Raw genomic sequence first — 72089 nt, 5'->3', positions numbered from 1 at the left:
AAAACATGAACGCTAAAAGCTCAAAAAACTCGAAAGCAAATTGACCCCCGCATTTATTTTTCACAATCTCATGATTTTTGAACACTTGCAGTTGGAAATACACAGTATCCTAACAAAATGTTGTCCAGACCAAATTTATGAGCTCTTACTGAAACACAATCTCAGGTAGCCCAGGATAGTAGTTTTATAGCCAATCTGCTTGTAACCATTTCTGCTGGCTATTAATGTTTCTGCCCTGTGTTTAAGAAAAGCTAGGTGATCTCTTAAATGACTGCAACAGAATACACCAAGCCTCAGCAGAACAGAGTTAAATGGAGTGTTTTCTTCTTAATCATCAGGGAATTACAATTGGCAGCTCATCTCTCCTCCTGGCTATTGCAAACATTCAAGGACAAGCAAGAGGGTTAAGCAGACACCAGCAAGAAGCCCAACTGATGGTCTCTAACTGGGTGTGTGATGTGGCATGTTTGCACCCCATACATTTCAGTGTAATGGAAAACCACATGTGCAATTGCTTCAAGCAGGATTTTGTCATGATTTCCTTCTGTAGGAGATGTCAAGGGCTATTGCCTCAAAGGAATAATAGCAAGAGCAGAGATGTGTGGCAGATGTTAACTGGGGCTTGATGAGTGCTAGTTAATATTCAGCTTTGCAGAGTAATTGGATCATAGGACTTGGGAGGCAGGCACAACATGCATTGAGAGGCATTGGGTTTTCTAAAAAAAAAAAAAAAAAAAAAAAAAAAAACACCCAAAACCGAGGCACCTTAGAGACTAACAAATTTATTTGGACATAAGCTTTTGTGGGCTAGAACCCACTTCATCAGATGCATGGAGTGGAAAATACAGGAGCAGGTATAAATACATGAAAAGTTGGGAGTTGCCTTACCAAGTGTGAGGTCAGTCTAAAGAGACAATTCAATTAACAGCAGGATACCAGGGGAGAAAAAATAACTTTTGTAGTGGTAATGAGAGTGGCCCATTTCAAACAGTTGACAAGAAAGTGTGAGTAACAATAGGGGGAAATTAGTATAGGGGAAAGTAGGTTTTTAGGTTTTGTAATGATCCAACATTAGAAAACCAATGGATTTTCTGTAACTAAGCGAGGCTTTTTATGGTAAAGTTTGTTATAATGCATTATTACTCATCTAGTGCATAGGCAATTTACCGATAAATCTTTCCCTGAATAGCTTGCAAGCTAACTCAACAATGTATAGATACAAATAGACATACCTGCCACTAGGCTAGGAGTGTAGATGCCGGGGTGTCTGGAGAGTTCTTGAGTCACAAGTAAGCAGATAACTGGGATTTGTCTGGGATGCTGGGTAGGGATACTGGAGGCCAGCTGAGAATCTGGGGTCTTATTGCGGGGGCTGGTGCCTGGGGACTCACTGGGTAATACCGAGGCCTCTGACCTTCTGTCCCTGCATGCTGACCACCTGTTCCTACTGATGGCACTTGTTCCTTCTAAGTGCTCCTTTCCTGCTCTGAGTGAGCTGGGGGAAATAGTGAGAACACTAAGCACCACAGCAGCTCCCTAGAGGGAGAAAGAGCAACTGCTACCCCTGGCTGGAGCCCAGCATGATGGATGAGAATTCAGTAGAGCTGGGGGTAGGTGTGACAGGGATGCTACATTTGTGAGTGGCATGGAGATGCTTAGCACATAACAGCCTTGGACAGGGCATGGGAATGCAAACCCAACCCAGTGACTGAAGGGGCTTAGAATTCGTGATTTCGAACAGATTCCACCCCACGATTTGTTAACATTGCTTTGAGGTGAGGACTTGGGGCAGGTCTACTGTATAATTGCAGCACTCAGGGGTATGGATTTTTCACCCCCCTGAGTGACGTAGTTATACCGATATAGGTCTATAGGATAGACTTAGCCTTGAAATTGGAGGCATCAGACGGATTCAGGAGTGTGGTCCAGGCATACATTAGAAGTCACTTGGAAGAGGGCCCAGACTCAAACAGCAGTAAGGACACAGCAGGGGCTAGGTAGCTGCACATTTTGAACAGAGAAGGGAGGAAGCAAAGGAAAAATGAAGCAGGCAAGGGCTATGTTATGCAGGGGCTTGAAGATCAGACAGCAGTTAGGGTCACGGTGGAAAAAGGTGGACATAGAGGAACAATTAGGGTGACCATATTTCACAAAGGGAAAACAGGACACCACATGGGGTTGGCTCAAGGCCCCCCTGGCCCCAGCTGCTCACCCAAGGTGGCCCTAGCTGTCACTGGTCACTCAAACCCTGCTGCCCCCTCTCCCCTCCCCCCAAGAACCCTTCCTCCCTCCCCCTCCAGCCCAGCCTCCCCCCTGCACGGGGGGGCGAGCAAATGGGACAAATGCCCACCAATACACTACAGTAGAGGATTAAAGTTAATGAGACACTTTACTAGAAATAGGTTACAAATGGAACAAAGTGGAGCAAGAGTTCAGCACTTATGTACTATACTGACGGGCATGGTGTATAAAGCTAGATCAACCCAGCAGCCTAGCTTGGCTGGATGAGGACCTCGTCAGAAGTTTCTACAAACTTTTGAAAGAATTCCTATGCTCAGGATGGCTACCAATTCCCAGTCGTATATAGATACAACTGCAATAGTTGAGGTGCACTAACAGGCTCCTGGTCACTGTGGTTGGCATGTATTTAGTAAAAATTCTAGTTAAGTAGCCTCCTAGAATAACCTGCTGGCATCAGTGGATGATTACATTTGTTTTAAGAAAAGGAGGACTTGTGGCACCTTAGAGACTAACAAATATTTGTTAGTCTCTAAGGTGCCACAAGTCCTCCTTTTCCAGATACAGACTAACACGGCTGCTACTCTGAAACGTACATTTGTTTTGCAAGCAAACATATTCTCAATCTCTGTCAATAGACAATTCAAGTTCAAGCTGCTCCCCACTAACAAGATGCTTGGCTCTTCCCTCTTTATTGGCTGCTTTGTGCTGTCACAGCCAAACAACCTCAGGGAACAGTTCAATCATTTGCATTACACTGGCTCAAGGTTGCAGTGGAGCAAGGGTAGATATGTAGGGCCAGAGCTGGTCAAATGGAGAATTCACTGCAGAGCTCCTGAGAAATAGAAGGAGCAGGAGAAAGTGGAGCACAAGCTTTTAAAATTAAAAAGCATTACAATTTGCAGAAATAGGCTTGTGTCATTTGACTGGTAGGAGGAACAAGAGCCTTCATCTACCTGTATCCCCCCCACCAAACAAATTAACAACACAACATGAACATGCCTGCCAATTTAATGACAAAAAAAGGCAGGGCTCCTACCATCCATGCAGAGAATCTGGATGGGATAAGGAGTGGAAATTCAGACACATTTCAAATGACAGGAGAGGGCAAGGGCAAATGCCAATTTCAAACTACCCAGCCTCTGAGAACTGATCAAACTTAGCCCCCACATTCACACTGCACAAGGGAAAGGCCAAGTCACCCCAAGAGTTCACGCCACTAAGTTTTTTAAGATACTAGGACAAAAGCATAACAGTTACTTCTCTATAATACTCTGCCTTTCTGCAATACTTCTCATCCAACAGAGAAGGATAGGCTAGTGGGTAGGGACTTGGGAGACTTAAGGTTTAATTCTTTGCTCTTCCACAGACTTCCTGTATGACCTTGGGCAAGTCACAGTCTCTGTGCCTCCAATTACTAGCTGTAAAATGAGAATATTAATACTTGCCTACGTCATGGGCCTGTTGTGAGGTTTAGTACATTGAAGACCAGAAGACACTCAGGTATGATGGTAGCGGGGGATGACAAATATTTTAGGTCAAGACAACTTTACAAACAATAAGTGTCATACCCTGTGATGTAGATAAACTGTATTGGTTCCATTGTATAGATTAGGGAATTAAAGTTTCAGAAAGGGTAAGCCTCAGGAATAGAAATCTGAGATTCAGCCCTATCTACTGCACTACACGATCAAAGAACTGTAAAAATGTAAGTAAGTATTAATCAGACACTCCCAAGTGAATGCCAATGAAATAGAATGAAAGCTGTACCCAAGGGGAAAAAGGGCTCTGGTAAACAATCACCACCTGATACTGTTTAAGCAATAGCTCTCATCCAGGGAGTGCATTACATGACTATTTTGGTGAACACTGCAGGTATATTCTTAGCCCAGCTACACACCCTGTGATATGCCTCACAGGTTTACAAATAGAAGAAAAAACCTCAAGCGTTTGCTACATCAACAGAAGTTTATAGTAATGAAAACCAGAAATTGAAACTATCCGCACAGCTGGGGAAGGATGGTGCCTCAAGAAGAATACATTAGAACTTAAGTGTTAGGGGGGCAAGCTGCAGCTCAAAGTGGCCATCAAAATGATAAAGGGATACTACTAATGATAAAGGATGGTAAAGGGATACGATTATATGGACAGCTGCCACACTGAGCACATTAAGTTAGAAGTCTTACATTTTAGAGACATTGACCCAAATTCTGCTCCCACTTACATTAGTGCAATTGGAAGCAGAATTGGACTGCTTCTTCCCTAGTGTTTAAATACTGCCTTCACTTAACTTTGGGGGTCTGCTCTGCTAAGGTCTAGGGTAAAAGCCAAGGGAAAACACAGAGAAAGTCACTGCTATTAGGCCGGGACTCTTTTGCTTACATGGGAGGTGACAAAGATACTCCCACCATCCAGGAGCCCATTTTGGAGGAAGAGCAGATTGGGGGAAATCCCCACAAACCCCAGAGCTGCAGGGGTGGGATAAGCCTGAGCAGAGATGTGGGGCCAGAGAGCAAGTGACAGTTCAGCAGCAACTGAAGTGACCTGTACTGAATGGCTTAATCGGCTGCCAAGGTTGCAGCAGGTTTTATCCACATGCTCCTTTCTTGAAGCATCAACATGCTGCTCATTTCTATACCAGACCCACTACTGGAGCAGCTTGGTAGGGATGCTAGTGCTGCTCCCCACCTCATGCTGGCTGAGCAGATGAATGGAACTTCTGTTAATCCTGCCAGAGGAAAATTTAAGGGCCTTGAACTGTGGTGGAAGTTTACACTTGAAATTAGACGAAGGTTTCTAACAACCAGAGGAGTGAAGTTCTGGAACAGCCTTCCAAGGGAAGCTGTGGGGGCAAAAGAACTATCTGGCTTCAAGATTAAACTCGATAAATTTATGGAGGAGATGGTATGATGGGATAACATGATTTTGGCAATTAATTGATCTTTAAACTATTCATGGTAAATAGGCCCAATGGCCTGTGATGGGATGGGATCTGAGTTACTACAGAGAATTCTTTCCTGGGTACCTGGCTGGTGAGTCTTGACCACATGCTTGGGGTTCAGCTGATCGCCATATTTGGGGTCAGGAAGGAATTTTCCTCCAGGGCAGCTTGGAAGAGGCCTGGGGGGGGGGGGGTTGCCTTCCTCTGCAGCCTGGGGCACGGGTCACTTGCTGGAGGATTCTCTGCACCTTGAAGTCTTTAAACCATGATTTGAGAACTTCAATAGCTCAGACATAGGTGAGAGGTTTATTGCAGGAGTGGGTGGGTGAGATTCTGTGGCCTTCATTGTGCAGGTCAGACTAGATGATCATAATGGTCCCTTCTGACCTTAATATCTATAAATCTATGGTGCTGCTTACACTGAACAAATACAATCTGTGAGTGATTCAAAGGACATCCTGAAATAAAGCAGATGAAAGCAATCCAGCCCTACATTCTCAGGGATCTGGTCCATGGCTAGCCACCATCTCAACAAAAAAGGTCAGTCTGGATAAAGGTAAGCAGTATTTTTAATGTTTATCCAGTCTCTTAAACTTGCCCAGTCTCAAGCAATCCCATTATGCCACACATTCTGCATGGAGCAGTCACTCAGCCTTCCCCTGAATCCATCAGAATGGTATCCAAACAACATACCACACATGAGCAGTTGGCAAAGGAATTTTGTATGCAATGGGAGAGTGGCACTGTGCATTAGGACAAGAGGAAACTGCACAACCCCCCCCCCCCAACATAATCACACTACCCTTACAATGTCACTATACCAGGACAGAGTGGGAGAAGGGTGCCCACAGTGAAGACCAAGACCTCTCCACATCTATCCTCTCCACTTCATGGTGAGGACGAAGCTCAGGCACCTCAGCTTGTCAGCTGTCAAGAGAAATATGGATACAGACCAACAGGCTGCTCTTTTAATTTGGTGAATTATGTACATGACCTAGGAGAGAGCTGCTGTCACTTCTGTACCAGGTTGTGTTTTCCCCCCCGAAAGAGTTTAGGAGTTACTCAGCGAAGATGCTCTCACAGCAGCTGGTCAAGACGGTAGTTGTTTCCTTCAGAAATTCAAAGACAATTTGGCCACCACTGTCTCATCTCCAACCATTAAAAAAAGATGCAAACTGATAATTCTGGGAAAAGCATAGTTGAGTGTATTTCAGAAATCAACTTTTTTTAAACCAATATAGGAGGCTGCAATGGGAGAGTTGTTTTTACTTTCACCTTACTAGCTTGAATCTGGTCCAGGTTAGACATAACTAAAAGTTGTCACTGTTTGATGGCTGTTTGGCAGTCCATGGGGAAAGGTGTTACTGCTACCACAATTAGCACCACTGCTGGAAGTTTTCACAGAGGGTCCAGTATACCTCAAAGTGTCCATGATTTCAAGGAATGACACTGATGTTAGTCCCAACAGGGGTGGGGGAACCTCACCTTTATTATTGACTATTTACATCAGAAATGGAGAATGAAGCAGCTGAGACAGATTGTTCCTTATTGTGAATAACTAATACCTCAATACTTTCAAGTTTTCCACATGAATAGTTTGTCCCCCTCATTTCAGGTCTTTAATAAATTGCATTTCTCATTTGGGCCTGGGTGACTGAAAGGTATGAGGGTCAGTAGTTAAATGGCACTTGTTCACAGTGGAAATTTGTCCTAGTTACAGCCATTGATGTTAAAACTGCAGTTTGTGGCAGGGCATCTTACTGAGTTCCAAGCAAGAAAGAAATGCATCAGAGAGAGTCACAGCTTTGTCATCACTAAGGGTTTGTATGAGTGCAGATAAACCAATGGCTGGCCACAGATAACTAACTCGGACAAATCCCCACGGTCACAAAGGGTAGACCAAGGCCTGGTCTACACTAGAAAATTAGGTCAGCTCAACTACCCCTGAGCAGCACTGTTAAGACAGCCTAAATCCCTGCATAGACAGCAGTAGGTTGATGGAAGAATTCTTTTGTTGAGGTAGCTACGGCCTCTCAGAGAGGTGGATTACTTACACCAACAGGAGAACTCCTCCCGTCGGGGAATGTAGCATCTGCACTGAAGCAGAACAGGTTTAAGTGCACACAAGTGCCTACTGTCTCAACTCAGCTGTTCCTTCCAGGGCATAACTGAGGCAAGTAGTGGTAAAGGATGTGGAAGTTTATACTGATGTTAGCTACACTGTACAGATTCTGTAGACAGAGACCTTAAGTAGCAGGGCTTTCAAGTCTACACCTTTCACCAACACTACATTGAAAATTAAAATAAAGAGAGAAAGTATTAAACCATTATGATAGAAGAGACAAATGTAATGTCCACAAGAATGGGGAACAAAAGGTCAGTTTTGTTTAGTAATTCTAAACAAAGGTACCAAATTAATTGGTCGTTTGGTTGTTATGGACACTTCAACTGTTTGTAAAAATTCACTTAAAGACTACTGAACAGGAAAAACATCTTCAGCTGTAGCAGTACTTTGTTTTGAGAGATTTCTTTTATGCTGTAAGAATATAAAGGAGGTGAACCCAAAGACAGATGACTATTTTAAACAATGAAGCAATGTGAGAGCAGACGGACTTCTTCCCATCCTTGTCAGTGCCCAATGCCAGAGGTGGGAATACAAACCAGGAATCTTGCTGGTCACTTTCACTTAGCCTCACTTTGCAGAAAGGAAAATGGCAACATACCTCATAGACTGTTATGTACATAACTTAGTATTGGATACATGCTCTTTTCTATTTAGTTTGTATAAATCAAAAATATTAACCTCTGAAGTGTAAAAAAGGAGCTATTTAAGGGGAAGTTAAAAAATTAAATCAAAAGATGCTTTACTTACAGACATGTCCAAAAAACCTTACATTTTAAAAAACCTTCAATTACTATGCAGAAGTGGATATATCACAGTGAAAAACCTGTTGCCCAATATTTAGAGGGGAGACATTATCTCCAGTATCCCTAAGCCATATTTTTTCAGGTATATAAAGAGACTCTCTCTCTTGACATGATACAGGAAGTGCACTTCAGCTATTCATTACTTTTTTCTCAGTTAATGAAAACAAGTGTTAAAATATTGCCAGTAGCTGTCACGGTATTTCATAAAGTGGTATAATTTTAGACTGAACACTTTAGGGCAGGGACCATATTTTCATGTGTTTGTGCAGCACCCAACACAACAGGACCCCAAGTCCCAATCACTGTCTGTGCATACTACCATAATATCAATATTAAAAACAACTGCAGCATTGACATTTTACTGTGCTAAATCCCCAAGAGTGTTTCCAGTCTTTCAACATCAAGCAACAATTGAGGCTGGTAGTAAATTGATTCTCACATTCCACTTAGAATCATAGAATATCAGGGTTGGAAGGGACCCCTGAAGGTCATCTAGTCCAACCCCCTGCTCGAAGCAGGACCAATTCCCAGTTAAATCATCCCAGCCAGGGCTTTGTCAAGCCTGACCTTAAAAACCTCTAAGGAAGGAGATTCTACCACCTCCCTAGGTAACGCATTCTAGTGTTTCACCACCCTCTTAGTGAAAAAGGTTTTCCTAATATCCAATCTAAACCTCCCCCACTTGCTCCAGTTTGTTTTTGTTAGAAATGATCTGTGATAGATATAGTGGAATATATTGATTAGTACTGACAGTCACAGCTTCCCAGGGGTTTTGTGGCATTGCCATTCCACAATGACCTGCTTTCCACCTTGTCAATTTCCTCTTGAACAATCAGTTATAAATATCTGTTCTATTAGAGATCACTTCTCACCCTTCGGAAAACAAAAAGGGGGTCAGGCAAGTAAAATCAGTACAATAAAATAGGCTTGCAATGGTCCAGAACAGCTGATGTTTATTGAGAGAGCTTGCATTAGTGAAAGAAAAGGCACAAACTAAGCGACAAAGACATTTATATGAACTGTATGAGTCAGAGGCCGTTTCAGAGTTTTTACAAATTACTTAAAAGTTACCATGCCATGGCAGACAAATATCTACGAAATCTTAAAGATTAAGATCTTAAAAATGCTCAAAAGGTCACCCAGAAATAAATTAACATCTCCCAGAATGTAAAGCATATCCCATATTGATTTCTGGCTAAATAGTGTTATTACATTTTGGGAGAAAAGTAGCTTTAAAATGTGTAAAATTTTAATGGAGTCCTTTTTTTAAAATCTCACATTGCAAAAGGTTCCAAACTTGAACCAACTTGCTGGTTTTACCTTGCAGAGCTCCAGTGAATTACAGCAGCTATAGATCAAACAATGTGCATCAAATACAGAAACAACCCAGACAGAAGACGAGAGTCTTAGTTGTTCTGAATATTTTTACATTTGTTATAACAGTTTAGTCCTCTGTGGCAAACACATCTTAAAAGGAGATGGACCCAGCACTTAGTCACACTGTGTAAGTGAATGCCACCATTACAAAAGACATACGTTAGGGAAACAAATGTTTTGAGGCTTGAACAAATGGTGACTTCTTGGTGTTCTAAAAAAAAAAAAAAAAACCAAACAATCCCACAGGCTTTAACCGTACAACTGAGAACTAGAAATGGCACTCAGAGGATGATGACAGAAGGACAACTTCCAAATTCAATAAATCCACATATTTATGCTGAAAGGCCTTGTACACACAGTGCTCAAGAAGTCCAAATCAAGGATTAAAAAAATATATACCCACACATTGCATAAAACAAACATCTAAAACTTTCTGCCTGGGTACATGGCCCAAGCAAAAACCCAACCCCTCTAACCACCAGACATCTTTTTGCTTAACCAACAGGCTGACAAGCACTTCTGAATGTAGGATCAAATTCCATCCTGGTATAAGCAGGTACAACTTCACCAAAGTCAATGGGAGTTATACTGGCAATGAACTTGGTCTTATGTTGAAAAAACAAAGTTCATCCACTTAGCTGCTCCTCTGTCAGGGTAATGTCCAAATTCTGACTGAAGTTGAAATCAGTGGGGTTGTGTAAAGGTAACTCAGGGCAGAATTTGATCCTCTGTTCAGGAATTTCATTTGCTTGTCCTATGCGAATAATTAACTGCTTATGAAAGGCTAAGAGCAAGGAGAAACAAGACAGTGCGAGCGTACAGTCTTCTGCCCAACAGATGGGTTTCAGCACAGTAAAGGCCTGGTTTGCAGAAGAGCAGAGCATCACCAATGACAGCCATGGTTGTTCCACCCTTCTAAAACTACCCCCCACTCCACCCCAAAACAACCCTTGTACTTACATTCACTATTCAAAACTCACTGTAAAAAGCATTAAAGCCATAAGTCCTTCCCCGTTTCAAGTTAATCAGTGGATCACCAGCAGCATACAAACAAAACAATGGAAACTATTTTTTCCCATAGTTTCCTAAAATCTCTTTAATGTAATATTCAGTACCAAATAAAGATTAATGGAAAGAGGTAGCTTAAAAAAAATCCAATGTTAATGTTATTAACTCAAGGAAGGAAAAGCTGCTACCATTAAGTACGCTGTGCAATAAAAATTTTCTTCATAAAGCAAAAATTATACCTGCACAATGACTGCATCTCATTCAATCTTCATCAATAACATAAAAAAAGGTTTTGATTTCACTTTTCCTTGGAATTAAAGACTGACCATTTAGAGACTCACCTGAAATTCTAAGGGAAGAAAATATGTTATTAGCATTTCCCTAAAGTATTCTATTCTTCGATATACTGTAAATTGTATTTTTAATGTGCTGACAATACCAAATCTTTCCATAAAGTTCTGCTCTTTTCAGATTATACACAGATCCCAACTAAATCCTTAGCAGCCTTTCAACTTTTATTGATCATTTAAAACCATTTAAGGCCAAAATCTGAGCAACACTTCATGAATTTAGAAGGCTTCATGGATACTGCACCATTCAAATACAGCTGTTTAGTATTTCTGTAAATATAATCTATCCATTTAGTAATCAGAAATTCTGATTACTATTGTCGTCACACTTTATCTGGCTCCTGATTGACTATGAATCCGAGCAGTATATCAAAGTTGGCTGGGAAGCAGTAATATTTTGTTTTAGAGACTCATGCACTATTTGTAATTGAGGGGCAGATATACAAAAGGGAACAGTGATTGGTCCAGGCAGCCATGTTATATGTATCCACATAAAGGTGTGAATTATGCCACCTCATGGCTTTGTCCCATTCCATTTACCACCTGGAGGTACAGAATCTCTTTACAATCTTTTGGAGACAGGAAGCAGCCAGCTCCTGCTGTGCATTCCAGCAGTTGTCTGCATTTTTGCTGGCATACACGCTGCCACCAGAATTTAAGTTTTTTTTAAAACTGAGTTCCAAAAGGAAACTGAACTCTCTTGTAGACATTTTAATACTTAACACTGCCCTTAATTAAAATATACCAGTTCAACCATCTACTTCATTCTATAAACTCCATGTGGCCTTCAATTAACATTTCTTAAAAGTCTGATGAGTGAACTAACAAATTCTAGCAAGTGGTCTTATCTTGTTTATCCTGATCTTGAAGAGTGAGCTTTGATATTTACAATAAAATAAGACCCTGCAGACTTGTGTATGATATATGACACAGGCAACGGTTTCATATTATGCAAATTCTATACTTTGTTTTTTAATATTAATCTCTTTGGCTAATTACTGTCTCTGCAAGCAGTGAGAAGGGTTTCAGAAACAATGGTCATTAAAGTGCAAAGAGCATTAAGGCATGAACAAAGGTAGTTCTCCCTTTTCCTGTCCTAAAGATCCATGGAGAGATGCTTGTAAATCTAGTTTTATCCGGTCACATGGAAGAATTCCAAATGAACACACAGAATTAGTTTTAGACATTATTTCATTCAAGCTTAGAAATCTGGCAACTGCTTATACCAATTCCGTAGAATTACCTACGGATAGCACCAGTCCAAACTGATTTGAGGACACTTAAAAGCACTTTAGCACTAGGGACAGTTCAAATGAATCAAAGTAAAACAAAAATCGATTCCCTATTTTCATTTTCTTAGTATTTTTCACTAGGTTTGCAATCAAAGCTATTTTAGGATGATTCAAGAAGCTATCAGTAGGAGAGAGGGGATGAAAAAAAGTAAATAAATTTAGGCTGACTTTCAAGGTAACTTTTTAAAACATCTATTAGACTGGAATAGTCCTATCACATGGATCATCTGAAGGTTACAGTAGATTGGAGTAGGCACTGGCAACTATATGGTAATGAAGAATGCTGCACTGGATGCTAGAGGTGAAAGAGCTACAATATCAAATAAGCCCTTTCCATATGATTTCTATAATAATAGCGATTTCTCCATCTAAGAACCTCTCTTTCACTCTTTATACCCTACAATGAATTCATAGAGTACTGAAACTCAAAACAGTTACATGCATAGTCCTGCACTAGAAATAATTAATGTAAGAAGAGCTGTGCATAAAGACTTAGCTGGTCCACCCAGAGGCATGCATGTACATGCTAACTTCCACCATACAATCCTTGTGTTGCACACAGATTTTTTGGTGTATGTGCTACCAGCCAGAATTGGGCCCATAATACTGATATACTGACATGAATGTATTACAGTTTTAAAATAAACGAAACTGAGAAGCTAACGCCATAGCTTCCATAACATTTTTCTTTCTTGAATTTGCTTGACCAAGTCAACATGGTCTAGAACTTAGAGCACATCCCCTGCCACACCCTGATAACAGAGTTGGGAAATGGTAAGAAGATGGGTCCCGCTGGAAGCAGTGCTGACCTGATCTCTGCTGTGGGAAAGTCTCAGTTCTCTACAGTAGAGCCCCATAAAGAGACCCAGCTGAAAAACAACTTCTACAAAACAAGGATATATAGGTAAGAGACTGACAGCTACCAACTTGGATTTATTCTTATGTCTACACAGGACATGTCTGCAAGTTGAATCAGTTCTCAAGTTCAAGTTTCAGAAATACCTCAAATCCCTGAATAGTGCAGATCACTTATGTAAAGTTAGCCTAGCTACAATGGAATAAAATAAGCATGGGGAGAGCATTTGTCAAACTTCAATCAAGAATTGCAAGGATTAAATCTGTCAGATCATCAGTGCTATTTTAGTGTCACTAACAGTGATACTTTTCTTTTTGATCTGGTGTATATTCAAGTTTCCCTGGGCAGATGTCCAATATGTGCTGCCCATACATGGGAAGAATCAGAATAAGGCCAGCTCTGAACCATTAGATTATACCTGGAGGTAGGGTAGCCATACAAATGTTGTGACTTGGGGGTCTAATTAAAACAGGCACTAGCTGCAGAGTTCAGAACAGCATGCATTGTCAATCTGAAGAGTTCTGCTTAGCAATATTGGTCTGCCTAGATACAGTGTATGCTGTCCATACTTGCCATGAAATGCTGTGCATCATATGTGCACAACAAATGCTAACTAGGGCAAAGTATCTGATGCCACAATGGCTTAGGACTTCTCTGTATGAAACAGGAATCTTCCTCTGTTCTGTAGCAGGTGGTCAGCTTGTACCACCCCCAACTTCTAAGCACAAACCCAAACACCAGAGGTGCCAGACTGAAGCACATGGAGTGCAAGAGTAATAAGTCATTTGTCAGAATCCTTCTGTAAAAAAAAACAAACAAAACAAAAAAACAAAAACAAAACAAAAAAACCCCCACCTCAACGAACACTGAGCTTCCGCCTAGGAAGATCCTGTTCTAGCAATTCACTGGCCCAAAAATAAATAAATAGCCACTCAACAGCCTCTATGGCAGACACAGTAGGAGGTCCTCAACCTTTGAATGTGCAAACCCGGGACAGACTCAGTATAAGGGTCTCCAAAAAAACTGCAATTAATTTTTCTCACATAAAAGTTTCTTCTTCATCCTTGGTTTTGCAATCATATGTATAAGAGTGCTTGTATGAAATGGAGGTACATTTAACCTTAAATTAGGGGCTGTCACAAATTTTGACCATGATCCTACAAAGAAATCCACCCACCTGAACCACTGCAACCACACGGAGTAACAATGGAAAGTTACATGGATGGATCTCTTTGCAGGTTTGGGACTTTTAGCAAAAACAAAACCAACAAGGCCAAGAGCGCTAGTCAGTCTCACAAAGGAGTCCCTATTTCCACTGCTTAAAGCCAGAAAGAGGCAGTGATTCCATTGTGGAGATTGATCCCCTAAGAAATATAAGGTTTTGACAACATCAGTACAGTTCCTAGGTACTGCAGCATTAATTTCAGTAAGAGCTATTGCACATGTAGAACCTTTGAGGAAAAAAATCACCAAGAACCTAATGAAAAGAAAAAAAACCCTTTCCCTCCCATGTTTCTTATAATCCCCATATTTTAAAGTGTCAAATGTCAAACTAGAAAAAAAAAGCACAACACACAAACTTAATTATAACTCCAAGAACTCCACTCAGTCATTTTCCTATGTATAAATAAGGCTGAAAACATCCAGATTAGTTTTAAAAAGTTCTATTAATTTTGCTATCTCATCCACAAGAGCTGTGCAAGAGTCAGGAGAGATCAAAGCGTGGGCTGCTGGTCAAATGTCCCACTGTTGTCTACAATGCAGCCAGCAGTCCTCTTCATCTTCCCTACTGATGTGCTACCTGCAGCGACCACTGAGCCCCACTACAGCTCACTGTTGTGCTCATAGCACTGTATCAATCTGTGCAGATCAAGATGGAGTACTGCATGCTAGAACATGTAGTCTTGCGGGCTTCCCCTCTGCACTGAAGATGAGGATAGCAGCACTACATTCCACTCAGGTAACAGAGATACAACTCTTGGGCTTCTAGAAAGTTGCCTATGCAGCTCTTGACTGGACAAAGTTTAGATAGCCTGCTGTAAGTTTCAGATCCGATCTTCTGCTTCCTTCCGGAATAACTGAGTTTTTCGCTCTGACTCTGGAATATGTTCAGTAAACACCCTTCTCCCCAATTATTTGATCATGTATTATTTTCCAATAGAATAACCAGCTACCTTTACACTTTTAATATGAAATTTGATCCCATAAACTGCAAAGAATTATATAGAAGTCAACTGTAACAGCTAGGAATATTGAATCCGTACCAAAAGGCCGCATCTATTAGTTGGCAAAACACTCAACATCCTTCTCTTTCAGTATACTTAAAAAAACAGTTTAGTTTAAACAAAAGAATACAGTTCTCCCTCAGCAAGGTCAAGTAATTAATTGAATGTGGGCTCAAGAAACTTCCAAAGAACTTTATCTACATACAGAATTTTAAAGTAAATACTAGCATCCTCTTGCAATGATCCCCAAGACACTAGTAGCAGCCTGCACAGGCAATTTCAGTACTCTGTACCACTGCATGCAGATCTCATTTTTCCTCCATAGCCATAATCATGGAAAGCCCACAATAATGCAAAACATAGCTAAGTAAAATTACTTCCCGTAAGACATTCACTCTATACCATGGAAAAACAAGTCCTTCAGTTTACATGGCAAAGTGACAAACACAAAATCAATCAGAATATGCAACAGAAATTCAGAGCCATCCTGAGATTTACAGACTGTCATGACAAACCTGTGTGAGAAAGAACCAAAATAAAAGGGAAAAAAAGGAAGTTGTTTTGAGAGGTGCAAGGGCTGGGTGGAGGAGACAGATAGGGGGAGAAGAGATCAGCAATAATGGAGATTTTGTTTTACTTAAGTCCCTCTGCCCTTTCCTATTAGCTGGTCCCTCTAACCTTTGATGGCCCCTCTAGACATCCACCCTACAACATCAATGAGTACAGCTATCTTTTGTTGGTGTTCCCTAAGCACTTGAGGTATGAAATTCCATTCCAGTGAGCGGATGCAGAACTGGTGGAGATTCCCTAGTTCATTCTTTCCAGTGTGCTGCAGGTTACTTGAGAGGATTTCAGGAATTTGTTCCCATCATACTGGCCTATAGTATCTTCTGTGTCCAGTTTAACTCTTTAGGTTTCATCCATCTGAAGAAGCCTAGTTGAAACCTTTCCAGTTTATGGATTTCAGCTGCTTCAAAATCAACATGAGCCCACCTTGAAGGAAAAATGCAAACACATGCAGCGGAAGTCTGCAAGTTGAATCAGTTCTCAAGTTCAAGTTTCAGAAATACCTCAAATCCCTCCCCATCATCTTTGGCCTCAAACCTAGCCTGCAATCATAAGTTTGAGCCACAAACATTTGAATGGTCAAACCACTGTAATGCATCTGAGTAGTACTCTAATTCCTCCCCCAGTGCTGGAAAGGCAGAGGCACTTGCCCTGTTATAATTCACCCGCAGACAGTTCCAGTTTTATTTTTACAGGTGGACCTGGCTGGACAAGTTTAAAAAAAAAAAAAAAGGCATAAAAAGGAAAGCTTCCTCTTGTTACTTGATCATTTGGGTCTCTTCATCAGCATCATAGAATTCTTCATCTTCACTTTCACTCCCCGCAGAGCGATCTTTATCTGCAGACTAGGAAAAAAAATGAAATTGTTAACACATTCAACAGTTAACATTGAAAAAATGTACTTTTGCAGCACCGTCAGAGCATCTCAAAGTGCTCTTTACAAATAGGAAGCATTACAACCCTACTGAGAGGTGGGGAGGATTTTGCCCATTTTACACAGGGGAAACTGAAGTACAGAGAAGTTAAATGACCTGCCCAAGGTCAGTTCCACTTGGATCTGAGGATTTTAGATTCATACTTCTTCGAACCCTCTTAGCAAAGATGGACTTTTATCCAGCATGAACTCCTGTACTCCCTTTAGCAGACTAAGGAGGTCGGATGCAAGACAAGTGAACTGACTAGGATGGCTTGATCTGGCATTCTACAAAGCTTTCTGAGTTAAGAAAGCAGTAGCAATGTTCCTGTCCCTCTGATCTACTAGAAGCAAAGGCTCAGGAAGCAGAGTTTGGGGGAAATGCCTCTTCATCCCTATTTATCATGAGTGGACATCTTCCTACACAAGCTTCACATTTAAAAAAAAAAAAAAAAAAAAAAGGGGGCATTTGCCAGGATTACCTGCCATGCAGATAAACAAAGCTCCAACTAGCCAGCAATATAAAAAGCCTAAACACAGGTGAAAAGAGACTCATAGGACCAGAAAGCTTTTACAAAACAAGCTAACTACTAGAAAAAACAAAACAGCAAAAAACTAACTATGCCTGACACAAAGGGAAAGAGGTTCTGCAGGCACTGAAACTGTTGGAAAGGGAGAAACTGTGGGACAAAAGGCCATTCTGTACTCTTGCAATCTACAATGCAAGGGTGTGCAACACACATACCTGCAAGCTATTTTCACTACTTGAAAAGTTTGTGGCTTGCGATCCAAGTCAGGTGTCTATCTGGGGTAGAGAAGGGAACTGCAGAGACAATTTGCTAAATGAGAGCTGAAACTAGATCTCCCTACTCCCAGTGCTGTACTTTGGCCACGAGATCATTCTTATCCTCCAAGCAAAGGAAGTTGCCCTACTTGCACTAATTACATATAAGAGGGGAATTGTTTCCCGCCCCTCCCCCAAAAGGTTAGAGTGGTGAAAGTGCGAAAATACGCACATTTGAAATTTTGTTTGGATGCACAACATTCTTTCAGACAGAGCATTTCCAGCAGTAAGCACCCCCTAATACCTTGGTAGGGAACTGTGCTCTGCACTGACTAAAGGAATGGGTGATAAATTGTGAACAATAATAGAATCATAGGACTGGAAGGGACCTTGAGAGGTCATCTAGTCCAGTCCCCTGCACTCATAGCAGGACTAAGCAATATCTAGACGATCCCCAACAGGTCTTTGTCTAACCTGCTCTTAAAAACCTCTAATGATGGAAATTCCACAACCTCCCTGGGCAATTTATTCCAGTACTTAGCCACCCTGGCAGTTAGGAATTTTTTCCTAATGTCCAACCTAAACCTTCCTTGCTGCAATTTAAGCCCGCTGCTTCTTGTCCTATCCTCAGAGGTTAAAAAGTAATTCTTTCGCTCTACTCTGCGCTGATTAGGCCTCAGCTGGAGTACTGTGTCCAGTTCTGGGTGCCACGTTTCAGGAAAGATGTGGACAAATTGGAGAAAGTCCAGAGAAGAGCAACAAAAATGATTAAAGGTCTAGAAAACATGACCTGTGAGGGAAGATTGAAAAAATTGGGTTTGTTTAGACTGAGAGGGGACATAAGTTTTCAAGTACATAAAAGGTTGTTACAATGAGGAGGGAGAAAAATTGTTCTTCTCGTGTCTTGCTTACCACAGTCCTGCTAATACATCCCAGAATGATGTTCACAGCCCCCCCCTCCCCAACAGTAGTACATTGTTGACTCATATTTAGCTTGTGGTCCACTATGACCCCCAGATCCCTTTCTGCAGTACTCCTTCCTAGACCGTCATTTCCCATTTTGTATGTGTGCAACTGATTGTTCCTTCCTAAGTGGAGGATTTTGCATTTGTCCTTATTGAATTTCATCCTATTTACTTCAGACCATTTCTCCAGTTTGTCCAGATCATTTTGAATTATAATCCTATCCTCCAAAAACCTTGCAAGCCCTCCCATCTTGGTATTGTCCGCAAACTTTATAAGTGTACTCTCTATGCCATTATCTAAATAATTGATAAAGATATTGAACAGAACTGGAACCAGAACTGATACCTGTGGGACCCCACTCATTATGCCCTTCAAGTTTGACTGTGAACCACTGATAACTATTCCCTGGGAACGGTTTTTCAACCAGTTATGCAACCATCTTATAGTAACTCCATCTAGGCTGCATTTCCCTTGTTTATGACAAAAATCACAAATACCATTTCCTAAAATATCCTTTTGATTTCCCTGAATGTCTCATCCAAGTATTGACCCAGCCCAATCCTGTTCAGCTTGCAATATCTGTCTTTCACAGATTCTGAAGTGCTTTAGAACCCAATAAATGAAGCACCCCTGAAACACAGCCCTCTGGGATGGAAGGCAGCAACCAACCTGTGCATTACAGTTTTATAATACACTGCTACCTTGATATAACATGGTCCGATATAAAGCGAATTCTGATATAACGCGGTAAACGAGTGCTCCAGGGGGTGTGGCTGCTCGCTCTGGTGGATCAGCACATCACGTGTGTGGCTTCGATATAACGCAGTTTCACCTATACCGCGGTACGATTTTTTAACTCCCGAGGACCGTGTTATATCGAGGTAGCAGTGTATCAGTGATTTATGGGTCTTCCTTGGCATGGAGAATTATCGCACTCAGCGTATGTAACTTACAGACCTAAAAGCCCACAAAGCAACTGCTCCCAGAGAAGAGGGGAAAACATTAACACATGTATTGTCATAGAACAGGGGCCAGCAACCTATGGCATGCATACCAAAGGCAGCACGCGAGCTGATTTTCAGTGGCACTCGGCTGCCAGCCCGGGGTTCCGGCTGCCAGCCCCTTGCCAGCCGGGATCTCAGCCACCGGCCCGCTCAGCCCACTGCCTGCCTGGGGACACTGGAAAACTCAGCAAGGAAAAACAAGGGCAAGGATCACACTAAACTGATAAGATCTGCATTTTAAATTTAATTTTAAATGAAGCTTAAACATTTTAAAAACCTGATTTAATTTACGTACAACTGTAGTTTAGTTATATAATATAGACAGAGAGAGAGACCCCTTCTAAAAACGTTAAAATGTATTACTGGCACACGAAACCTTAAATTACAGTGAATAAATGAAGCCTCGGCACACCACTTCTGAAAGGTTGCCAACCCCTGGCATAGAATCAGACAAGTCTTCTTACTTTGCCCAACCCAGACTAACAACATTGGACACGGTCAGATTTTCTCTGCAAATCTTTGAGCACAGTGGGAGATTATCCAAATATTTCAGCTCTTATGAATCATGTAAAGTGGCTATACCCAGTCCTTTTCAATAATTAAGGGGTTTGCCAGTACAGTTGTACCAGCAAATCCTCCTTGTATAGATGAAGTTTTTACCAGCAAAAGAGTTGGTTTAAACTGCATCTATACCAGGAGGGCGAAAAAAAAGCTATTCCAGCAAAATGGCTTTGATGGTATAACTGGGGTATAACACTACACTAATGGTATAACGCTAGGGCATTTGCTAACACAGCTATGTCAGGAAAAAAAATCACTCCGCTAATCGAGTCTATGACATAGTATGTTGGCAAAACTTAAATGTACACTAGGCATCAGTGGGTATCCAGCAGAACAATGTATTAAGTAATCCTAAAGGCAGCTCCACCAGACTTTTCTATCACCTTTATCAGACAGGGTTAATGTTTAACAGCTTTTCATTTTCCATATGTTTTACCTGTGATTGTCTTAAAAAAATGTATAATGTGTCAGAGGCCATCTTGGGTGTAACTTCACTGAAGTAGACAGTGTCTCTGCAGACATGAATCTGACTCCTTTTGTTTTATCTGGATTCAAATCAGATGTATATCTGGGGAAGCGTGTTCCTAAAGACTGAGTATTTTTTCATTTCGTTTAATGTGACAAGATGTACCTTCTAGTGCTCCAAGTCAATCTATAATCTTTATAAACCCTACAATACTTATACGTTTTGGACCAGTGTTAAGAAACCTAAAATCCCTCCCCAAACTTAATCACTCTTTCCACTCATTTATTTCTCCCTCCCCAGGAGAAAAAAAAATAGATGGAAGAACTCTCACACCAAGACATGACTGGAAGGTCAACAAAACCTGATGAATGAACAAAGGGAAGCAAACTCAGCAGTCAAGTAAACCTCACTGAAAATACCTTGCCTCCAAGTCTCCTCATTATTAAGCCCGGGAGCTGTTAGATCATGCATCTCAACTAATCTCAGCTACTACGGTCAGGTGTGAGGTAGACATCAGAGTTAACCAGGTTCTAACCAATTTAAGGCTTTGTATGTTAGAACCAACATCTTAAATTGCACCCAAAAACAAAAAGTGGAAGCCTGCACAGATTATAGAATACAGGCACAGCCCTCCCTCATAAACCAGCTGCTGCATCTTGTGCCAGATAAGGTTTTTGAAAGGTCTTACGGATCAGCCTTATAGGACCCAGCAGACTAGAGGTGACAGAGGCAGAGATCTCTGTGTTAGGGTCCTTTATCCTAAAGGGAAAGTTGTAACTTTCTCACCAAGCATGAGAGGGATGAGTTGACCTAGCTAGGATCTGAGCCTGCACTTGCAGAGAGTATTTCAGATATGATGGTAAGATCACTAAACTATCCCCAGTGTCCCCTTGGAGCCTGTCATCCACAGACTAAGCACCATCTAGTTCGGCACTCTTAAAGTTGACAGCTGTAATCGATGCACTACAATGGTGGTGAAGTATTAAGAAAAGTGATGTACCCGTGAGCCGCCTAGTGCTTGCAATGACATAGCTTCGTCCCCCAGTCTCCAGTATGAGCACACCTGCAGGTCTGATATCGTCTCTAGCAAAGGGCTGTTCAGTGTTTCTGGCAACAACAAACTCAGGAGACCTGACAACACGCCAGTCACTCCAAACACGATGTATGGCAGAGACCACTGCACAGATTTCTGGAAATTAAGAGCAGAGATAGTTAAGGAAAGGGGGGCAAACATATCGCATTTTACATATTCAAGCACTTAATTTTCAGCCACCCTGTGAGGTAGGTATTGTCACACTACACCACGTTCTTCATAGAGATATTACGAGATAATTATGGCATAACTATAATGTATTTTATGCAAGATTGATCATGTGAGATATTGAAAAGGCTATGATTTACTGAATATAATTATACTACTTATATGCATGTATCATTTTGGTATCTGAAGTTAGGAATATTGTTTATGCATCTATTACAAATGTGTTTACATCTGGGGAATGCCCATTAGGCAGAATGCACACAGTCTAGATGGCTGGCTGGAAAGGGCCATTATGGAGAACAGGTCTTAGAAAAAGTTAATCTCCCACCAGGGAGCCTTCCTGAGGATGCTACAAACAGACTGAGTCATTGCTGCTGTGACCCTACAGACATGTGACCAAGTCACCTGTACTGGACTCCATCTTGGAATACCAGTGTATTTCCACTGAACAGGCACGGGAACCAAGCTTGGAGACAAAGCTATTTAAGGCAGAAGAGTGACATCAGGGTTCTTCGCTGACTCCCCACCCAAAGGAGACGCTTGGAAACACCTGAGAAACAAGGACTGGACTGGGGGAGAAGGGTTGGACCCAGGCTAGAGGGATTTCTAGCCTGTGAAAGCAATATCTGGGGGTTTTAAGCTGCAAACAAGGGCAGCTGGCCCCTTAATCTCTACAAACTGCCTGAATCAACAATTAGGGTGAGAATTTGCTACTCATATCCAATCTCTTTAGTATATTATGCTTAGATTGCGTTTTTGTTTATTTGCTAGGTAATCTGTTTTGATCTGTTTGCTATCCCAAATCATAGAATATCAGGGTTGGAAGGGACCTCAGGAGGTCATCTAGTCCAACCCCCTGCTCAAAGCAGGACCAATCCCCAATTAAATCATCCCAGCCAGGGCTTTGTCAAGCCTGACCTTAAAAACTTCTAAGGAAGGAGATTCCACCACCTCCCTAGGTAACGTATTCCAGTGCTTCACCATTCTCCTTGTGAAAAAGTTTTTCTTACTATCCAACCTAAACCTCCACACTGCAACTTGAGACCATTACTCCTTGTTCTGTCATCAGCTACCATTGAGAACAGTCTAGATCCATCCTCTTTGGAACCCCCTTTCACGTAGTTAAAAGCAGCTGTCAAATCCCCCCTCATTCTTCTCTTCTGCAGAAGAAACAATCCCAGTTCCCCCAGCCTCTCCTCATAAGTCATGTGTTCTAGTCCCCTAATCATTTTTGTTGCCCTCCGCTGGACGCTTTCCAATTTTTCCACATCCTTCTTGTAATGTGGGGCCCAAAACTGGACACAGTACTCCAGATGAGGCCTCACCAATGTCGAATAGAGGGGAATGATCACATCCCTCGATCTGCTGGCAATGCCCCAACTTACGTAGCCCAAAATGCCATTAGCCTTTGTTAGGATATAGATATTCAGGCCTGTCTGTAAAGGCCTATACTCTAAGAATTTAGGTGTAATCTTATCCCTTGGCTAGTTATAGAGGTATAAAAGAATCAAAATCACTGTCTGCCAGTGTAAGGTCCTTCTCTTACTGCGACAGTCTGAGGCCCTGTTCTTAGGCTAAGGCCTTTGGCTAAGCAACAGACGCAGCCATAAGCTGGGAAGCGACCGGTCACCTCCTCACATTCCAAACTAGTCACATTGAAATAAGGTGCTATTGGGCTGTTAGGAATACAATCCTGTCCTGATAATGCCTATGCCTCCAGCGAAAGGGAAGTGCCTAGAAAATGTAAAAGGAAACTTAGTTTGATAGCTTCCTGTCTGGCAAGAACTCACTTATCAATAGCTGGGATGTGAAATCCTCATTTCTGTGTTTGTTCTATCACTGTAGTCCCCATTTCCCCACTGTTTGTCTGTATAATCTCTGTCTGGTTCTGTGATTGTTTCTGTCTGCTGTATAATTAATTTTGCTGGGTGTAAACTAATTAAGGTGGTGGGATATAATTAGTTAAATAATCATGTTACAATATGTTAGGATTGGTTAGTTAAATTCCAGGAAAATGATTGTGCTCATCCAGCTTTTCTAAATAGGCTTGAACCACTTCTTTCTCCACAGAGGGCTGGTCACCTCCTCCCCATGCTGTGCTGCCCAGTGCAGTAGTCTGGGAGCTGACCTTGTTCGTGAAGACAGAGGCAAAAAAAGCATTGAGTACATTAGCTTTTTCCACATCCTCTGTCACGAGGTTGCCTCCCTCATTCAGTAAGGGGCCCACACTTTCCTTGACTTTGTCCTTGTTGCTAACATACCTGAAGAAACCCTTCTTGTTACTCTTAACATCTCTTGCTAGCTGCAACTACAGGTGTGATTTGGCCTTCCTGATTTCACTCCTGCATGCCTGAGCAATATTTTTATACTTTTTCCTGGTCATTTGTCCAATCTTGTAAGCTTCTTTTCTGTGTTTAAGATCAGCAAGGATTTCACTGTTAAGCCAAGCTGGTCACCTGCCATATTTACTATTCTTTCTACATATCGGGACGGTTTGTCCCTGTAACCTCTATAAGAATTCTTTAAAATACCACCAGCTCTCCTGAACTCCTTTCCCCCTCATGTTATTCTCCCAGGGGATCCTGCCGATCAGTTCCCTGAGGGAGTCAAAGTCTGTTTTTCTGAAGTCCAGGGTCCGTATTCTGCTGCTCTCCTTTCTTTCTTGTGTCAGGATCCTAACTCGATCATCTCATGGTCACTGCCTCCCTGGTTCCCATCCACTTTTGCTTCCCCTACTAATTCTTCCCTGTTTGTGAGCAGCAGGTCAAGAAGAGCTCTGCCCCAGTTGGTTCCTCCAGCACTTGCACCAGGAAATTGTCACCTACACTTTCCAAAAACTTCTTGGATTGTCTGTGCACCACTGTATTGCTCTCCCAGGAGATATCAGGGTGATCGAAGTCTCCCATGAGAACCAGGGCCTGCGATCTAGTAACTTCTGTTAGTTGCCGGAAGAAAGCCTCGTCCACCTCATCCGCCTGGTCCGGTGGTCTATAGCAGACTCCCACCACGACGTCACCCTTGTTGCTCAGGCTTCTAAACTTAATCCAGAGACTCTCAGGTTTTTCTGCAGTTTCATACTGGAGCTCTGAGCAGTCATACTGCTCTCTTACATACAATTCAACTCCCCGACCGTTTCTGCCCTGCCTGTCCTTCCTGAACAGTTTATACCCATCCATGACAGTACTCCAGTCATGTGAGTTATCCCACCAAGTCTGTTATTCAATTGCATCATAATTCCTTGACTGTGCTAGGACTTCCAGTTCTCCCTGCTTGTTTCCCAGGCTTCTTGCATTTGTGTATAGGCACTTAAGATAACTCGCTGATCATCCCGCTTTCTCAGTATGAGGCAGAAGCCCTCCCCTCTTGCGCTCTCCTGCTCGTGCTTCCTCCCGGTATCCCACTTACCTCAGGTCTCCTTCCCCCGGTGAGTCTAGATTAAAGCCCTCCTCACTAGGTTAGCCAGCCTGCTTGCAAAGATGCTCTTCCCTCTCTTCATTAGGTGGAGCCCGTCCCTGCCTAGCACTCCTCCTTCTTGGAGCACCATCCCATAGTCAAAGAATCCAGAGCCTTCTCTGCGACACCACCTGCGCAGCCATTCATTGACTTCCATGATTCAAATGGTCTCTACCTGGGCCTTTTCCTTCCACAGGGAGGATGGACGAGAACACCACTTGCACCTCAAACGCCTTTATCCTTCTTCCCAGAGCCACATAGTCTGCAGTGAGCTGCTCAAGGTTATTCTTGGCAGTATCATTGGTGCCCACGTGGAGAAGTAGGAAGGGGTAGCGATCCGAGGGCTTATAATCACTTAAAAAAAAATCTCTTTTGTAGTTAATAAACTTATATTTGCTTGGTCTAAAACCAGTGTGGGAGAGTCATAACTGGGGGCAGAAAGTTGTGTATATTCCTCTCCACATTGAGGGAGGGGGCGAATTTCATGAGCTTAGGCTGTACAGTTCTCAGCGCAGCGCAAGACAGTATAATTTTGGCTTTACCCTCCAGAGGGGGGTGTGTGCAGTTGAGTAATTGGGAAATTCCCTAACTGAAGCCTTCCCATGCAGAACTGATCACAGCATCTGTATGTTTCTGAAGATGGCTGTGTCCCTACCTGTATGTGTGCTGGTGAAGGTGCAGACTGGAGCCTGGAAGAGGGCTTGACAGGCTGGCTACAGCAGTACTGTGTAAAGGGAACCCAGGCTGGTGGGTCAAGTGGGCTCAGTGACACCCCAGTTCCAGGTGGCACCCCGTGGGGAACCCATCACAGGTATGATACGTAAGGCTGCATGTCTGTCACAGAGGTCATGGGAGTCACGGATTCAGCCCCTAGGCCAGCAGCAGCAGTTTGGGTGTGTAGGAGGGGGCTCAGGGCAGGAGTGTGTGCTTACCGGGGGGGGGGGGGGGGAGCACGAGAGAGGCTCCCTGGCTCTCACTGGCATAGGCAGAAGAGGGGATAGGAGGCGCCACACGTTGGCCATGCCCGCAGGCCCCACCCCCACAGCTCCCATTGGCTGCGGTTCCTGGCCAATGGGAGCTGCGCCTGCGGAGCCAGCACCTGGGGTGGGAGCAGCAATTGGAGCCCCCCGGCCACAACTGTGAGGACATGTGGAGCCCGGCAGGGAGCCTGCGACTCCTGCCAATCCTCCCCCACTCCCCCTGAGCACCAGCAACGCTCCCCCCAGCACCAGCAGGGTCCCAAGCATCCCCCCACCCCCAAGTTTTAGTTAGGGGTATATAGTAAAGTCATGGACAGGTCACGGGCTATGAATGTTTGTTTACTGCCTGGGACCTGTCCATGACTTTCACTAAAAATACCTGTGACTAAAATGTAGCCTTCATGATACATAAAGATCGGAACAGATGATTTCAAAAATGCTTGGAACCTCTGGATCCACAGGTCTTGGAACAAATTTTAAATAAGTGCCTGCTAAATTCATGTTTCAGAGTAACAGTCGTGTTAGTCTGTATTCGCAAAAAGAAAAGGAGTACTTGTGACACCTTAGAGACTAACCAATTTATTTGAGCATAAGCTTTCGTGAGCTACAGCTCACTTCATCGGATGCATACTGTGGAAAGTACAGAAGATCTTTTTATACACACAAACCATGAAAAAATTGGTGTTTACCACCACAAAAGGTTCTCTCCCCCCCACCCCACTCTCCTGCTGGTAATAGCTTATCTAAAGTGATCACTCTCCTTACAATGTGTATGATAATCAAGGTGGGCCACTTCCAGCACAAATCCAGGGTTTAACAAGAATGTCGGGGGGTGGGGTGGGGGGAGAACAAAGGGAAATAGGTTACCTTGCTAAATTCATGCATTCAAGTTCTTGGCTATGAAATTTTTCCACAAACCCTGATTTGTGCACACAAATTGAGTAGATGTCAAATGCAAAATCAAATTTGGGGGAGAAAAAGTGTGAGTTGCCTAAAATGGAACTCCAGAAACTTGAATGTACAGTTTCAGGCAAATTGAGAAGCCAGGCAAGTTCATTTTGAAAATTTGAACCTTTAGATGCAACTGTTTAAAAAAAAAAAAAAAAAAAAATCAGTTAAGTTTTAAGTCTCACTTTCATTTGTGAAAAAATTCTAAATCAAGATAGGAGAAGTTAACACAATATTAGACTATGACCAGGCATAAAGGCACAATGTTTTATCACCAATATATACAATCTCACAACTTTCTCCCCCACCAAAAAGACAAACCTTATTTACAAATGTGCTCAGGGGAACTCCCAAAACAAACAGTTTTTCTCCCCAATTCAACATTTATTTGTTCCCATATTTACGCAAAGCTGACATATGTCAAGTTTAATGAAGTCTCAAATTGATGATTTGTTTAAGATCGTTTGCTCAGATTCTCCACAATGCCAAGTTCTTTCCGGACACAGGAGAATGGAGTGCTCCCCATATACTCACCCATCACCACCACCATCAATGTCAGGGAGCTTATGATGCTTCCTCAGGCAGATCTACACTGGCCTGAGCCTATCCTGGAGTACACTGGGGGCTGTATAGTCTACACCATCTAGCAATGGACTCCCAAAGGCCAGATAGTCAGAATACCCTCAACCCTGCCTTCCGGACAGACCCCTTTGCCCGAGTCAGGTGGGAGGGGATGCAGAAGCAAGAAAGCTTCACCCCACAGAGGGAATTGTCACCTGGTCAGAGTTGGCAGTTTCCAGTTCCTTTCTGCCAGAAGAAAATCTGACCATTTATTTTTATACAAGTACCTCAGGTCACTATACCATACATAATATATGTAATTCCCATCACCCTGATTTCTCATTCTGTTCAGGGCCTACTGCAAGATTCAGGCTCAGGGATTTTAAGTATCTCAGGTCTCTACACAAATATCCACATCTAGAAATATGACACTTAGCTATGAATTTTAATTTGCATGTATCTTGTGAGAGTGAAGCCAGTTGAGGCTGCCTCTCTCTTCTCCATTACGATATTAAGGTTAAACCGCAAACCTCACATTTCAAGGAATAAACTGATCACATCATTCCTTCCCTTTCCCCTATCCATTTCCAGAACTACATGTTTGCTGAGGCAATTTATATGAAGGAATTCATCTCTAGCATTAGCCACAGACAGAGTGGGGATAAGAACTACTAAAGAGAGTACAACAATCTCATCTGATATGGCAAATCCTACAAGCCAGCTTGGGTTTTAACTTTGCCTATCCAGGGTTTTAGGAGAGGCTCACCACCATAGTATCTGAGCATCTGAAAGTGGTCAGGCTGTTGCAGCGTATAGGCCAGTTCATGAAATCATTACATGGATAAAACACAGACTGAAACAAGTGGTGGGAGTTTTGCCTACATAAGGGCTACATCCTGCTGTCCTTCACCATGTATGGAGAATCATGATACTATATTGACATGTCCTCCATGTTGATTATATTTTACAGATCTTGAATCATACACAGTTTATCCTATTTCCCCCATCCCTGCAAACATCTGATACATCAGAGCTAAGCAAGATATAAAGAAATAAAAATGTAAGTGCAGACAAACCAATGAAGGGATGAAGGGAGCAATAATCCCACCAACCCGGGAAAACATGGAGCAGGAACCCATTCCAACGTTCCTAAAGAAAAATACAGGCATTAATCAATGGTATTTGCAGGAGAGGAATTAAGGAATTTTTTAAAAGATGTCCGCAATAAGAAAATTCGTGGTCAGGGTACTATGCCTATGACAAAGTTTGTTGGCAAGGGAGGTATTGGAATGCTGCTCAAAGCATTTCAGTAATGGAATTGTACACAGTGCTGAAGAACAGAGACCCTGTTCACAAACAGAATTTCAGGCATTAATGTAGCTGCCACAGCAGAGACAAAACCACTGTGAACTGTGATTTGGACTAGCGCACATTAACCTTTCTTGAAATTGGGGATAAATGGCACTAATCCAAAAATCACACCACATATCAGATTTGCGTGTCTACACTACAGGTGCACTGTATGAGCTACAGTGGCTGGCTGGCTACTAATGGCTGTACCTGGGGGAACCGCCAGTACAAAGTGCATCTATACGCTACATTCATCTGTCCACTCTCCTACAATGAGTATGTGGCTCCACTACTCCCTACTGGATCAAATGTCAGAGCTGCTCAAGTGTTTGTGAATGATCAAGTTGCACTAAACAATTGCAGCCTCCTGAAGGTATAAGCCCCAACATCACTGGCTACACTAGCATAAATACTTAATGGAGTTGTCTTATATTTACCCAGCACCTGGCAGATTTCGGGTGATACTGCTATAAGGCCCTATGACTAATCACACAAGTTTTCCTTTAATTAAGGGAAAGTCTCTATGAGAAGGTGCCGTTAACAGGACAAAAATAAAAGTGGAAGTAATAAGGATTAGGGAGATGGGCAAGAGAAACCACCACCACAAAGTGAATTCAGATTACCTGATCACTGTAGGATAAAGCTCTGACGTGTAGATATAAACAATGTTAAATGCTGCACTGATTGTCAGTTTCCCCAGTAAAGACAAAGAACGGCTGTTCACAACTGCAAACACTCCTGTGGCTGATAAAGAAAGTGTGACCCTTGTAAGGATCCATAGCATACAGAAATGTCCTTTAGTAATCACTTCAGTAACAAACGGAATGAAAGGGAATCTGCTGAAGAGTTTGTTATGCTGACAATATCTGTTGGAGGTGCACACAATTATATGTGGCTTCAATAGGGCTCTCAAAGCTCAGAAGAATTCAAAAGATCCATCCTTCAGACAACAGTGGCAAAAAAGTCACCTGATTTTGTAAGATGAGGAGGGAAAATGCACCCATTTTCTTTAGCTATACTGTCAGATTGTACAAAAAGAAAGAACATCTTCCTTTGAACACCCTGTGAAATGTATTTTAGAATTAAGTTTTACATTGGAAAAAAGAGTCTTTCAAATCTGGCCTACAATTTTTTGGTGGGGAGGGGGGAGGAGGAGGAGGGAGAATAATTTAACATCTAATGTCAGTCCAGGTGTTTCTATTAAATTAAGAAATCCAGTAGATATAGTTTGTTTAAATTACTACAGCTCCCAGCACCAAAGCATGAGAGCCAGAAAAAGCAAAGTCATTTTTTCCTCATTGACCAAATTATAAAAACAGTGAAGTTCACTTTCGTACTTAAATTCTGTTTTTAAATTGTTATAATAGGCATTAGAAGTAAAAGAAGAAGAAGACTGGTTTGAACATTTTTATGACAATTTCTAAACATTTTCTGAGAGTACCGTTGGCAAAAGCAATAAAAGTTGAGTAGAATTTGTACTATTAGTAAGCTGGTGGAAAGGACAACAGAAAATTTTTTCAAAAGTTCTTAAGTGACTTAGTATCTAGGTGACTTTCAGTGGGGCTTTGGTTCCTATGTGATGGGTGATCTAAAATTGCCTCATTAGAAAAAAAGATAGGAACTGCCATATAGGATCAGATCAGTGGCCCACCTAGCCCAGTATCCTGTTTGACATTGGCCAGTACCAGATGCTTTAGAGGAAAGTGTTAAAATCCTATATAAAGGATAATGACAAAAGACCCAGTTTCTATTTCAACCCAGGCAGTCAGTGATTGACATATTCTCTGAAATTTGAGTTCTATCCCTTTAAAACAAATTACATTCATCACTGTCTAGTGTAACAATAGATATTCATCCATATAAATGTTTAATCCTTTTAAAAATCCTGCTAGGTTCAATAGTCTAAAGCCTTTGACTAATGCTATGTAATACAAGTATGAAGTATCATTAATTTTATGTGCCTAGCTTTGAAAGGAAGGAGAAGTCTTTTCTCTTGCTAATATTTTCTGTTTCTCTATCTGTGTACTATAGTTGAAAAACAACCTAGCATTGGACCTTTATATGGCTTCCTGAAATAAATTAAAAATTAGGGCTGTCAATTAATTGCAGTTAACTCATGCGATTAACTCAAAAAAATTAATCGTGATTGCAAAAATTAATCACGATTAATCCCACTGTTAAACAATAGAATACCAATTGAAATCTATTAAATATTTTTGGATGTTTTTCTACATTTTCAAATATATTGATTTCTATTACAACACAGAACACAAAATGTACAGTGCTCACTTTATATTAGTTTTATTACAAATATTTGCACTATAAAAAGGATAAACAAAAGAAACAGCATTTTTCAATTCACTTCATACAAGTACTGTATTGCAATCTCTTTATTGTGAAAGTGTAACTTACAAATGTAGAATTATGTACAAAAAATAACTGCACTCCAGCCGGGGAACAGGCTTGGGGTAGCGCTTACCTCATGCAGCTCCTTGAAGCAGCAGCATGTCCCCCCTCTGGCTCCTATGTTTGGGGCAGCCAAGGGGCTCCACTCCACACACTACCCCCGTCCCAAGCGCCGCCCCCGCAGCTCCTGTTGGCTGGGAACCGCGGCCAATGGGAGCTGCAGGGGCGGCGCCTGTGGACAGGGAAGCATGCAGCAGAGCAGCAGGGCCGCACCTCTGCGTAGGAGCTGGAAGGGGGACATGCAATTGCTTCCGGGAACCACTTGAGGTAAACCTCACCCCAAGCCTGCATACGAGCCCCCTCCTGCACTCTGAACCCCTCGGTCCGAGCCCAGAGAGCCCTCCTGCACCCCAAACCCCTCATCCCTAGCCTAGAGCCCACACCTCCAGCTGAAGCCCTCACCCCTCCTGCACCCTACCCCCCCCCCGCCCCAGCCTGGAGCCCCTTCCTGCACCCTGAACTCCTCATTTCTGGCCCCACCCCAGAGCCTGCACCCCCAGCCGGAGTTCTCACCCCCTTCTGCAACCCAACCCCAATTTCGTGAGCATTCATGGCCCGCCATACAATTTCTATACCCAGATGTGGCCCTCGGGCCAAAAAGTTTGCCCACCCCTGGCGTAAGGTACATTTCCCCAATTCCTAGTATAAAGCAGAGGCAGCAATATGTTGGTATGGTGATTAACAGCATAGGACTGGTGGCCTGGAAATGGGTTCCATTCCAAACTCTTTCCCCAACTCATCACAAAGCCTTCAGAAAACCAATTTCCCCTTACTATGCCTCAGTTTCCCCAGATGTACAATGGAGATAATAATTACCTACATCATGTCAATGTTATGAACCTAATGTTTGTGAAATCCTTAGATCCTGAGTTGGAGGGGGTTATATACATGCACAATACTACTATAAAATCCTAAAAAGGCATTTACCTTTCTTTTCTGGAAGAAACATGACAATAAGACAGGCCAGTCCTCCCAGGAACAGGAACGCTGCCAATGTCCGTTTTCGGCCGAACCTAACAGGGTCCCCAAAAAGGATAATACTTAACTTTTCTATTCCATTTTTCATCCAAGGACTTCAATGCACTGAGCAATCTAAAGTCACCCAACACCACTCTACTCACATAGCATAAATTACTGAAAATCTCCTGCAGAGTCTTTACTTTCTCACTCTTTAAATTTTCAAAGAGAAATCTCTGGTCCTCTCATAGTATGGTCAGTGCATGAGCCTGTCAAGGATGCACTACGTAGTGCAGATTGTAAATCACTAAGAAATCTTCAGACAGACTGGCTGACTATTCCTATCTTTTTAATTTGTCTCCCATTGTGTGTGTGTGTGTGTGTGTACGTGCATGCGTGAGGGGGGTTGAAAGAGAGAAGAGGGGGCAGAGAATGGGTGCATGCAGGAGGAGCTATTCAAACACAGAAGGAAAAGGGAGAAAAGCCACCTATTAATAAAGTTTGAGATGAGCTCTACTGAAAGAGAGAAAGAATGGAGTATTGCACATCAAACATAGGCTAGATGGCCCAGTGTTTAGTAAGGTTGCCAATCCTCCAGGACTGTCCTGGAGTCTCCAGAAATTAAAGATTAATCTTTAATTAAAAAGATTATGTCATGTGATCTAACCTCCAGGAATATAGCCAACCAAAACTGGCAACCCTATTGGTCAGCCCTATGAAGCACAATGCACATACACCAAGATGGGAGCTGCCCCCAAGACAGCACTCTAGTTCCAAAAGAATTCATCTTGGAATAGCATAGAAAGTATTATGGGATTCTTCACTGTGGTGTCACAAGATCAGAAGTCTGAAGAATGCCATCTTGAGTATTAGTAGAGAGTCAGAGCAGCTAGACACTACAGAATTCTCCTTGAGAGCTTCAGTTTAATCTGTGTGCCAGAACTAGAGTATTATTTACTGCTTTGGAGTGGTTAGGAAAGATTGCTCTCTTTCACGAAAATTTATTAATTTTTTTACATAATTCATTCCCCCAGGAGGCCAGAGTAGGTTGGGACTGTTAATACTTCCTATAACATGACTAAACTGAGAATAAGCTAAGAGCAAACTGGTGTCCAGGAAAATTACCTCTGGAAAAAAATTAGATATTGAGCTTCATTCTATTTAATACTTACCATTTTTGGTTAATCAAGTAGATACAGATTGGGTAGGCAGGTATCTCTATCAGCCCAGAGAGAGCCAAGTTGGCATAAATACTTCCACCTAAGTCACCTGCATTGAGAGTCAGACCATAGTATACCAAGCTGCACACAAACCTGTGGGGGGGGGGGGGGGGGAGAGAAGAAGAGAAAGAAAAACCAAGTATAAGACTTTGAAACTGAACAACTTTATTGGAACCTTTCACAAAAGGAGGACACACTGAATTTTTCAAGTACGTGCACAAGCATGTACAATTTCTACTACTTCGGTTCTCATTTTCAGGAAGTAGTCAATTAACTCATTTTGGTCACCACTCAAGAGAAAGTCTGTGTGTTACTTATCACTAGAACTTGCTCAGAACATCAGCTCAGTTACTGTTCACAGTAGGAGTTGACGCTGCAAACAAGTGAAGTGAACGATGACATGAACAGTCTTTTCCAGATGCATTAGCAGGCAACCTGAATTGCTGGAAAACAGAAAGACAATTAAAAATGTCTATCCCACATAGGAACTTGATGTCATCAAGAGGACTCCCAGGTGACCAGTCCAGGACCTCTGTCTTTTCCCCTCCAGGTGTCTTCAGTTTTCTGGAAGGTGACAGGCTGTTTTGTCCCATTTCTGCTGGGTGGTCCAACTTGGTTGCTCTTTTTGGAGATGTTGGCATGGACCAATCAGATGCTGACCCATATGTTTGCTGAAGATTCAAAATGTCCAACCACAAAAAGTTGTTTTTGCTCCACCATCCAGTCAGGGAACAAGGCATCACCTTTCAGCTCTTGCAACTGGGGCTGGAATTTTCCTCTCTTTATGCAACACATTTCATCAGCTCAGCTTGTGTAAGATAAGTTAGGATATAGATGTTGGTACAGCCACCTTGGGACATACGCTGAACACCAGCTTGTTTGCTCCAGTCAGCAACTTACTTCCACAAGTAGTTTTCCCTGGGCCCCTCTGCGGTGCATCCCTTGGCCAACTTTGCAGTTATGCTTGCTCAAGTTGCGGTTTCACCATCAACACTCTGCTAGCTCCTGAAACATCCACTTTAAAGTTCCTATAGTGTACACAAAGTCCCTCCATATTCTTTGATAATCTTTAAAATAGTTCTAGCAGTCCATTATACAACAAAGTCACTTCAAGAGCTGTTCTCCAGCAAGCTGGAACCACTGTATAAATCTTCCATGGTACGTATAGCTGAGCTGTATTACTGATTGCATTATTGATCAAACAGTTGCATTTCTCATTATTCCACTCTACGATCAAGTGTCCTTATAACATACTATTTGGTTTCAACTCCTCTCATTAACTTTTTTCAGCACAGGTTAGATAATATTACTAACCTGATAGCATAAGCATGCTTGATTACAAACCTCTTCACTTTATCACTAAAGTGAAAGTAAATAATATGAATGTAACCACCTTCTTTGCCTACCAGGGACAATCCAGAGGTAAACCTGGTCATTAAAGTTTACAATAGTTTGCCCAAGGCTGCATCACTTATAGTTAAGGCCAAGATTTTGTCACGGATATTTTTAGTAAGTCACGGACAGGTCACGGGCAAAAATTCACAGGAGCCTGTGACCCGTCTGTGACTTTTACTAAAAATATCCATGACAAAATGGGGAGCTCAGCTGTGGAGTCCCCACACCGCCCGCAGCGGTTAGGCAGCTGTGGGGGCCCGCTCGGAGCTCCGGAAGCCCCCACCGCCTGCAGCGGGCAGGAACTCTAGTGTGCTCCGGGGTACCCCCGCCACTCAGTAGCTGTAGGATAACAGTGGACTGTTCATTTGGCTGGTAGAAGTCATGATGGGGCTGCTTCAGAACTCTCTGGATGCCAATGCCATCCTCACTGTGGCCAGCTGTGCACTGCAGTGTGTTTGCCAAGCGAAAGGAGAATCATTTCGCCAACAGTGAACTCAAGACACTATTGGATTGCAGGAACATTAAAAGCTACCAGCAAGTGCACCTATCATTACTGGGGTGGAATCCACACAAGCAAGGGAAATAATTTATTCTAGGAATCTATTGTATCAGACTATGCATGTTTAAGCACATACTATTTGATAATATTTGAAACCGTTCTACCTGAATTTCTAAAGTACCAATCACCTGTCTGTCTAGACATCATCACATTCATAAATCAGTTTTTCTTTTCTGCTTACAAAACAAATTGGCCTTACAAAATACATTTGTTAGTGGCTGCCCAGATCTTTAAGAGAGCAGATGACACTATTATTATATGGAAAGTTTCAAAAACCTGTTTAATAACTTACTTTACTTTTCTTACCCTGTTTATCCCAGGATATTTGCATTAAAACATCTTAAATATAAAGATAATGTCTCCTTTTGCTGATTATTCCTCACCTGAAGTTAGAAACCCCAACCCCAAGAAACCCCAACCAATAAAAATCTACTCTAAGAAAAGTCAACCTAAAAAAGGTTAATGAAATTTAAGAAGTCAAAAACAAAACCCTACTCCAATCAGAATTACTACCCTGAAAAGGGGGTAGTGCCAAAGGCTCCATGAAGTCCACTTTTACATGGAAGGTACTCTGATACCCTGGTGATGGGCAGCGGTATAAACCACTAAGACAGAGAGACAGACAGACAGACAACTGGTTGCTGTCATGGCAGTATTACAAAAGGAAGATTTTCTATTTTTAAAATAAACAAAGTATTAGCTAGTGGTTTGTACAGGGGACTGAGAATTGGAGACCTGGATTTTATTCCTGAAAATGCCATTACGTCATGTAACCCCTCAGCTTTTCCATTTGAAAATGTGATCTTAACCCAACTTTGAGCAGATCCTGCAAAGAATGTACACATATGTTTAACCTTAAGTGTGTACATCTTTGCAGGACCAGGGCTTTTGTAAAGAGTTTTACGATCCTTTTATGAAGTGCTAGATATTTATTTTTTAAAGCAGCTCTCCGAACAGGGCAGTATCTTGAATACTAGAATAAAACTGGCTTACTATCCAAAGGGACCAAATAATTTGGGCACTAAAAAAGAATCAGACTAAAAACCCCACAACCCTGGGCCAAAGAACTAGGACATGACCAATCTCAGCAATTTTGGAGGGCTGTAGGGAAAGAGGGTTCTCAACTACTTTTGAGATTCTTGGATGAAAAGCATCATAAAAGTGTCAAGATGAAGTACCTCAGGCCTAGATTATTCAAGTGACATCAGGTGAAGAATAAGCACCAAGAGTTAAGGAACTCAAACAAAGATTCTGTTCCATGCACAATGCCCATAGTAATAAAGAGGCAAAAAGCATGACGAGCTGTCTCTCAACACGTTTTTCAAATACTTTAAAAAGAGCTGAACTTAAAAAGAATTGCAAATACCAGATGAACATCATGATCAAAGTGCGCCCCAAAAGGATCTTGTATCGGAACAGGTCCAAGAAACTGCTGGTCTCTCTGTGACTCCTGTCAGCTGGGAGCTTTAGTGAAAAAGTACATTTCTGCTTGCAGTTCCTCTTTGCAATGAGATAGAGGGCATTTTCTGCTTCTCTCAGTCGACCTTGTGAGTATAACCAGCGGGGGGATTCAGGAATGAATCTGAAACAGAGATTTCATTGAGGCTTTAGGGCCCTACTCTTATAGAGGATTGGATTTGCTTGTTTGGAATAAAGCTGAAGGACATTTCAATGTCACAGCATGTTTTTTCAAACAACATTTCACCTCAGTTTTAGAATTCATCTGTAGTTGCAGGTAAACTACACTTTAATAAAAAGTGGGGCGAATAAGAGCATCTTTATTTACCAATTTTCTGAGTATCTAACATGCAACAACTTTGCTCTGTATTTTAAAATTTGACTCAAATGTTAGGAGTCTGCATTAGAGAAATACAGAATTAAGGATGTGTGGATTAAGCAGTTACAGTACACAGGCAGCTGCTGGTTATGAAAAACTAAACTAGTTTAGCTGTCTCACATCATCTCCCCAACACAGTTGAAAATTCTCTCCTGCAGGCATCAGAACAGTCACTGCAAAACAGCTCTATCACTCCCTATTGGCAGAATCTGATTCGTACAGCTGAGATTGCTGCCTACAAAAATCCTCCTGTGCCTCTTGTTTTCAGTAGCTTATAACTTCCTGAAGCTTTCACCTTTCCAGGTTGTAGTCTCTACCCAAAGTTGATTTTTTTAAACACATATTTAAAGTGATCCAGCCACCTTTGCATAAAAAGTTAGGAAAGGAACATTTTCTCCTATCTAACACAGAACATCCTTGCAACCTTTTTTGAACAGCTCTAGGGTCAAACAGCTGGAGGACTGAGATTTGGTACAGAAATTGCACTTACTGTAGAGAGGTACTTTTGAGCAGAGCTTTGAAGTCCTGAGAGGAAAGCATTTATATTTTTTTATTTATTTATTTTGCTTCAGAAAGACAAGCTGAAAGGTTAGGGTGTTTTTAACTAAAGATTTTTAACCTAAAAATATCAGGAATGTCAAGTCAGACTCTTCACTAAGGGAAGAGCAAAGTTCTCATTGGGATTTATATTTTAAACACCTCAACTGAAGGTGTGAATGTGTTGCATCTCTAATAAAGGTTTCTTTTATTTAAAAGGTCACTGAAGTTAAACAGCAACTAGAAATCCCACTCTTACAAATGCTAAATTTTTGCTTGTGATGTCTTGGCTGAAAGGCTATGACAAATGAACAGCTAGTCACAAGATCCAAAACATGAAAGACAAACCAACAGGAAAAAACAGTGCTTTTGATAAAAACCTTTTAGGTCTCTTTACCCATTATGTAATAAAAGAAGATGGCACCAAAGAAATTTTTCCCTTTTGCATACCTTTAAGAGTGTATGCACAACCTCAATGCTGTCCCTTGTGTGCATACATTATAATACTGCCCTTGAAACTGAGAAATAGCATGTGACCATATAGTTACATATATGCAGCATCTTGTAGTAAATGTGTAAATCCAGCACATTCAGGTATATGACAAGTGCAGAGTAAGTGGCTCTTAAACATCATACTAGAGAGTAATAAAAATATGGCATATCTAGGCCACTTAAATCTGCAGATATGTAGGCACTGCAATGTAAGGGAGACATGGGATTTCTCTCATACATCACATAGAAGTACCACTATCTTCACCCTAGTGCTCCATTTGATCCTTGGAGAACTCTTTGACCTACTTTCTCAATTCCTACTCTTCTGATGAAGGCCAATGAAACAGTTTTAAAAACAATAACTTACAGAGAGAGGAGAAAGACTACTGTTCCCTCCAGGTTAACCACAACTGCCAGAGTCCTCCAGGAGCGAATGAAGTACCCTAACATAGCATACTGGGCAATTCCCACTGCAAAGAACAGGCCACCAATCGATCCTAACACATTGGAAACATATAGGAAAAAAAAGAAATGTTACAAACCATTTCACTACATTGCTCATCCCCATTATGTGCGATCAGAGAGACAAGCACTTTACCAGGAAGGCAGGAAGTATGGACAAAAAGGCTACTTGACTCAAAATCACGGAAAAGAGATCCTTAACAGGGAAGAACTGTTAAAAACAACAACAAGCAGGAAAAGAACAGGACAAAAGAAAAATGCTACATAAATAATCATTTGGCCTTCCTACAGAACTTTTCACCCATCAATTTCAAAACATAAATAATTAGATCTTATAATCCCCACATGGCTTGTTGCAACCTCCCACACTTGAAAATAAATACTACTAATTATTGGAAAGATGACATTTCCAACATAAAATGTTAGTTTATAACCTTCATGGTTCATGAGATATTAAGCTTTAAAACTGTCATTGATCCCTTAGCCAAGCACTTCCCTGGAATTAGGCAAAGAGTAAATGTGTCAAGTTCCAGACTCTGTACTGCATGACAGCTTGCATGCTAGCAATGAATACAGTTAAAGGTGTCTAAATATTTCCATTATATGTTCTTTGCAGTGTTGTTGCAGCCACGTTGGACCCCGGATCTGAGAGAGACAAGGTGAATGGGTGAGTTAATATCTTTTGTAGGACCAACTTCTGTTACCTTTTCCAGACCTGAAGACCTCTGAAAAGCTCAAAAACTTGTCTCGTCCACCAACAGATGTTGGTCAAAGAAAAGATATTGCCTCATCCACCTTGTCTCTCTTCTATTTTAAGTTTTTAGGTTGATTTTTGGGAGGGGGGGGGCAGTTTAAACAAAAGTGGTCCAGCCACTTTTGAGTATAAGGAGAATACAGGAAAAAAAAAGGGGGTGGGAGAAAAATGGTTTGTTTGATAAAAAAAATTGTGGGCTTTTTTTTGAGTCCTGCTACATCAAAACTGCATGAGGGAGGAAGGAATTGAAATTTGGCAGCCAAACAGCTCCCCTTGAGAAGTGCCTTCCTGGTTCCAAAGTTCTAAGTGAAGGAATGCAATATCATGCATACATGCGTGGCTTGTTCAGCTGTGTAGCATGCAGAGGAGAGTAACTCAACTAATGTGCATTTGCCAGTGTCCAGTCTTAGTGGTGCAGAAATCTGAAGTGGCCCGAAGTCATTTACTGTGTTCATCTAAGGTGTACATTAAATGTGGCAAGGCTCAGAGACTGTATGATCATGCATATGCACAAGGGAACAGAGTCTGCAACATTAAATTTGGCATTTCTTGGCACAAGTACTTAAACTGAGATCTCTAGAGCTGAATAGTTTTCTATAAAAGTGTTGCAGCTAAAGCTTGTACCTGCCAATGCCCAATAGGCAGTGCCCACACATTCATTCAGTAGAACAAAGGCCACCAGAGACATCCCTCCATTCATCACCCCCACCAAGAAGCGAGAGACTGCAAAGAACTCATATGAGGGGGAGAATCCATTTGCAATGGCAAACAGGATGTCAAGGGCAAAACCTGGAAGACAAAGCGTAAGATTTAATTTCAGAAAAATACCTGAATGAGAAAGACAGCATTTAGCATGAGCATTACTTGACATTCAGTGAAACCTGTTCTAATCAAATCATATTCAAGAGCTACAAAAGTCTGTTGCTTAATGTAGATGATGGGGCAGAATTGTAGTAAGCACCCTGGGGCAATCTCTTAAAGGAGATTGCCTTAGAAAGGTGGTGATCTTCACAGGATTTACTGGTTTCAGAGTAGCAGCCCTGTTAGTCTGTATCCATAAAAAGAAAAGGAGTACTTGTGGCACCTTAGAGACTAACAAATTTATTAGAGCATAAGCTTTTTTGAGCTACAGCTCACTTCATCGGATGCATGCATAAATCTGTTAGTCTCTAAGTTGCCACAAGTACTCCTTTTCTTTTTACAGGATTTACTGCACTAGTACCCAACACCAGTTCATAGAGAGCTGTTTTTCCTCTTCAGAAAAGCCACCATCACATTTGACAGTAACCAAGATATCTTGTTAGTAGTTTCAATAGAGAAGCCCAGGACTGAACAGGCCATAAACAGATTTTTCTTCTCAACCCTAGAAGTTCTCTCTCCAGGTCATAACTCCTCCTTGTTGTCAGAAAACAGTTTGGAGGAAGTTTGCATTGCTGTAATCGTCCCTGTATCTGTTCTGTGACTAGAGGGTTTCAGTGTTCGGGGTCAGACACCTTTTACCAGCACGGAGTTAATATAAGACTTAAAAATATGTCATTTTTTTTTTAAAGTGTTAAACTTTAATATGTCCTGTACATGAAATCCCCCGAACAAATTTATGGTATGAAAATAGTACATGATGTCCATGGGTTTTAAAACTCTGCTAAGTTCACAAATATCTAGCAATGCATGCATGATTTGAGAAGTGATGACAAACTCATCTGGAACTTTTAGGAGTCTTGACAATTAAGTGAGAGGTTAATGAATAATTAATCTCGGATACTCTGAAATTTTAGTTTCATTTTGTGGAACATTCAGGGCTCATGAGCATCATGGCAAACAATGTGGGCCCAACTTTTAAGTTTAAGCACGTGTGTTGGGCGTCCAAACTTCACAACTGGTTGCTTAAACACTTCAGGCTTTTAAGTGCTGAACTGAGCACACAAATATGGATTATTTGTCCCTAACTTGGGCTCCTTGTGTGTAGTGGAAGATGCAAAATTCATCTCTACGCCTTGGCTTTCCACAAAACTTGGATAACTGCTACTGTGTCTTCTGAGACAGACATGAAGCCACTAACAAGACAATGACATTTCTCTCCAGTCATTTTGTTAGGGCTGCAGTGGGTTACCTGTGAGATAGACTTTTTTCCTCCCAAAGCGATCTGAGAGCTGGCCAAAAGAGATCACTCCAACAAAGACACCACTGAAGAAAAACGAACTGGCAGCACTGACTTTGTACGATGTGTTCCCAATTAAAAACCACTAGGGAGAAGAAAAAAAAGTTTTAGTCAAAGTCCAAGAAGTGAACAGCTTGGGCAGGAAAAATCTTTTAAAAAGAAAACTCCAGCTCAACCTCCACTTCAGTCACCAAAATATCACCCCCCACCCCAAACCCCCTAAAGACTTTGGCCCATTGTACAATTCCTCCCCTCCTCCAAAACTGTAATGCCTTCCACATCTGAAAAGAAGGTTAGGTTCCCCAAGGGAACATTATTTTTTGTTGGCTTTGTTGTTTTTTGTCTATGTACCTTTCATTTACGTACCTGTATGTACATGACCATTATATCTGGGCAACATACACAGAGTTAAGAGTCACAATTTGGGTCCAAAGATGACCCTAGCTCTCCTCATCATGACCTACCTTGTAAGTGAGATCCATTTGGTTGGCTTCTACTTTTCTGCCTTTGTAAGCACTGGCATTTTAATTTTTGTTTTTAGAAGAGCAGGTAGTGGAGGGTGGATGGGGGGGGGGGGGCACAGAACCTTTCCCAAGCACTGTCTCTATTGTACCTGTACTGTGGATAACATGAGTCTCCAGAGCTGTTAATCTAGGCAGGCATAGTCAATTATTTTTTGTGAAGGTTCAAATTTCTTGATCAAGGTATAGTCAAGGTCCATACGCCTCCCCACTTCCCCTGCCAAACATGACCCAAGTGCACCCTAAACACTCAAACCATGTAACAAACAAAAATCTCATGATTTTGGGGTAGGCTAACTCACGATTGAGTTCTTGGGGTTAGCAATACAAGAAGTGAGACTCTAGAAAGGATTTGAATGAGAAGGTGGAGACCCAGAGCATTAGGTGACATTAGGTGTTTATTCCAAGAACAGGATGCAGCATGGAAAGAGGCATTAATGAAGGACTGGGAGAAGGAAACACATGTGGCCTCAAGGCTGACACTGATGGCTAAGAAGGGAAACACTGGGGGAGAGTTGTACAAAGCCTTGAAAGTGAAGATGAGAAGTTTTATTATCTTTAGCAAGAAATTGTTCTGCACATATTCACCTCAGATGTCCCCTAATTCCTGAACCCTTCATCAAAATAAAAAAAAAAAAGTTACCTCGGTCAACTTTACAATCCATTTTGTTATTATGAACATTTCTACTTGATAACATCCAAGTCTCTTATAGGGCTGGGTTTGTTCTTGGAATTGAAATCAGATCCAGTTTCATTTTTGTAGCAGGTCTATATACTGCAGCCTCTACAAGGCAATAACATCCGACACAAAGGAATTCCAGAATGAACCTAATAAGTGTTCCATACTGTTCAATGATACTATCTTCTCTTGTGTTCTCTCCACTACAACCATCTTGTTTATCTTTCCCTGTTTATTGCTGCTGTGTTCACTTCCCAAAAACAACATACAGATCCTTTCCCTGACGTGTTGGCTGTATGATTGTGTCATTTTCCCCACTCTTGAAACATCTGTGCACTGACCTTCTGAATTCCCTTCTGTCCTCTACTACCCAGATGCTCCAAACACTGTTACATATAGTTTTTCTAGCAGAGCTCAAAAAACTGGTTTGAAGCCCAGTAATGAACAGCCTCATCAGAAGCAGCAAAAGCATGTAATCAAAGCCTACAGAATATTTCAGGAACACCATGAAAATAACTTGATTAGTCTTACTGTATGTGTCATTCTGAATTATCGCTTAATGGGCGATATGTGCATGCTGTTATAGTTAGTAACATGGCCATAAGGAATCCAGATGCTTGAGAAAATTAGCTTCTAAAGTTAATTATTGCCATGCATTTTTCAAATGTTTTTTCCCACTGTATGTGGAAACATCTAGAGAACAGGACTCTGATAACATATACACACATTTCAATTATCTAAGCAGTTTTTTTCCTCTAATATCACAAGAATCATATTGTAATTCTTGATATAAATGTTAATTAAGCCCGATAATCATGTGTCTGAGTAAAACTAGATGCTTTCTGAATCAGTCACAGCTCAGGGAATAATTCAGTTACAACAAATTTGCTCTCTAAATTCACCCAAACGGTTAGAAGAACTTCATTTTAATGTAGTCAAGACATAGTACTTCTTTCCCCTGTATAAGGCCCATTACATCACATCAATTCATGAAATACTTGGTCTGTGAGTTAGTCGATTTTTTTCTAGCATGAATTTGTGACGGCCACATTAACGTTTACAACAGTGTGCAGATCATCCCAAATAAATGCAGATCATGTCTTTAGACCACTCCATCATGAATTAAAACATATTTTACAGAAATTTTTTTAGGCAGTTTTTGTACATTTGACAGTATTTTAATAGAACTATACTTTCCACCTGTAAAGCCAGGTACCACAGTTATTAGAAGCGCAACTGAACAGAACTTAAAAAGGGAAGTTATAACTAATACCTTTAAAACCTCCTAACTTTAAAGCCTACTACAGCAGAACCTTCCATGCAACAGGACAATTACTGCATCCCACACTGAAGTCTGAGAATCTCCCCATTCCAGTAGTTTAAAGCCCCAATTTCTAGTATGGCATGGTGTCCAATATCTCATGAGAAACATGATCATTCAGAACTTGTCTACAAGGGTCTAGATTTTGAGAAGAGGTGATTTTTCAGTGCTCATTATGACATGCCTAAAGAAGGAGGCTTTTCACAGTGTGGTTGTTCAGCATCTCTATAAATCAGGCTCCTTTAAGATGTTGCAAGTTGGGCACCCAAAAATTGCATCACTTTTGAAAAATCTAGGCTAAAACCTTTAGAATACCACATAGAATCATAGAATATCAGGGTTGGAAGGGACCTCAGGAGGTCATCTGGTCCAACCCCCTGCTCAAAGCAGGACCAATCCCCAATTAAATCATCCCAGCCAGGGCTTTGTCAAGCCTGACCTTAAAAACTTCTAAGGAAGGAGATTCCACCACCTCCCTAGGTAATGCACTACAGTGTTTCACCACCCACCTAGTGAAAAAGCTTTTCCTAATATCCAACCTAAACCTCCCCCACTGCAACTTGAGACCATTACTCCTTGTTCTGTCATCAGCTACCATTGAGAACAGTCTAGATCCATCCTCTTTGGAACCCCCTTTCACGTAGTTGAAAGCAGCTAACAATCCCAGTTCCCTCAGCCTCTCCTCATAACTCATGTGTTCCAGTCCCCTAATCATTTTTGTTGCCCTCCGCTGGACTCTCTCCAATTTTTCCACATCCTTCTTGTAGTGTGGGGCCCAAAACTGGACACAGTACTCCAGATGACACCTCACCAATGTCGAATAGAGGGGAACGATCACATCCCTCGATCTGCAGGAAATGCCCCTACAAATACATCCCAAAATGCCATTGGCCTTCTTGGCAACAAGGGAACACTGTCGACTCATATCCAGCTTCTCGTCCACTGTAACCCCTAGGTCCTTTTCTGCATAACTGCTGCCTAGCCACTTGGTCCCTAGTCTGTAGCGGTGCATGGAATTCTTCCGTCTTAAGTGCAGGACTCTGCACTTGTCCTTGATGAACCTCATCAGACTTCTTTTGGCCCAATCCTCCAATTTGTCTAGGGCCCTCTGTATCTACCCTACCCTCCAGCGTATCTACCTCTCCTCCCAGTTTAGTGTGAGGTGATCTTCCTCCAAATATGCACTATACCCCTAGCAGATCCGAAACATGCTGTAGTTTACATTTATCTTAGTAGGATGCAGAATTTTTAAAAAGATGAATCCATGCTGCAGATCCAATTCTGAACTTTTCCAAAATATGTGGGTTCAGATACAAACTTTTTGTGTAAGTACTTCCTTAATTATTTTTTATTTGTTCTTTGCTTACATCTCCTATCTACAGAATGAAGCCATGTGAAAAACTCTATGGAGAATTTAAGTCCTAAGACATTGGTTGATGACACATACACAAACGTACTTAAGGTTAAAAACAAGGGGGAAGAGTTCAAGAGGATGAATACAGAAGTGTCTACAGAAGATTTTAAAATGTTATAGCCAATTTAAATTGTCTTAAGTTATGCACTAAAGTTATTATACACAATCACATTTTAAATTTAGAGTTATGAACATTATATTCTTTTTTACTCTTCATTCTTTTTGCTTTATAATACAGGATGGAGCAGCACAGAAAGTATCTCTGAACACAGTCGGGAGTGTATTAAAACTGGCAGTTTTTATTAACATGCTCGTAACTAAGGCTGAGAGACTGTCGCGGCAAGTCACAGATTCCGTGATTTTGCAGCAGCTGATGCAGCTGGCTTGGGGGTCACCTGAGCAGCTCGGGCAGCCCCTGAGCCAGCTGCACCAGCCGCCGCTGGGGCAGTCTCGGGCCACTGCGCCGCCCGCTGCCCCCCCCCCCCCAGCGGCAGCAGGAATTTGGGTGCAGGAGGGGGCTCAGGGCTGGGGTGCGAGAGGGGGGTGAGGTTCAGGGCAGTGCTTACCTTGGAGGGCTCCCCAGAAGCGGCAACATGTCCCTCCTTTGGCTTCTAGGCTAAGGGGTGGCAAGGCGGCGCTGTGGACTGCCTCTACATGCAGGTGCCGTCCCCGCAGCTCCCATTAGCCATAGTTCCTGGCCAATGGGAACTGTGGAGCTGGTGCTTGGGGCGAAGGCAGTGCATGGAGACCCCTGGTTGCACCTCTGTCTAGGAGCCAAGGGACATATTGCTGCTTCCAGGGTCCCAGGCAGAGCCATGTAGGGAGTCTGCCAGCCCTGCCAAACTCCGTATCCAGCACCAACAGGGGTCCCAGGCCACCACCTCCCAAAGTATGCATGGCACCTCCCACAGAGCACTCAAGATTTAGTCATGGGTATTTTCAGTAAAAGTCATGGACAGGTCACGGGCAGTAAACAAAAATTCATGGCTCGTGACCTGTCCATGACTTTTACTGAAAATACCCATGACTAAAACATAGCCTTACTCAACCAATGAAGTTTGAGTTTTTTTAAAACACATGTCCAAGCTAAATTAATACCTCTGGATATTGACCATACATTTATAACCACTAACAGTTGGCTAAACTGCACAGGTCTAAATTCAGGTCTTACATTTACAAGTAAATGTGCTCAAAATGGGCAACTACATATGCTAATTTAGTGTTAATGTGTATCTAAGGCAGGGGTCAGCAACCTGCGGCGTGCGAGCTGATTTTTGGGGGCACTCTGCTGCCATTCGGGATCCCGGCCGCCAGCCCCACTCAGCCCGCTGCCTGCCTGGATGATCGGAACCCCAGGCAGGCAGCGGGCTGAGCGGGGCCAGCGGCCGGGACCCCGCCTGGCAGGGGCTGGCAGACAGAATCCGTCCACCGGCCCCCGTAAACGTAAAATGTATTACTGGCAAGCCAAACCTTAAATTAATGAAGACTTGGCATGCCACTTCTCAAAAGGTTGCCAACCCCTGATCTAAGGCCTAGCTCCACAGCATCTCAAGCACTGTCCAAATCCCCACCCCAATACAGACCGGAGTAGTTTATATGGGGAATTACGTAGGCACCATGTGAGGGATACTTGCAAAAACTTATAGTCCATACCTATAAACCCTAAACCTCACCCTGGAATACCTTAAACAGCTTCAGCTATGGAGGAGCTACAGAGCAGCCTGGGGTATATTTAAGCATAGCACTATTTATGAATTAAGCCCCATCATGAGAATGACAAAAATTACAGAGGAAGAACACAGCCACCATGCAGAACTTTGAACACTAATGCCACTGATCCTTTTTCTCAGTTCCAATCCACTTCTAGAAACATGCAACAGTGTAATGTACAACTCCCATACGGGAAACTTATTAAAGTTTTGGAGGAGACCCAAATGAGCACGGTCTATACAGCAGAACAAGGCTGGTTTGTTGTTTCCACGCATACATTTGAACAGACAACTTGTTCTCCAGTTGGACTAAAGCACCTACTTCTTTGATAATCAAAACACTCATTGGTTTGGAAACCAAGACAAGAAAATTGTACAACCGGCTCCTCTACTCCTCCCACTTTGCCCCCATGAGATGTATTAATCTCACACTAAGCTGAGAAACCCATTTCATTATTTAATACCTCGGAAGCTATTGACGTGAAGCTGCTGCTGAAGTGTACATGCTTATGAACTTCACTCCCATTGGCTGTCAGAAGCCATTCCCCAAAGGCTCTCTCTTCATTAGTTGACTGGTTGCTATGGCTTTGATTAGCTGAGAGCTCTTCAAAGTCCCAGTGGTAGGGAGGTGTCGCCCCTACTAGCGCAATGAGGATTGCTTCAGTAGCTGCATAGAGCTGAAACAAAACAGACAACAATCAAAGATGTTGCTTTTTTGGTGTTGGGTTAGCATTTCATCCACAGAGATTTCAAGTCAGTTTTAAAATGCCCTTCCTGTCTTTTTAGATTCTCTTATGACTTCAAGATGCTTTGACTGGTCCCCAATATCTAACATCATATATTCCAGTATCATGATTCCAGACGAGTGGTTCACATGCTTTTAGAGCGTGGATCACTTATTGAGAAACCCTCTTTGTGGATACCTCCTTTCCCACCAACCTTAAGAACCCAGTGACAACTACAGGAAATACAGGGCTTGGATACATAATTTAGAAGAGTATCAAGAAAACAAGATGAAAATGCATTTTAATGGAACTAGATTACATTCTTTTCCATCTCGTGATTTTATGTCTGTACTGTTCACTTTGTCCCCTTTGGGGGGACATTTTACTATTTGAACCACATATCTCCCCACTGCCTACAGCAGACACCCCCATCACCAATCAAATCTCTCCAGATCTCATTGCAGTTTGATTGTGTCCTCCTGTTTGCTACATTCCCAACACTGGTGTCTTCTACAAACCTGATCAATTGATTTATATTAATACACACACACGCAACTGTCACACCCCAATGGCCCCCTCTTTCAAGGGGTCCCCTGGGAGAGGCAGATTAGCATTGTATATTGCTAATGCTGTTGCAAGCTTCGCAAACATTTTGGGAAGGGTCAAAGGTGTGAGTGTGGGGTGGAAGATTTCTTTGCAGGTTGCGAGAGGCCAGAGGGGGAAGGAAGAAGAGAGCAGAGCACGGGTTAAGTCGACACTACAGCTAGCTAGCTCAATTTGACAATACAACACTGGCCCCAACCCAAGGTCATGGCACTCGACAAGATCTCACTCAGCCCCAGCCAGCCATGAGAAAAGAAAAAGTAAACTGAATCAGGGCTGCAGAGATTGCAAACAGGTGAGATGACGGGTGGGGGTGAAGCGGAGTTTCATGTCCCTGGAGCCGGAGTGTTTTGGGAAAGCTGAGGCGGCCACAGAAAGTTGGTTTGGACTGGTACAAAAAGCACCAGAAACAGAGGTCGTTGAACGAAACGCCCCCAAAAGAACCCAAAACTTAAAAACCCTTCTAAGAGCCGAAGCGACCTGGAGATCAACAGTGGACCCTTGATGACCCAAGCACGGGACAAGAACTCCCGTCCACCCCCCCCCCTTCTTCTTACATTACACCTAGGCTTGGCCAGCCTCGGGTAGTGCAGGTGTGAGTATGAAAGTGGGTTAGGGCTTGGGGCACTAACGCTTTCTTCCTTCCTCAGTGATGTGGGGAACCCCCCTCCTCCCAGCACTCTCCACTATTATTTTATCAATAAAGCTTTAAAACTTAGATGCTTGGTTTGCTCCTTCATCTCCTCCCCTAAAGATCCTGCGGTCTCAGCCTGATCACCTGATGCCTCAGGCAGATTGGTAACAAAAATCCGTCATACAACCTGACAAAGACGAGTCAGGGATCAGACAGATGCTTTTTATTTAGTCAAAAAGCCCACTGAAAATCCAAAGCGCCCTAGTCTGGCCTACAGCAGGGAACATTGCTGGTTGAAGACTGAGGCTATGGCTACACTACAGAGCTTACAGTGGGGCAGCTGCACCAGTGTAGTGCTGCTAGTGCAGATGCTCCAAGCCAACAGGACAGAGATCTCCCATCAACTTAATTAATCCAGCCCCCCGAGTGGTGGTAGCTATGTCAGTGAGAGAAGCTCTCCTGCTGACACAGCGCTGTCCACACCGGTGCTTAGGTTGGTGTAACTTACGTCGCGCAGGGGGGTGGCTATTCACACCCCTGAATGACATAACTTATACCGACGTAAGTTGTAGTGTGTACAATAGCGAGTTGTTTCCCCATTAACAAAGAAGATCCACAGAACACCAGTCTACAAATTCAAGGTGTCCAGACTCCAGGTTGAAAACTACTGTTCTAAGACTTTCTGTAAAAATGGAAATCCCCCAACTGGAAATCAGAAAAAATAAGGGAAGATTTTATAAAGTTGTTTGTGGCATTACCAGATATATCTCCTAGGTCTGCTGGATTGTGTGATCTTATTTAAACAAAACATCAAATAATGCTATCCTGGACTAAACAACACTTGAGGATTCAAGGGTTCTTATAAGCCCAAAATACATTTATTACCAAGTTAACAGGCAGCACCCTTAAATTAGTAAAATATTTTGACACATTTGGTTTGGGGAATGGAAGCACAATACTCATTTTTCCTTTAAAAGAAATCTACTCCACAGAGCACTCAATCCAAAAATAGACAGATACAAGTGTCCAATGGGAAGAGATAGATATTTTGGTATGGAAAGATTTCAGCTGCAAGTTTTCTACAGGTAACAGCATACACAGAGAAGAACAATTTTTAAAAGCCTATTTTTAAAAATGGTCACTTGGTCCTTTAAATTAAAGAAGTACATGAAATATTCGGGACATATCTTGCTGCTATTAAATATAGAACATATTTCTGCATTACAGCTTATTGGACTCACTGTTCTAAGACTGTTTTAACCCAAAGCTCCTCAGAGCTTTTTTGCCAACAGCAATGTTGCCAACTCAATTTTGTCATAAGCCTGGAGACATTTAGTGTTTTCTCAAAGCCTTAGCTTCTGAAATTAAGTGAGAATCTCACCTTTCATTTAAAAACAGATCCTGGCCCTCATAGTTATAGAGAAAAGCTTGAAAAATATGACCTAGATCAACATCACAGGTAAAAAATCCAGAAGGCAAATAAAAGCCTAATTTCTATTTTATCACAATTTGGGGGGATGTGATGTTACACAATCAGAACACTAATGTTTTACATTAATTTTGCAATGGGTAAATAATTCTGCAAGGTAGTAGAGAACCAGGCCTTTTATTTTCAATTTGGTATTCATTCTATACAATAAAATAAGTCAAAATCATGCCATTTAGTTTACACTCTGCCTTATAGTCCTATAACATTTGAATTTGCTCCACACAATGATGGTATTGTTTCCACACAGACAAAGCACTGATTTATATTAATAGGTGACCATCAAAAGGGAAAAATAGCCATATGCCCTTTTTTCTTCTTTATGATGGATGCAGTAGGCTTCAAAGATGTAGTTTTTCTAATGTGCTTAACACAAAAAACAATCAAAATTCAGATCCTGTCTTGCCCAGAAAACTCTGATGACTAGCAAACCTGTGAAATTACATCACCATAAGAGCGAAGAAAGTGCAAGCTGACCAACTGAGAGGGTGTGACCCTGGGAGACCAGGTGCCAGCTCATGCCCAAGTACCCATGTCTCAACTGAACCCTGACAAATGCACAGTTGGAATCAGTCTGGCTCACTTGTGTGTTAGTATTGTTAAAATAGGCATTAGAATTAAAAGAATGTTCAGTATTTAGGCTTTATTGACTGCTTGGGCGTTGCTGTATGCAATAGTTTCATTTATAACACCTGAATCCCATATTGTAAGGTAATATTTGAGCCATTGCATTGTGGGCCTCTGTGACTGTAAGTCACCAGACAGGAAAGACATTAATTAGTGTGAAAGGCTGATCTTCAATAGAAGACATTATGTCCTTCCCAACAGGAAAGGTCCATTGACATCAGATGGACTATTGTGGGATCTTAAAGAGGACAAAAGACATTTGTTGTTCTGCTGTCTCCATCCACCTTCCCTGCCTGTGAAGATGAGTCATGCAAGTGGATTCCTCCTATCAGCTGAGTTTGCAGCTCAGAGCACATGGCAGCAGGGTGATTAAAACCCTGTATAAAAGGGATTAGGTATCTCTATGCTATTTGAACCGGTGGGGGGGGAGGGGGGGGAGGCGAGAGGGAGTGTTTCTAGGCATAAGCAAGAGATACCCAGCTGCTTAGGGATAGCCCTAAAAGAGATACAGAGTTTGCTGATTATAGAAGCTTTTATTACCTTTTGAAACCTACACAAATAAATTACAATCTTATCTACATGTACCTGCTTAAACCTTGTAAATAACTCCCAGGTGCATTTCCTTCATAATAAATCTTTATATAATTTATTATAGGACTGACTACAAGCATTGTCTTTGGTGTGAGAACTAAGTGTAACTGACCCGAGGTAGAGTGACAGGTCCTTTAAGACTGGGAGTAACCTCGATATTGCTGTGATTTTTGGTACAAGGGACCAATCCAAAAGGTAAGCTCACCTGGGTGGCAACATAGATTAGAATATGCAAGGGGCCTCTCTGACTCCATGCTAAGGCTGTTATAGAATCTGAGGAATTTACACTTGATAACTGGTTGGTAAAATCTAACTATAGAATTCGCAACCAATGTTGGGTTTGTGCCCTGGTTCCTAACAGTCAGCCCTGAGGTTGATATTCTCGCTCTTGAGCCACTTCAGGCAGTGTTACAGAGGGGAATAGATTTTTAGTCAGACTGTTTAAAACTAATCTGTTAAAGTTTTGAAGTTAATTTCCAAAATATTAATGTGTTAAGTCAATATCTAACAAAAATATCTCATCACCTCTGCTCCCGATACCAAGGTGTCTGTTCTCATCATAAAAAAACTCCAAGACAACCTGGATATCCTCCAATAAAACAAAGAAAGACCAGAGTTGGCATTTCTCATACTACTGATGTAAAAGTGAACACACACACACACAAAACAACACATTTTAGAAAAAAAATTACACATTCTTTATCATATAGTAGTCAAAAAGAAGCAAGCACAATATTTTTGGGTTGTTTTAACAAGTCCTCTCTTGGTCACCTTTAAAGTTGTGGTTTTTGGTTTGTTTTTTTAAACCAATTATTAGAATTGGGGTGCTCACCACAGGGTGCAGCAGCAGCACCCTCTGTCTACTCATCCTCATTCTTGGTACCTGGGGGATGAAGGAGAAAGTTTCTCAGAGTATTGCTCCTAGATGGCCCAGGAAGCCTCTAACTTCCATGCTGGCATGGCACCTGGTAAATTTTTCAAGCACTGTGTGGTCCCTTTCCTGGGTGGAAGCAGATTTCATGGTCTTATTGGTCAGTTTCCAGTTTGGAGCAAAAACCACCTACATGAAGTCAGGTATTTTCTTAGGCCTGGTCTACATTTAAACTTTTGCTCACATAGCTATGTTGGGTAGAGTTTCATTTCCCCCCTCTTCCTCCCCACTCATAAGCCCTAGTGTAGACTTAGGCCAGGTCTACAGAAGCCACCTAATAATGTATGCATCTATACTACCAGGTCATTTCTGATGACCTAACTTGCCTGTAATGTCAATTTAATTACTCCACCTCCATGAGAGGCATAGCACTTAATTAGATGTTGATGGGTCAACCGAGAGGCAGTGTAGAAGCAGCATTGTGTAAGTTGATTGAATTGGCTTCCAGAAGGTGACCCTCAATACTCCACTGTGACCACTCTGGAGATCATTTTCTACTCTGCTGTAGAGCAGCCAGGTACACAGGAAACAGTTCCTCCCCTGTTAAAGCCCCGGGAAGTTTTGAATTCCCATTTCCTGTGTGATCAGCCTGGAGAGCTCGCCAGACCAGCTGATCATGGCAACTCAATGCCCCAAATGCACTCCAGCCTGAACTACACAGGAATCATAGAATAGGACTAGAAGAGACCTTGAGAGGTCATCTAGTCCAGTCCCCTGCACTCATGGCAGGACTAAGCATTATCTAGACCATCCTTGACAGGTGTTTGTCTAACCTTCTCTTAAAAATCTCCAATGACAGAGATTCCACAATCTCCCTAAGCAATTTATTCCAATGCTTAACCATCCTGACAGTTAGGAAGTTTTTCCTAATGTCTAACCTAAACCTCCCTTGCTGCAATTTAAGCCCATTATTTCTTGTCCTATTCCACCTGTCAATGCTTATTTCTCCATACCAGAAACGGCACTCCACCATGTTCAGCTGCTGCGTGACACTCCACCAGCAACCGGGAACTGTTTCGTTCTATGGCTTGCAGCAGTGCTGCTTGAATGACATCACAATGTTACACACAGCGGCTCCTGTCTTGGCTCTGGAAATAACGCAGGATAAGGAGCGAGGAGTTTGTAATGCTCACAACAAGAGTGCACAGCTGAGCAGGGTCCATGCTTCTCAAGCTATGGCATACGCACAGCTAAGCCAGGCTTTCGAAAGAAGGTGCAAGAAAGTTGTTTGCTGTTGATATCAGGGGAGGGAGGGAGGACACTGCATCATGGGAGGCCAAACCCATGTTCCCATTCCCCACTGCAACAATGTTTTTGTCCCATGAGGCATTGCAAACCCTTGCCCAAGCCCCCTGCAGCTACTTGCACCATGGGATAGATAGCCATGGTACAAATGCTCTGTGCATCAATGCAAGCGTTGCTAGTGAGGACACTCCTCCAACAAGAGCATGGTGAGGACATTCACGACCGACTTAATTACTGTGGCAGCTGGATGTCGACTTAACTTTGTAGTGTAGTTGTACCTTGAGTTATATCAGAAAAAAAAAGTCCTTTTGCTGACTTTTTTTTTGTTTGGTGTATACTATATTGGCAAAAGAACTCTTTTGCTGTTATAAGCTGCATCTATGCTAGGAGACTTGCCGATATAGCTAATACAGCCAGACAAACTGCAACACATGGAACTCCTTCTCACAGAAGCCTCAGGTCCACTCCTAGTTAATCTCAAAAAGCATGTGTCTTGGGCATCAATCTATTTCCAGGCAGTACCTGCCACCCAAACAAATCAAACTGATAAACATTCTCTGTGCCCCTTTTCCTCCCTCAGCCCCTGCCCTTTACATATGATAAACCCCTGGTCCTAGTCGTAGGAAAGCCTTGAATCACAGCCTTGAGAGGTGCCCTACCCATTAGCCCCCCATTTGTGCAGCTCCTCTGCAATGCAAAGGAAGCTCAGAAAGTTGTAATGACGCAACAAATGACCCATACAATGCCCCCAAAACCTAAAATTATTTCTATGAAGTGTTTCATCCTGGATGCTTTTACATCCATGACCCCTACCATTCCAGCCATTACCGCTTTTTACTGTAGCTGCATTTCATTAATTAAAAACACCGTAATCAGCCCTTATAATGAAGTATTGATGAATTTACATTAGATTTGAATGATATAGTCTCATACATTTGACTATTATTGTTGCCAAGAGATCCAGTCCAACTGTCTTTAAAAAGAAAGAAAACAAGAACACTTTCAACACTGCTTTGCTGCCACTTGAATTGCCTTATCAACAATTCACAAGCAGCCTCATTGTTTCCAGCAAATAATAGGTGAAACACGTACTGTCAAACACAATAAGTAACGAAACTTTGACCTTTCTAGTACAAAAAGATTAAATCTGCACCTTGGAGAAAGAGATGAATTTAGCAAAATGAAAAAAAAATGGCATTGCTGCAGTAGGACTCAATGGCAGGGGATTGTGAAAGGTACCCAATTATTCCTCTTGGCAATGTGAGCATTATGGTGCTGAACCATCTTTCACAGAATAGATCACCCAGAGGCAGGAGACAAGGTAACATTGTAGATTTAAGACTAAAGGTATTTGAGATTTGGAAAATGAAGGTGTTGAACAGCAGCAAAGCATGCTCCACCTTTCTTGCCCTGAAAAGCATCAATAACTTCTAGCATTTAAGGCTGACCTTATGAGCTGATTTTAACAAAATAGAAGCTTGATTCATTTGGTTGTATAAAAGATTTGGAATGGCTATGAAGAAGGGAAAAGATGAAGCTTTATACCAAAATTATTTCATGCAGTAGCTTGTGACTTGAAGGAATTTATATTCTGAAAATGTGCAGGTGTGAGAGAGAGAAGAGGGTTAATGAAAACAGTCATAACCCCCATAGTGTGTATGTGTGTGTGTATGTATACCAGATATATTTTAACAAACTCTCTTCAACCATAAAATAAACTGCATATATCAAGTACCTTTCACCCACTCCCTTGCACTTCGCTCATTATTCCCTCTGAGTCAGGACTAGTACCTTTCCACTAACTGCCTTAAAAAAATTAAAATATCACAGAAATGATAATTCCCCTACTATCCCTCCATCCCAATGCAAATTTGATCCAGACTCCTGCTCTACCTGGGGGGATTACTGACCCACATCCAGTCAGTCCTGCAACCAAAGATAGCTTAAAGGTTCAATATCTTTTAAATCAGTAGAGAAAGAAGCAGGTGCTTCAAGAAACTGGAGTCCAGCTTTTCCTATCTACAGGTACATCATGCTTTAAGGTCTGAATTTAAAGATAACTATTTTAAAGATTTTTTTAAAGAGATACTGTAAAAGACATAAAATATAGATATAAAGACATACATTTATGTGGCAAAGAATTTTAAACATTCGAAAGTCAGATTATAATTTCTATAACCACTGTCACTGGGCCACACTATATATACACACACACACACACAGAGCTGTGCAATTCCCACATAACTCTACCTGAGTTGTCCACACCCACACAGAGACAAAGGTGAAATCATTGTGTATTGAAGTTAGACTCAAAAGCGTGACTAGTAATGCAGAATATTCCATCTGTGCAATGCAGCCAGGCTACAGCGAAGGAAGAAATCATCAATTTGGAGTATGCAAAATTCTAACCACAATAGTGAAGTGAGTTTTGCTATACAATTCTTGTTCGTTTTAAGGGGAGGGGAAAAAAAGATGGAAGAGTTGAGTCTTCAAATTCCACTGAATTACAAGAAATGTGCAAGCATAAAAACACGCACCTCAATGCACAGGTCCCTCCCCCGCCGTCCTCCCCCGCCCCTCCCAGGCACAGGGCACCACCAGGACAGGCCCCCTCACTCGCCCCCCCAGGACAGGACACCCCCCCCCACAGACCTCCTTACCCGCGCCCCCGGGCACAGCGCCCCCAATCACCTCCTCACCCCCCCCCCCAGCCCCACACCCGCCCCTCCCCACAGGCCCCCTCACCCCACGCCCGCCCCTCCCCACAGGCCCCCTCACCCCACGCCCGCCCCTCCCCACAGGCTCCCCCCGACCCCCGCACGAGGCGCCGGGCCGGGCCCCACCTGCAGCAGCACGGCCAGCAGCGCGCACAGATACACCTGGTAGGGCCCCATCTGCCCCACCAGCGCGAAGGCCTCCTCCACCTCCATGCCGGGCCGGGCCCGCCCCCTCGCACGCCCAGCAGTAGCACCGGGGGCCCGGCCAGCCCCTGCGCCAGGGCCGCAGGCAGCGCATCCCCGGCCGGGCGGGAAGCAGCCAGCGGCTCTGCTAAAGCAACCGACACGACGGCTCGCTGCCGGGAGACACGATGCGCATGCGCGTTCTCCCGGGGTGGGAGAAGAGAGCGAGAGAAACCGGGGACGCATGCGCAACTTAGCGGGAAAGGAACACGGGCAACATGCAAAAAGAAAAGGAGGACTCGTGGCACCTTAGAGACTAACCAATTTATTTGAGCATGAGCTTTCGTGAGCTACAGCTCACTTCATCGGATGCATACCGTGGAAACTGCAGCAGACTTTATATACACACAGAGATCATGAAACAATACCCCCTCCCACCCCACTGTCCTGCTGGTAATAGCTTATCTAAAGTGATCATCAGGTTGGGCCATTTCCAGCACAAATCCAGGTTTTCTCACATCCCCCCACCCCCCCACACAAATTCACTCTCCTGCTGGTGATAGCCCATCCAAAGTGACAACTCTTTACACAATGTGCATGACAATCAAGTTGGGCTATTTCCTGCACAAATCCAGGTTTTCTCACATCCCCCCCACCCCCATACACACACAAACTCACTCTCCTGCTGGTGATAGCTCATCCAAACTGACCACTCTCCAAGTTTAAATCCAAGTTAAACCAGAACATCTGGGGGGGGGGGGGGTAGGAAAAAACAAGAGGAAATAGGCTACCTTGCATACTGACTTAGCCACTCCCAGTCTCTATTTAAGCCTAAATTAATAGTATCCAATTTGCAAATGAATTCCAATTCAGCAGTTTCTCGCTGGAGTCTGGATTTGAAGTTTTTTTGTTGTAAGATAGCGACCTTCATGTCTGTGATTGCGTGACCAGAGAGATTGAAGTGTTCTCTGACTGGTTTATGAATGTTATAATTCTTGACATCTGATTTGTGTCCATTTATTCTTTTACGTAGAGACTGTCCAGTTTGACCAATGTACATGGCAGAGGGGCATTGCTGGCACATGATGGCATATATCACATTGGTGGATGTGCAGGTGAACGAGCCTCTGATAGTGTGGCTGATGTTATTAGGCCCTGTGATGGTGTCCCCTGAATAGATATGTGGGCACAATTGGCAACGGGCTTCGTTGCAAGGATAAGTTCCTGGGTTAGTGGTTCTGTTGTGTGGTATGTGGTTGTTGGTGAGTATTTGCTTCAGGTTGCGGGGCTGTCTGTAGGCAAGGACTGGCCTGTCTCCCAAGATTTATGAGAGTTATAATGTTATTATAACATTCATAAACCAGTCGGAGAACACTTCAATCTCTCTGGTCACGCAATCACAGACATGAAGGTCGCTATCTTAAAACAAAAAAACTTCAAATCCAGACTCCAGCGAGAAACTGCTGAATTGGAATTCATTCGCAAATTGGATACTATTAATTTAGGCTTAAATAGAGACTGGGAGTGGCTAAGTCATTATGCAAGGTAGCCTATTTCCTCTTGTTTTTTCCTACCCCCCCCCCCCCAGATGTTCTGGTTTAACTTGGATTTAAACTTGGAGAGTGGTCAGTTTGGATGAGCTATCACCAGCAGGAGAGTGAGTTTGTGTGTGTATGGGGGTGGGGGGATGTGAGAAAACCTGGATTTGTGCTGGAAATGGCCCACCTGATGATCACTTTAGATAAGCTATTACCAGCTGGACAATGGGGTGGGAGGAGGTATTGTTTCATATTCTCTGTGTATATATAAAGTCTGCTGCAGTTTCCACGGCATGCATCTGATGAGGTGAGCTGTAGCTCACAAAAGCTCATGCTCAAATAAATTGGTTAGTCTCTAAGGTGCCACAAGTACTCCTTTTCTTTTTGCGAATACAGACTAACACGGCTGTTACTCTGAAACCTGTCAACATGCAATAGAGGAACTCGACGAGACGGCGCATGCGCAGTGCGGCCCTTCTCGGACCCTTATTGGGATCCAGGAAGTGGGCGGGCACCTTTGCGGCCGTTGATAAGGAAGGGGCGGGGGGGCTTGAGGGGTACAAGGGCGGAGCGAGAGTAGAAGTGGGCGGGGCAGGGTGAGTGGCAGAGTTCGTGCCGGCGCGAACGCTCAGAAGGGGAGTGAGGGCCAGGTCCCCTGGCCTCTTGGGCGTTGTGGCGAGCGGGCTGGCTACTGGGGGTGCCGCGCTGTGCATGCAAAGTGCAGCCTAGCACCCAGTTTCAGAGGCTGCCTTCCGGGGAGGGGTCGTCCATGAAGGAGTTACTCTGAACGTGCTGGACTAGTTCTGCACCTAGGCTTCCAGGGAAAAAAATCAGCTTTGTCTGAAGACCACAGAGAACTGTCAGCCCCAAAGCAGCGTGCTGGGATACCGTAACGACCGGGCTCGTGTTTGCCTATCCCACTGCTCTGGCAACAGAATTACGAGTCCGTCTCAGGGCCAGCGCTGCAGGCACTGGGTTTAAGTATTTACTTAGCTCAAACAGTGAGACAGATCCAACTTTTGTAGCAGGAGGACCTGAGTTGTATCCTCAGTGTTGCCCCAAAGTTGAGGATGTTCTCTGCCTAGTGTGCTGCATCAAGGAAACCACAAATGGTCAGAGGCCGTGAATTTATTACAGTATATTTTCCCTTGATCTTCACAAGAAAACTCCCAAGAACATGAGGATACCAAGGTTTTAGCGTTTTGTTATTCCATGAGACTTTTTTCCTGTGGTAGCAACAGCAGCTTCCACTTGGCAGCTTATGTAGCCAAGGTGGACACGCAACCAGGCCCTCACCCCGTTATGGCCAGGCCTTTTGCCTCTCTCTCTCCCCCTGTGCACTCTGGTCAAAACCTAATGAATTTTTGAGAGAAAAAAACCCTATTAATTTAGGTGAAGACTGGAAAAGCAGAAAAACCTTACTTCCACTAAAATCAGGCTTTTCCTGTTTTTTTTTTTTGGCTGTTACAATAATCAGGGGGTTCTGACCAGAGTGCATTTGTATAGTGAGAAGTGGGGGTAAGGAGCCTTCTTAGAGTAGGCTAGTCAGAATAGGGTGAGGGACCCACTAACCCATGTTCTCACCGTTACCCAAATCCTAAACTCACTGCCTCACCCCTAAATCTGGAGTGACTCCGGTCCCTTCCAATAGACCTGTGTGAGGTCTTGCACTCCAGTCTAAAGGAGTGGTTGTGGAGAGCACTTCAGCAGCATGCAGAAGTATGGATATCTACTGCTACTTCCAATTCCTACTGCTCATGACATTTCCACTATGAGCAAAAAGAAATAGAGAGGTTGGGCAGACCATAATATGATTGCCCTCCTCTTGTTTCTTGCATGCTTTGATCAGCAACGGAATAGTTAAAATATTAACTTTTAAAATGCCACTATTACATTTCTTAGTGAACCCCCCACTGAGTTAACTGGCAACAGTTTACACTTACAATTACATCTGGTTCATATTTTGAAACTTATCTTCACAACCATAATGGCTAGAGACTTTTTTTTTTAACTGAAAGCTTCGCCTCAGGAGTGTAAGGAGGCAGCCACTGAGGAATAATACCAGCTCGCCATGCTACCACAAACTGGCAAAAATTAATTAGCCTGCACACAAAACCCTTTACCAACAGAAAGACCAATAGACCCTCATTTCTGGCTTATTAGGAAAATTTTCCCAGAAGAAAAATGTACAGTGCTGGCAGCTAACCATAAATTCCCATACGAACGCCCAACTGTAGCCCTTATTCATGTGAGCAATCCATTGAACTCACTAGCATAACTCCCATGAGGAAAGGCTGTAAGCTCAGACCTCAGTCCCATAAATTACTAGATATGCACATATGGATCTAACTTGCCAGATGCATTTTCCAAGTTCACCTCTCTAAGAAAATAGGTTAAACCACCTTATTAAAGCTGGGAGACCATTCCAACCCATCAGAATTTTGGTTCCCAGTTTACAATATCTATTCTAAATAGCTCTGAGGTCCCTCTCTTAGGGGAAAAACAGTGCTGGAGTTCTTTTGGCTTCCTTGTAGTACATGTTCTGCAGCAGCATGACATCAGCTGTCTGGAATGTCATCAGTGAGGTGGTAAAGATACCTGTCATGGTACTTTCCTTTGCTGGCTTTCTCTTACTGTACATGAAAGTTTTCTAACCAGACTAATCATCTGCATTGCAGCAGGCTTACCCCATAATGCTAAGGAAGCCTAGCATATGGCTAATTACTGTTTTCCAAACAATCCACTAAGGCCTTTTTGTTTCTCTAATGTACCATTTGCATTTTTTGCAGACAGTGAAACAAACCATTTCTTTGGAGGTGCTTTTCAATTTTAAATGAGGATCTAAGAAGATAAATTTCTGGCTGGAATTTGAATGATGTTACAGCCTGGCCCAGCCCTCGTTTCTGGACTAACACCAGTCTTGTAAATGGACCCAAATCCTGGACTCACATGTTTCTAAGCCAGCCTTCCAGATCTGGATAGTGACTGGGAAGTCACTGTTCCTAGCTCTGGGTCTCTTGGGCACACACCCAGGTGCAGACTCATGTCTGACACCCCTCTTGGGCAGTGTAACTACGTAGTCAATCCAATTTAGGATACGTCTACACAACAACTAGATACCTGTGGATGACACGGAAGTTTACACAGCAATGAAACAGCCCCACAGCCCGAGCCCCCGCAAGCCTGAGTTGACTGGCAAGGGCCAGCCATGGGTGTCTAGCTGCTGTGTAGACTCACCATTAGACCATGGAACCAGTGTCCCAGCCTTCCTGAGCGCCCACCCCCCCCCAGTGGCTTAGATACATTTCCCCAGAGTCCAGTTGGCTGTGGGAGCTCTAGTTCCTCAATTAACCCTTTCAGTGACAGCATGGCAGGTAAGCAAGGAATACAGGCTTAGCAAAGCAAGTTCTTACCCACAGATACTTTTTCTCATAATAAAATACATTAAAGAGTTCCATATCTTTGAAGATCAGCAGACAGTCCTAAAATGCATGTTGGTCTCACCTAAAGGCTTACCATCCCCTGATGCTAACCTAAGCAGGACTAGCTTCTTCAGACACCCCTCCTGTCTATCACAGGCCATTACTCCACTCAGCCATCTGCACACTAAACCCAACAACTGGAATTAAACCAAAATAGTGCAGCCCTCAGGGGTCTTAACTATTGTGTGTCATAGGCAGAGAACAGGAGGGACTGAGATGCACCAGTGCCTGAGGAACTGATTGAGACATACCCAGATGATACTCTGACTGTGGTCTGGGGGCATATCCTAAGGCTACCAATGGCTAATCCTCTCAACCTCCCCACAACAGCCTAGTGGTGGAAGATTCTACTCCATTGGACACTCTTATCATATGGTGCCCCCAGCTGAGGAACAGAGACACAGAGACTTCTTCAGAAGCAGGGTTCAGAAGCTGTACACAGCTTGCAGTAGAGCATTTCTCTATCTAATCCATGTACATCTTGGAGGATCTCCCTGTCGGAGGAAGTCTATGAGCCTGTAATCCCCAAGGACCCATGGTTATCTCAGATAAAAAGGGCTACCAGCATTATATAGAGGGACTACAAAATCATCTTCAGGAGAAGGCTCTCATTTTACAGTATCAGGAAGAGACTACACAACATCCAATCCCTCCTGGCAAAGAAAGCCAATTGATCCTGCACCACTGGAAAAAGAGGGAAGAGATTTTCAGGTGATTCCTGATACCCAAGAAAACAGGAAGCTTCACTCCTTTTTGGATCTCAGCAATCTCAGTTTTTATGTAATGAAAGAAAAGTTCAAAAACTTTTCTCATGCACCTCATAGAAAGCAACTGGCTGTGCTCTGGAAATCATGGACACCCCTATGTCCTCAAGGGTATGTTTCAACCACCCAAGGTATTATTTATGATTACAGTAATTATCATTATTATTACTGGAGTGTTCGGAGGATCAAGGTCCAAAAGTGTAGGATGTTCTACAAACAGAACTCTTGCCCTGAAGAGTTTACAAGCAAATTTAAGACATGAATCAACAAGAGGAATGTGGGAGAGAGAACATAAGAACAGCCATACTGGGTCAGACCAAAGGTCCATCTAACCCAGTATCCTGTCTTCCGACAGTGGCCAATGCCAGGTGCCCCAGAGGGAATGAACTGAACAGGTAAATCATCAGGTGATCCATCCCCTGTCACCCATGCCCAGCTTCTGGTAAACAGAGGCTAGGGACACCAGAGGACAAGGAAAACAGTGACATGAAACACATGGGTACATAGACTACTTGTATGCACTGTTAGATTGTTTTGACTCAATTGATTTTATTATTTATGATCAATGTTACAACATAAATAAGTAAATTAGATGAATATAAGAAGTCCCTACTGGCCCTCTGCCTAGTTGATATCACCTGGTAGTTTTCCATAAGTATCAGGGCAGCAGTGGGTTGGAAAGGATTTGAATAAGAACAGGGTAGTGGTTTTATAACTAGTTCAGGGAGAGCACAAGAGGAAACACAGAAGGAAATGTGCAGGAGAACAAACACCCATTGCTGACATCATCAATGGAGCAAAGGGCAGGAGAGGATAAAGTGGGTTGTGAAGGGCCTTAAAGGTAAGGGCAGAAAGCTTGTATTTGATGTAGTGAAGAAGTGGGAGCCAACAGAGAGACTCAAAATGTAGATGGGTATAGGGATGACATGTTTAGCGCAATGGGCTGGAGAAATGACCTTCTGTACAAAACACAACTTCAAGAGACCTTCACATTCAATTGGGATTGCGGACAATTTGCAAACCACTCTAAAGTAGTGGCAATTCAGTCTGGGTCAGAATTTCTACCTGGCCCCATTTCTACAATTGGTCTCTCCAGAATTTTGGAGAAGTTAAGATCTGGATTTAGGCCTGCACCTCTATATTGGACCAAACCAAAACCCCAGGTCTGAACATCACTGAACTTTGGGAAAGTCAAATACAAAACCAAATCTGAGCTTTGAAGCTCAGGCTCATCTTTGTTTACAAGCGTGTCCGATACAATTCATTTAATAGTCACTGTCAAGTGTTCGTGACTATTAAAATCATTCCCAGGTTAACAATAGTGATGTTGCAGAAATCAGCATAACTGAGTGTATTGGCCAGGAGGATAAGTATGATTATAAAAGAGATATTCACGGTCATAGATGTTGGCATTTGCATTGATGGAAAAGGAAATAAAAGGGGAAAAAACAGCATGTGCCAGTATGATGTGGTTTAGATGAAAGAATCAGTTTTTGAATGTTTCCCTGAGGCATGTGTCCTCTGAATAACACAGACCCATGAAGTGTAAGTTTGGTTGCCAAAAAAAGAATTACACAACTGAATAGAATGAGATGTGTAAATCACTTTTGTGAAGGGGGAAGAACTGTATTTGTTTTTTCTCCAGATGTATAAATCTGGGATATTTTGGAACAAAGAATTCCAGAAGTTCTGTTCTTATCCACAAGGGGGAGCAGAGGTCCTATATAAAATTTGTCTAGTCCTTTCAGCACAGCACAGTTGTCTAAAACAACTAACTACGCAGCTGAGGGTGGGGAAGGAATTAAAGAGAAAGGGGTGATGGCCTGGGCCTTAATTCAGTAGTGGACATACATAACATAAATACAAAATAGATAGGAACATCAAAGTCTATGGAATCATAGATGACTCATGAGGCTTACATAGCCAACACAAGGGAGGGGTGTTGCTAGTATCACGTCTGACTGCCTTTGACTTCCCTAATCCTACGGATCAGGTACTAGTTTTGCAGCCTTCCCATGTGAGAACAAGTGAGAATCAAACCTGCAACCTCTAGGATTGTAAGCAAGTGCTGGGTTACCATCCCTTTAGACAGTAATATCGACAGGCATACATCCACCAATCTGAACCACTGGAGGGAGCCTCTGTTTGCACTTTGAGTGATTTTAGTGAAAGGGATCAGATTGACAGCCCCAGAGAATAAAGTTCTCTCTTTATTCCCCCAAAATATACAACTCAAGCAGCAGCAACATGAGCTTCCTTCTCCTGCTCCCACCACCACCAGTGTCCCTGACCCTGGCTCTGCAGGGTCCCCCTGACCAAGTCACAAGATCATTCATTCTTCATCACCCATCCAGCCACTAATGGAGACACCAACCCAGGTGTCAAGTAGCACTAGTGGATGGTGGCTTTTTTGTGATGTGGAAATACTAAATATCTATTAGGAGCTAGAGTAAGACTGCTAACTAATTTCATATAGGCCACTGAACAGCCATAGGATGACAACAGTTCCATTGAGTTTTGATGGTATGAGTGCACCTCCAGGCTTCAACAATATTAATATGCCTTGCTACTGACTATGTCATAGATATGCCACTGGGTCTGACTTCAGTGCATGATATTCTAAGAGGATTTGGCATTTATGACTGGTTCATTGGCCTTGACACCGGAGGCATAGAGAAAAGAGGAGTCTGCATAAGTCTGAGAGTGTATCTCAGACGCCTTTAATGACTGCAGTTATTGGAGTGAATTGTGTTGAGAGTACAAAGGATTGTAGGGATGAAGGCATACCCAGGAAAGCAGAAGGTGAAGAGATGCCACAGAGTTCACTGTGGCTGGGTTACTCCCCTGACCTAGTAGTGATTGTAGAAGAGGAGCTCAGTTTATTGGCAGAGGTTAACCTGCTTGTTTCCTCACAGACCATTTTATGATCTGGAGAGTAGCGATTTTAATCAGAGATTCATCCTGGATCCCCTGCTTTCCCATGGGGAAGAACTGGGTGAGAATGTAAAAATAGTAGGGAAACTTGGAGCCAGTGACCATGAGTTAACTGATTTCATCAGAGTAGCAAAACAATATACATATATAGCCTCAGCAGAGTGTGGAAATAATAGTCCTTCTGTGTATGGCTCTGGTGTGAACATAGCTGAAATACTGCAGTCAGTACTGGGCACTGCATTGTTAGAAAGATATTGACAAATTGGAGGGTGTTTAGAGAAGAACAGCAAAAATAATCCCATTTCACTGGTCAGGAATTGCCAGAGCACAACATGCTCTGGTCAGGTCCCCTCCAACAGGCAGAACTCTTCCTACAGGAAGGGCACCAGTAGTAGGAGGTATACAGCCTAAGCAGCATAAAGCAGGGATTGAGGATCTGACCCATGAAGTTACACTGGTGCAAAGTGAGTAAGTGAGAAGAGAACCAGCACCTAGCTCCCTAAAAAATGTTGGTTTTAATAATCCATGATGTCATTAGTAAATCCGAACAGGATTTGACAGTGTCCCTTTAGTGATAGATTGATTGCCTAGACAAGGACTTTCCCATTTAAGATGGTCTCAGATTTATTTTACATGTTTGCTTTACTGAATACAAAGATCACAGGAAACTGACTGAGTTGTGTTATTTATTTATATGTACTGCCCTATTAGATTTCAAGGCATCTGCTGCCTGCAGTGCAACTGCTATTTTGGGAGGCAGAGTTCATGCAGAATGTTCTAGCAGAGACACACACACCGTGCTCTCTGTAGGAGACTTTTCTCCTGTTCTTTTCTGTTTTGTTATTTTTTTCCTGATCAAAAATAAAAGCGCATTCAGACCTTTAAGCCTTGTTGACATTAGACATAGTATATTTTGAGAGGAATTCTGCCATTGTTTCATTGTTCTATCAGTACAAACAATGGTGGGTGGTGGGAGCACTAGTATAGATAAGGGATGGATTTTTTTTTTTGCCAACAAGTCATCTAGACCTGCTCTGAGCAGGATTAGAGAACACAGTGGTAAAACTATCAGCAGTCTACACTAGTGCTTGCTGCATCATGGAAAGTAAAATAGTGGGAGATTTTGTGGGAAACGCAAGTGTAGCCACGGCTTTTAATGTTTGTTCCTTGTGCATGGAAAACAGCCTGGAAGTGATGAGACAAAAAACACAATACTGTACAATGCAACTTTATTTTGGACAGCATATTTTATTAACAGTATGCCAACTCCCTTACAAAGTTAAATCATAAATCCTAGCAGAAGGACAGAGATAGCTAATCGGTGATTAATATGGTATAAAAGTCTACACAGACAGATAGATAAAGGAAAGTATATTCCTATTATTTAGAGGTGGACCCAAGCGGCAAAATTCAGATCAACATCCGGATTTTGAACTCCCTTGAAATCTATGGTATTCACATCTGGGTGTTTGGTTCAGCCCAATACAGACATAGGGAGCAGCTGGGGAATTAAGTTCCTGGATTTCAAACCTTCTCCAAGTTCAAAGGTGTTTTTGATTGAATCCAGAAGAGATTTCCATCCTCTTTTGCTGACTTCGGGCAGTGTGCACCTGCCACCCATCGTCATGACAGAAAAGCAAGACTTCTTTAAATAAACACTCATTAGTCACTGATTTCTTCTGAGTTTCAGTTGGAGTCGTTGAGTGAGTTTGCATTCTATTTCCAATTATCTGTGAATAAAGCATAACAGCTACACAAACATGGAGGGAGGGAAGGGAAAGGGAGAATAGTCAGAAGAACTCTTTGGATTCGGTTAAAATAAATCAATCCTTAATTTATGTACAACCAAATCAGTTTTTTGTTTCTTTGTTCTTTAAATTGAAAAGTTTCTCCTACAGGCTCTTTATCTGATGTTTAGCTATAAGGTGTAGCACACTTCACATTAATTTAGTGAGAGGGTTTATATTAATCAACAAGTGAACTGTCATTTATTAATCATGTATGTACTTAGCAGCAAATTCAGAGTCCCAGGCAAGTCATTGTACCTTTGTGCCTCAGTTTCCCCAGCCAGAAAATGAGATTAATAATACTTGCCTGCCTCCAGAAGTTTTGAGACGTTACACTCATGTTTTAGGGCCCACCCCAAAGGCCATTGAAACCAATGCAAAGACTTCAGTTGCCTTGATTTCAATGGGCTTTGGATCAGATTGTTAAAAAGCTTTGGGGTCTTTGGGTGTACACCACTGTAGAAGTGCTACATATTATTGAAGGGTCATATCCTGAGCACCTTACTTAGTTTATACTCAGCCCTTACTCTGGCAAAATTCCCATTGAGAAAGGACTGAGTAAAAACCAAGTAAGGAGCTCAGGATCTGCTCCATTTTCTAATAAAACAGTGGATACATAATACATATTGCTGAGCTTCATTCTGCCCATAACATATCAAGTCCCACAGAGCGTCTTTCCTCCCTGAAAATCCCAAAGCACTTTCTTGGTAGGCAAAATTTAGTTACACCAGGACATTGGGGTGAACACTCCAACTCTTCTGAAAAGTGCCAGAGAGGAGTTTTAATGACCACACGAGGTTTTACATTTCAGGACCTTGGTTTTACATTTCATCGTAAATACAGCCCTCAGCAGCAGAGTGCATCCATGAGCAGTATTCTCCTTATTGTATAGCCAGGGGAAGGGAGACATCAAGAAGGATTAAGGGCTTGATCCTGCCTCAGTGAATTCAATGGCAAAATGTCTTCTGTAGTGCAAGATCAGTCCTTAGGTGACCTGCCCCAGACCATCTAATGAATCAGAGGCATAGCCAGGAAAAGTACCCAGATCTTACTAATGTCTAGTCATGTGCAGTAACCAAAAAATCATGGTCCCTCTTTAGCCTGCTCTAGCTGCTACCACTCATTTAGTTCCACTGGTGACAGCAGCACCAGGAGCCATAGTGCAAACAGGCTGATGGCCTTTTTAGGATATGTCTTCACTACAAGTGAAAGTATGATGGGAGTGTAGGCAAGCATAACCATGCTATCTTTCATCTAGCTAGCACAAGTAGTAATACTGTAGTAGTGACAATGCGCTTCGGTGCACGCTAGCTGCTTGAGTACGTACCCAGAGTCCCTGGCAGGCTCTCTCTAGGGCGGTTAGTCCGTGTTGAGGCCCATATATTCCCTACTGTTGTTACCTTCCTAGCCACACTACAGTAACACCTTAATTTGCCGTGTAGACGTACCCTTAAACACCAGTTGGTCTAACTCGGCTCTGCATAGGCCTTATTGATACAGTGCTTAATATCCCATTAGTAAAGTTCAGCCGCCAATAGCTCACCAGAGATTGCTAACTCTGGTGGGGCCTGACCTAGCAATGGTGGGAAATCCTACAAAAGTTCCTTTGTATAGACAAGGCTTTAAAGGTTTACATCTTGGCAAGATCCTTCCCTGGTGAACAGATGTGATCTACCCTGGAAATGTTCATTGCTTTGATCAGTGTATTAACATGCAACATTTCACTTACCAAAATTCTTTATGCATCCAAACATATTTCTCTTGCCAGGCAGCAGGAAGAAGTATTCTGAGTATCCAAACAAAGGCACTCACTTCTATCCAAGACATAACACCTCTTTGAAATATACCCTGTAATGATGCCTGTCAAATCAAGACAAAAATAGCAGTCCCTGAATCGCAATGATGTGTAGTTTGCACCAGCCGTGAGCATCATCTGTTTCTCTTTCTGGATTACAGGGTGTGAGCCACATGCAGAGAATTGCTTAGTCCACTTCTTTGTCTGCAGTCTTGTAGAGCTGCACTTCATGCAGCAATAGGTATCAGAACAACAGGCCTAGAAAGTCAAGTTCTCTGTTTCTCCAGAGCTGCCTCCCAAGCTTCCATCACACCCGGGTTGCATGAAGAATGGAAACATTTATTCCCAAATATTTTCCCAGGAATTGCCAGATTTCACCATGGATATTATTCATGAATTATTCAGCCAGCTCTTCTTTACTTCCTGCCATAACAATGTGCCATAATATTCACCTTGAGGAAACATCTCTGGTGGCTAGAGGGGAGTTCAGTCCTCATGGCCAACTTACTCCTTGGCCTTTCAGCTGAGGTTGCTGACAATCATGCAGTAGTTGTGTTGGTTTCTGTTCACATGGACAGCTGTCCACTAGGAACTTGACTAAAGCCTACACTAGACTCATCTCATACAGGGGCCAGAGAACAGTGATCAAATGGTAGTGACTTTTAGTTATCACTGACCTGGGGTGTTGTTGAGCCACAATCTAGAGACGAAAGTCTCCATCTCCCAGTACCCTGTGCCATGCAGCTTCTTCCCTTGAATGGACACTTAGCACTTTGCTATGATAAACAAGTGCAAGGTAGTGGGCAATCAGGCCGTTGGAATTATGCAGCCAAATGTTCAGAAGTGTCCACTGATCTTACATGTCTACAGTTTTGGGTGCCCAACACGAGAGCCATTGGGCCTTGTTCTTGGTCATGCTGAGCACCCAGAATTTCAGCTGAAGTCACTGGGAGCCATGGGGTCTAAGTAGCTCTGAAAATCAAATACAAAGTACCTCAGGCTGGGCACCCAGAAGTCAAGGCACATGAAGTTAGTGAACATTTCTGAAAATTCAGGTTTGAGTGCTTGATTTTCCTCTCACTCATACTAGTGGAACTCCACTGAATTCCCCTCAGACAGAGACAAATACCTACAAGATCTCCATCAAGCATTCTTACAACCACAATACCCACCTGCTGAAGTGAAGAAACAGATTGACAGAGCTAGAAGAGTACCCAGAAGTTACCTACTACAGGACAGGCCCAACAAAGGAAATAACAGAACGCCACTAGCCATCACCTTCACACCCCAACTAAAACCTCTCCAACACATCATCAAGGATCTACAACCTGTCCTGAAGGACAACCCATCACTCTCAGAGATCTTGGGAGACAGGCAAGTCCTTCCTTACAGACAGCCCCACAACCCGAAGCAAATACTCACCAGCAACCACACACCACACCACAGAACCACTAACCCAGGAACCTATCCTTGCAACAAAGCCTGTTGCCAACTGTGTCCACATATCTATTCAGGGGACACCATCATAGGGCCTAATCACATCAGCCACCCTATCAGAGGCTCGTTCACCTGCACATCTACCAATGTGATATATGCCATCATGTGCCAGCAATGTCCCTCTGCCATGTACATTGGCCAAACTGGACAGTCTCTACATAAAAGAATGAATGGACACAAATCAGACGTCAAGAATTATAACATTCAAAAACCAGTCGGAGAACACTTCAGTCTCTTTGGTCACTCGATTACAGACCTAAAAGTGGCAATTCTTCAGCAAAAAAACTTCAAAAACAGACTCCAACGAGAGACTGCTGAATTGGAATTAATGTGCAAACTGGACACAATTAACTTAGGCTTGAATAAAGCCTGGGAGTGGATGTGTCATTACACAAAGTAAAACTATTTCCCCATGTTTATTTCTCCCCACCCCCCACTGTTCCTCACACGTTCTTGTCAACTGCTGGAAATGGCCCACCTGGATTATCACTACAAAAGGGGTTTTTTTGTCCTCCCCCCACTTGCTGGTAATAGCTCACCTTACCTGATCACTCTCGTTACAGTGTGTATGGTAACACCCATTTCTTCATGTTCTCTGTGTATATAAAATCTCCCCACTGTATTTTCCACTAAATGCATCCGATGAAGTGAGCTGTAGCTCACGAAAGCTTATGCTCAAATAAGTCTGTTAGTCTCTAACGTGCCACAAGTACTCCTGTTCTTTTTGCGGATACAGACTAACACGGCTGCTACTCTGAAATCTGTCATTCTGGGAACTGAGGTTCAGATGAACAGCATTTAGTATCTTCTTTGGTTTCAGAAGGCCAGATCCTGCAGCCCAGGTGAGGAACGCTTGGATCAGAAGATTATGAGAATCACAAAGGTGGCTTTCATCTGCTTTTGCATTGCCCAGTCTTGGGCCAGCTGAACGCTGGACCTGTCCCTTGGTGTAAATTAGAGCAGCTTCTGCAGCAACTGGCATGGAGTTTGGAGGAGGTACAAGGAAATGAGTCTGTCTGCACAGGGCTTGAATGTTAGCT

General features: G+C 42.6%; 1 protein-coding gene across 2 annotated transcripts; it reads right to left on the bottom strand.

Annotated features, from left to right (window-relative positions):
• Nucleotides 1–16540: 16540 nt before the first annotated feature.
• SLC22A15 (solute carrier family 22 member 15) lies at nt 16541–57456 on the bottom strand. Of its 2 annotated transcripts, XM_073309177.1 has the most exons (12): nt 57196–57456; nt 47975–48187; nt 41819–41951; nt 40333–40497; nt 38860–38989; nt 36993–37208; nt 33625–33765; nt 32423–32508; nt 29653–29773; nt 28756–28828; nt 21477–21665; nt 16541–16627 (listed from the first exon to the last, which is right to left on the bottom strand). In XM_073309177.1, exons 1-12 carry the CDS (start codon nt 57280–57282, stop codon nt 16541–16543), a joined length of 1641 nt encoding a protein of 546 aa, XP_073165278.1. In that variant the 5' UTR covers nt 57283–57456. The 2 variants fall into 2 exon arrangements, with proteins under 2 accessions (XP_073165278.1, XP_073165287.1); XM_073309186.1 differs by lacking the exons at nt 16541–16627; nt 21477–21665 and adding an exon at nt 26724–27254 and having other exon boundaries at nt 57196–57370.
• Nucleotides 57457–72089: the final 14633 nt, after the last annotated feature.

Source organism: Lepidochelys kempii, chromosome 1 (assembly GCF_965140285.1).
Source record: "Lepidochelys kempii isolate rLepKem1 chromosome 1, rLepKem1.hap1, whole genome shotgun sequence".
NCBI classification, from domain to species: Eukaryota; Metazoa; Chordata; order Testudines; family Cheloniidae; genus Lepidochelys; species Lepidochelys kempii.
This window is presented reverse-complemented; position numbering and strand designations above follow the sequence as displayed.

Coding starts and splice junctions, on each gene's coding strand:
- SLC22A15 (XM_073309177.1), bottom strand. CDS start 57,282: ATGGAGGTGGAGGAGGCCTTCGCGCTGGTGGGGCAGATGGGGCCCTAC. Junction 41,952..47,974: donor TCACGTCAATAGCTTCCGAG/GTATTAAATAAT, acceptor TCTTCTCCCTAG/TGGTTTTTAATTGGGAACAC. Junction 37,209..38,859: donor GTAGTCTTTCTCCTCTCTCT/GTAAGTTATTGT, acceptor TCTCTGTTTCAG/ATTCATTCCTGAATCCCCCC.